The 72,089-nt window shown below is 35.8% G+C and overlaps 3 non-coding genes across 3 annotated transcripts; 1 reads left to right on the forward strand and 2 right to left on the reverse strand.

Moving 5' to 3' along the window:
• Window positions 1-4,710: 4,710 nt before the first annotated feature.
• Window positions 4,711-4,817, forward strand: LOC121224046 (small nucleolar RNA R71). The gene has a single exon (XR_005921509.1). It is a non-coding gene; the product is annotated as a small nucleolar RNA R71 (small nucleolar RNA).
• Window positions 4,818-10,400: 5,583 nt separating this feature from the next.
• LOC121223854 (small nucleolar RNA R71) lies at window positions 10,401-10,507 on the reverse strand. Its single transcript, XR_005921320.1, has one exon. It is a non-coding gene; the product is annotated as a small nucleolar RNA R71 (small nucleolar RNA).
• Window positions 10,508-14,732: 4,225 nt separating this feature from the next.
• LOC121223970 (small nucleolar RNA R71) lies at window positions 14,733-14,839 on the reverse strand. The gene has a single exon (XR_005921434.1). It is a non-coding gene; the product is annotated as a small nucleolar RNA R71 (small nucleolar RNA).
• Between the last annotated feature and the right edge of the window lie 57,250 nt (window positions 14,840-72,089).

Here is a 72,089-nt window from a genome sequence, read left to right on the forward strand (position 1 = left end):
AGATGGTGCTTGGCGAGCCATATGAGAGAAAATAGTGACTGGAAAGTGAAAAATGTGAGACATTTATAGTTTTATAGAGTAAAAATAGAGAAGGGTGAAGAAGATGAAACGAGTCGGGTAAAATGTGAGAGAAGATATAGCAGTGACCTGGGGGATAAGATTAACCTAAATTTGTGCCCTGATAAAAAAAAGAGTGGGAAAAAGAAAAATAATAGAAAAAATTATTAAACTCAATTTAACTAATATGTTAAATGGGTTAATTTCTACATACCTGGGTCGTAATGTGCCTGCAACAAAAGAAAATAAAATTCAAGTAAACTTATTGAATAAGCTAAACAAAGAAATTAAAAACAAAGTAAATGAATAAAACAATGCAAGGGAGAAATATTAAGCAGTTCGAAAAGTGATGGAATTTTTATCATGAATTATAAGAGCTCCAAAGTAATGCTTCAATCGTTGGCCACTGACTTTGAAAGTAGAACCAGTCTTACCATTTTTGACTTCTATAGCTCCATGACGATAGACATGCATTATCTCGAATGGGCCAGACCAACGAGATTTTAATTTTCTAGGAAACAATTTAAGCCTAGAATTAAATAACAAAACTTGCTATCCAAGTACAAATTGCTATGGCTAAATCTTGTTGTCATGCCATCGTGTGGTCTTTTCTTTGTACAACTTGGCATTCTCATAAGCTTGTGCTATGAATTCTTCCATCTCATTCAACTCCAATAGACGGTTAGTACCAGTAGCACTCTAATCCATATTCAAATTCTTAATTCACCAATATGTCTTATGTTCAAGTTCAACGGGTAAATGACAGTGTTTCCCATAAACAAGCTTGAAAGGCGTAATGGTGTCTTGAATACAATGGGATATGCCCACAAAGCTTCATCCAACCTGGATGACCAATCTTTGCTAGTGGGATTGACTACCTTTTCCAGAATTGGTTTAATCTCTCTATTAGAGACTTCCGATTGTCCATTTGTTTGGGGATGGTATGCCGTGGAAATTTTATGTTTAACTCCATACCTGTTCAGAGCATTAGCAACTAATTTGCAATCAAAGTGTTAACCTTCATCATTAATTAGAGCATAAGGGATACCAAACCTGGTAAAAATATTCGTATGTAGAAATTTTAGTACTGATTTGGCATCATTCGTTGGTAGAGCAACAACCTCAACCCACTTGGAGACATAATCAACAACTACATGTATGTATCCATTGCCCCAAGAAGGTCAAAATGGATCCATAAAATCAATTCCCTATACGCAAATAGTTCCACTTCTAAAATAGTTTGGAAGGGCATTTCATACCTCATTGATAGATTTCCAGTTCTTTAATAGTGATCACAAGCTTGTAAAATCCATGACCAATAAAAACAAGTTTGAAGAACTTTTGTAGCAGTTCTCATGCCCTGAAAATGTCCTCTATAAGTGCTGTATAACAATTATATAAAATACTTTGAATCTTTTCATCTGGAACACACTTCCAAATTATCTGGTCTGCACAATGTTTGAATAAAAATGGCTCATCCGAATAATACTGCTTGGCATCATGGATAAATTTCCTTCTTCATTGATTTGTGAGCTCAAGTGGCAACAATCCACTAACCAAAAAATTTATGATATCGACATACCATGGTAATGCCATGGCAACTAACAGTTGCAAATTTGGGAAATCATCTTGTATGCTTTGTATATTATCATATTCGTTTCCTGCTTCAATTCGAGACAAGTGATCAACCACTTGATTTTTTTGCGTTTCCTATCTCTAATTTCCAAATCAAATTTCGGCTGTAGTAGTGTCCATCTAATTAATCTAGGCTTGGCATATTTCTTGGTCACTAAGTACTTAATAGCAGAGTGTCCCGTATAAACCGTAACTTTGGTGCCCACTAAATAAGCTTTGAATTTGTCAACGTATGACTTGCATAGTAGATAGCATGAAATAACTTGTCCTTTCTTTGCCCAAGTACTACCCCTACGACAAAATCACTAGTATCACATATAAGTTCGAAAGGTAAAGTCCAATCTGGTGCTATGACTTTGGTGTTGTGACTAGTCGTTTTTTCAATTCTTCAAATGCTTATAAGCACGGCTCATCAAAATTGAAAGATCTGTTATGTTCTAATAATGTACACAAAGGTTTGGATATTTTCAAAAAATCTTTGATAAATCATCGATAGAATCTTGAATGGCAAAAAAAATTGTGAATACCTTTAACTGTGGAGGGCGGTGGCAATTTCTCAATAACCTCAATTTTTGCCTTGTCGACGACAATCCTTCGCTATGAAATTTTTTGCCCTAAAACAATGCCTTCACAAACCATGAAGTGGCATTTCTCCCAATTGAGGACAAGGTTAGTTTCTTCACACCGAGAAAGAACTAACTCCAGATTTTTTAAACAGTCTTTAAAAGTATCGCCAAACACCGAGAAGTGATCCATAAAAACTTCTAAATATTTCTCTGCCATGTTCAAAAATATTGGCATCATGAAACTTTGAAATGTTGTAGGGGCATTGCATAATCAAAATGACATTCGTCGGAACGCAAAAGTTCCACCATGTGCTCTTCTCTTGATAAGTAGGAGTTATGGCAATCTAGTTGTATCCCAAATAACCATCAAGAAAAGAATAGACTGCTTTCCTTGCTAATCTATCTAACATTTGGTCGATAAATGGTAGAGGAAAATGGTATTTCCTTGTTGCTTTGTTGAGTTTTTGATAGTCCCTTCATCCCGTGATAGTACGAGTAGGAATGAGTTCATTGTTATCATTGCTTACCACGGTGACACCCCTTTTTTTAGGTACACATTGAACAAGGCTCACCCAAGAACTATCAGAAATTGGGTATATAATTCCAGCATCCAGCCATTTGATAATCTCCTTTTTGAAAACTTCCTTCATAATGGGATTCAGTCTTCTTTAATGCTCGGTAGATTTGCCATGGCAATCCTCCAGTAATATCTTGTGCATGCAAATTCCTGGACTAATTCCTTTAATATCCACAATCGTCCACCCTAATGCCTTCTTAGATTTCTTTAAAAGTTTCTAAAATTGAGCCTTTTGATCTAATGTCAATGCTGTAGAGATAACTACTGGCAATTTGTTCTTATCTCCCTAGTAAGCAAACTTTAGATGTACTGGCAAAGGCTCCAATTCCAACGTAGGAGAATCTTCTATGGATGGTCAAAGAGGTTTAAAAAGACGGTTTGATAAATTTAATGATTTGAAACTCTCGTTGATCCATTCTAAATTTGCTTAGCATCCATCATTTCACCAAGCTCTTCAATCACTTCTGCTTCAATTAAATCAAATGAGTCTACATCATCATTAAAATTATTGTGATAAAATTATGCAAATTCTTCCTGAACTATTGTGTCAACAATCTTAACAGCGTGACATTCTTCATTTATATCTGCACACTTCATGGCATTAAAAACATTAAAGGTTCTCTATTGATCATTAACTCTCATTGTTAATTCACCTTTTTGTACATCAATTAATGTTTTACCAGTTGCTAGAAAAGGTCTCCTAAGTATGATTTGTACCTCTTATTAGCCTCACATTCTAGGATAATAAAATTTGTTGGAAAAAATAAAATTTTCAACTCTTACCAACACATCTTCGATTTTACCTTCTGGATGTGCATATGAACGATCAACTATTTGCAATGTAATAGTTGTAGGTCTTTCCTTCCCTATTCCCAGCTTCCTGAAAACATACATAGGCATTAGATTTATACTTGCACCTAAGTCACGTAATGCTTTTCCTACATAATGATTTCCAATAGAGCAAGGTATAGTAAAACTCCCTAGATCCTTCAGTTTTGATGGCAATTTGTTTCTCAGCATTTCTATGCATCCTTCAGTGAGAGCAATAGTTTTGAACTCCTCTAACCTTCTCTGTATTGATAAGATATATTTCATGAATTTTACATAGTTGAGAATTTTTTCCAATGCTTCCACCAATGGTATGTTGATATGTAATTGCTTTAAGACATCCAATAATTTCTTGAAATCGAAATATTATTTAGATTTTTGGAAACGCTAAGGAAAATACAAGATGAATCTACTTCAATATTTTTCTGGTTACTTTTTTCTTTTGTATCCTGCTCCACTATTAGTTCTAAATTCTTCTTATCTGTGAAATTCGAACTACTTTCTTCAATAGTGGTGTCATTAACAACTCCTGGTAGCTGCGTACCACTTCTAAATGTAATGGCTGTGCACTATTCCTTCCCTTGAGATCATGAATTTTCAGTATCACTCGGCAATGCTCCTTGCAGTCTTGAGCTTGAGGCTTTGGCAATTTGTCCCACTTGATTTTCTAAAGCTCTTAAAAATGCAACTTGACTTTGAATGATAGCATATTTCTTAGCCATGTATTCCTTCAATAGATCTTCCATAGATGAAGAACTCGAAGCTGAATTTTGCTACTCACTTTGTCGTGGCATAGGTTGATTGTATCCAGATGGTGCACTCGCAACATTTTGTCGAATAACATTGCTGGAATTTACCATCCCTTGATTACTCCTACTGAAATTGGGATGTTGCTTCCACCCCAAATTATATGTGTTGGAATATTGGATTTCATATGCCTCATTATATGATTTATCAAGAAAAGTCCCATTCGCAGATGCATCAACCACCATCCTTATATACACATTCAATCCATTGTAAAACATTTCCATTTACATCCAATGTTGAAAATCATGCATTGGGAATTTTCTAATTAACTCCTTGAATTGATCCTATGCTTCATAGAATGTTTCATCCTCAGTTTGCCAAAAAGACGTAATATCGTTCCTAAATTTGGAGTTCATGTTTGGAGGATTATATCTTAGCAGAAAGCTCTGACAAAGTTCATTCCAAGAAGCCACCGTACCTGATGGCAATGCATTTAACCATGCTCTGGTAGATCTCACATTGAATAAGGGAATAACTTCAGTTTCAGGGTATCTTCAGGAACACCCTGCTGCCTGAATGAATCGTAGACTTCCAAAAAGTGTCTTAAGTGCAACCGTGGATCTTTAATAGGCAATCCATTAAACTACCCTACAGTTTGTAACATTTGAAACATCACGAGCTTTAACTGGAAATGTTGAGCTTGAATATGCAGCCTAAAAATTCTTTTCTCCTTCTTCTCAAGGTTTTCTCAATTTCTCGATCAAAAGAATAATCATCAACTGAAAAAAATATTTCTACTCATGCACCAACAAAAATCTTAAAAAACAAAAAAATCAAAACAACTAATTAAGGGAAACTAACAAAATTAAACAGGGAATAACACACCAAATTTTCACCAATATTATTGATCCCCAACAACAGCGCCAAAAACTTGTCGCATGTGAATGTGTAATGCAAATGTGCGAGTATACACATCGAATCAAGTAATAAAGTGATGAGTGAGTATTGTCTCTGTAAATGGAAAAATATATAGGATTTTTCCTATGTAATTTATCATCTTTTTACTTAAATTCGTAGTTAAAACTAAGTAATTTATTAATAAATTAATAAAATATGTGAAAATATGAAATTAGGATATAGAAATTATTAAGATGTGATTTTATGCTTTATTATATAGTTTTCATGCAATAAATGACTTATTTTATATTAATTTGAATATATTATATTTTTTAAAACATAAAGTGGGCCATGCACGATTAAATTAAATAGTAAAATATAAAATTATATTTAATAATTAATTTTAAAATATGTCAATAATAATTTGGGTTTTAATTAATTAATTGAATTGGATAAATTTTATTCTTTGGTCCTTTAACTTGTTGATTTATTCTGAATAGTTCTGATAGCTTTGCTGAATTACAAAATCGTCCAAATTGGAGACCAAGTCAACCCAATATTCGGCTACACATGGCTGTCCATTTAAGACATTCTTTGGTTTAATTACACAGGGTCCTTGTAGTGTTGAAGAAATTAGATATTTGCCCGAAGATTTACGATTGATCGAGTCTGAGTCCTGAATTGTGTGGCATCCAAAATTGCTTAAAAATCAAGCAAAAAATCAAGTCAAAAGCCACTAAGCATGGCCAGCCAAAATTTGAGGAGTTTTGAAGAGGTTAACATCCATTATTTTTAGCAAACTATCCCCCTCTCCTCACCTATAAACAAGACCCTCTCATTCCTTCATTCATCATCCCTTAAGCATCCCTCAATCATTCCTCATTCATTCCCATTATTCATCATTCTCTATTTTCTCCAAATTCACTTAGCCTTTTCCATTCCCACGCTTAGCATCATCTTTTCATAGAGATTTTAGCAATTAAGCCTCTTAAAGAACACTTGGTTGGCCACCTTGGAGAGCCATCAGCAAAGGAGCAAAGTAAAGGAATGAAGGAGCCTCATCAGTCAGAGTCTTGAGTGACAGCCACTCTGAATTGGGTTTAATCTTCCTTTTCTTTAATTTAATATAAAGATGTTTGCTATGTGTTCTTTGTTCTTGTTTAGAACAATGTTAGCTTAATTTTATTTAATCTAGGATGATTGCTTTGATTAAATAATATTTATTTAATTCATGCTTATAATGTTTGTGCCTCAATCGATCATGTTTTCACTTAAAATCAAGTCTATATTTCATTCATACGTGATTGAAATGCACTTGAATTAGCTGAGTGATCCTGATTAGACGACGACTAATGGACACATAATTGAAATGTGCATGCTCAATTTAGATCCTGACTCGATTAAATTGGAGGTTGCATAACAACTCTGACCAAGCTCTGTTATCTACAAAGTTTTTAGATTTGTTTGATTAAATTGTTTCAAACCTGACACGTCCCTGTTACCTCACACGAATGCTAAGAAACCTTTAGTAAATACGGATCTGTAAAATGCGTATTTACTAAGTAAAGGATTCCGAAAGGACCTAATGTGGTTTCCAAGCTCGTGAAAGATCGAGTTGCCATGGAATGTTTTCCCGAATGTTGTTAAGCATGTTAATAATAAATTAAGTTTAATTAAAGTAATTGTCCTATTTTTTTTATGTTATGATTGTTGCAAGTTGTGTTTAATTTTACTAAAATTTATTTGATTCATATAGTGTGCATACTTAGGATAATTTGCATTAGGGATCATTGCATTTAGTTTAATATATTTTAATCACAACTTCTCAACTATATTGTGTTTTTATTTTCCAAATTGTTAATATAATTTCACAAATTAAGTGACTTAGCACAAATACAATCCCTGTGGAGACGATAACTCGATACTTACTTATTACTTGATAACGACTGTGTACACTTGTACAAACCTACGCGTTACAGACTCCTTAGGGATTGGAATTGATTAAAAATGGTTATGCTATTACTATGAAATTGACTCATTACACTATGCAAAAGAAACATACGACAAATGGATGAAGAGAATCAATGAATGGATTAATAAAATCAATCATGAATGAAAAAAAATGCTAGGGTAATTGAAATGCTGTGGCAATTCTCAAAGAATAAGTGGGGAGGATTTGTATTGTTGAATGATGAAGTTTGAAATTTCTCACGTTTTATTTCTATATTCTAATAATGCCATGAAAAAATCTTGTCCATTCTACTGCTTAGGGATTCACTATTGCAGTCTACTTCTTTCGAGAGCCAAAATTTAAGCTATCATTCTAAGTTTTAGTATGTCTATAGAACTCAGGAATGATATCCAGACTGATCTTCCTTTCCTTGTACAGATCGCAACTTCTACATCTAGAGTGCTATGAATATTCTTTCAAATACTCACATGTATCAGTCAATAATAATAAAATCTATTTAATCTTTTAGAATTAAATCAGAGATAACAACATACCATACAATCATCTATGTCTAGAGCTTGCATGCATTTTAAATAATCACAAATCGAATGAAACATTAATCTACTCAAAATCAGACTATGGGAATTAACAATAATAAAAATTCACCAAAATAATTCTAACCCAATGAGATTTAGCTCATGGATTGGATTTCAAATCTAAAATATAACCATTCAACATCATCATTCAAGTTTACAAATCACAAAGTTCAAATCAGAAAATAAAGGTAGAACTGGAGGAAGCTCTTACTCATCCAGCTTTCACTTCAGTACTGAAATTTGATGCAAAACCTAGGGGAAATTTCTCTTCCGCTTCCTTACGTCTATGATTTTTCTACTCTGTAAGCTGCTACCCTCTCCTCTTCTTTCTTTGAAATTTTCCATGAGAATTTAATGCAGATAGAAAAAATGCTCTCCAATTCTTCTCTTTCCAAAATCCTCCTCTTTTGCATCTTTTCTCTTTCCTCCTTTAAAGGGTAGGTCCCTCTTTCTTAGCACACACCTTTTGCTTCCGTTCTTTCAGGGTGGTTTATCTAGTACAAGTACAACTGGCTAAGAGTGACATGGATTGAGTGTTGCGTCATCCTCCCAGAATCGCCATGGCATTCTTGTTGGCAATCTAACCAACATTTTTCTATAGTAATATTTAACTTCCTTCATTTTATTTCTCCATTCTCTATTCTCTTCTTCATCCTGCACCTTCTGCCAACAATAACCAACGCCTTTCTTCCCCAGTAACAAATAATGACATTTATAGCACAACCCAAGCTTTCTTTCGCAATGTTATAAAAATATCTTAAAAATACAAATATATTTACTTAGTTACAAACAATTAATTCAATCTAGAGGCCTAGAATATAACTCTTTTCAAGAGTTATGAATAATGTCAAAGCAAATTTTAGAAAAAAAATAATTATGCATATGTTTCGAAAGATCCTACCCATCTCCGCTATGCACCAAAAGGAGTTCCCTAGAACTCATCCATTCATAACATACCAACACCTATATGGACAAATCCACCAAATTTGCAGACAAGCTACCAATACACATAGTTGTGGACAAGCCTCCGAAATCACAGACAAGCTGCTAATACATATAATTGTGGATAAACCAACAAATTTGTAGATTATTAAATTGCCGGATCTTCCTCTTTACAAATGCCCGAACCTCATTCAATCCATCATGGCATACAAATCTCATTGTAAATCAATAGGAATGATAATCATGCTTTCGTGTACACATAAATTTCAATAGTCATGGTAATCCATGCTTTCAAAACGATTAAATAGCCATGATATTACACAACATGAGATTAGAAAATATCTGATACTAATATATATTATATCATGCGAATAAGAAATAAGTAAGATAACTTACCTCAAATCCACATAGCCACTCACATGTTATTTTATTATGTCTTATGTTTGTAAAGATAATTACTTAACCATAATAAAAACATCACATATTAAACTTGTATTCAACACACACCTTTAGGGATCCAAATTGTATATCCTAATAGTACACATTCACTTTCGATCCAAAAGAGTAGGGACTTGATGTGCTCTTCAGTTATCACCAATAGAAGAATTTATCAAAAACATCAACCTACTCCTCAAACTTATGACACTTACACTTTATTTCCAAAAAGACCCTAGAGAAATGCTTCTAATGTTGATGATCAGAATCGATGTGAGGATCTAAGATTGGAGAAAAAGAATGAATAAATTAAATAAAATATCAATGAGAAGAAAATATGATAGATAAAATTAAAAAAGAAAAATAAAAGAATAATGATAAATACTTTATTTACCAGTAATTTTCAAGGATGAAGAATGTTGAAGAACACCCCAAAATGATATTAGGATTTGACAACAAGAAGAGAATAAAGTGTTAAAGTGATGATCAAAAGAAGAAATAATATAAGAGAAGAAGAGCTATCAAATGATATTAGGATTTGACAACAAGAAGAGAATAAAGTGTTAAAGTGATGATCAAAAGAAGAAATAATATAAGAGAAGAAGAGTTATCAAATAAATCAATTTTAGAGGTGGTGAAAGGGTGGTGGTATGATTGTGGTGTGCTGGTTGTATGGTAGTGATATGGTGGTTGTATGGTGTTTCAATTTTTTGTAGTAAAATAGAGTATAAATAAAAGAAAATCAAGGAAGAGCAACCAAAAAGGGGTGGCACATGGTGGTGGAAAAGGAGTAGCAAAGATAGGAAAGATGAAACAAAATAAAAGAAAATTTGAAAAATGAGTGGAGAGAGATGGATGGTCACAATGTCAAACTCATCAAACAAGGCATTCAAGAGGGGGACAAAGATTTTAGAGAAAATTAACAACAATTACTTTGGGAGTTACCTGTTAAAAATTTAAAAATAATGAGTTACTTAGTTGTATGGAGGTGAGTGATTCATTCAAGATAGTCAGTGTGACTAGAGGCACATTGAGGTTGAAGTTGTTTTCGTACTCGTTGCGAGATCGAGCACGAGCATGACTCAATTCATTGCCACCAAGTTTCATATCTACATGGCAAGGATTAGCAGAGAATTTTATTTAAGTATTTACCACCTAGCAAAAATGCTAAGTTAAGGGACTAGATCACAACTTTCCAATAATTGGATGATGAGTCTTTGTATGAGGCTTGGGAGCGATTGAAGGAGTTACTCCATAAGTGTCCTCATCATGGGATTCCTCATTGTATCCAATTGGAGACATTCTATAATGGTCTCAATGCACATACAAGATTGATGGTAGATGCTTTCACGAATGGTACAATTTTGTCTAAGTCTTATAATAAGGCTTATGAGATCGTCGAGAGGATCGCGAGTAATAACTATCAATGGCCAACAAATTGAATAGCTTCAGGAAGAAGTGTAGCCAGAATTCATGAAGTTGACGCCCTCACTTTGTTATCAGCTCAGGTATCGTCTATTTCCTCTATGATAAAATAGTTAACCGCTAATCGTATTAATAATTCTACAACTCAGCCATCAAGTTCGTTTGAAGTAGTTTCTTACGTGTACTATGGTGAAGGTCATTTTTTTGAGAAGGACGCCAGTCCAACTTCTACAACCCTTCATGGCGTAATCATCCTAACTTTTCTTGGAGCAACCAAGGAAATAGATCGAACAACTTATTGCAGCAAAGACCAAACTAATCTCATGGGTTTAATCAGCAAGCTTCAAAACCACCTCAAGATGAGGCATCAAACAATTTGGAAAACTTTTTGAAAGCGTACATGGCAAATAATGACACTTTGATCTAAAGCCAAGCAACAGCACTGAAAAATTTGGAAAACCAAATGAGCCAGTTAGCTACGGAGCTACGTAATAGACCGCAACGAACGTTGCTGAGCGATACTGAGAATCCAAGAAATTTGGGTAAAGAACATATCAAGGCAGTGGCATTACGAAGTGGTAAAATTCTAGAACCCGGATTGATTGATGTCAAAGATAAGCCTGTTGAGAAGAATCAACCAGCTGTTGAAGTTCTTACACCAAAGGAATCAGAATCTGCAAAGCCTGACAAGGTAAACCATGACTTAGTGAATTCAGATATTTTAACTTCTTCTTTGGATACAAATTTACCAACTCAAAAAAGTTGTCCGATTCAACCGAAAGTTCCATTATCTCCATATCCGCAAAGATTACAGCAAAACAAGTAGAACCAGGAGGTGCAATTCAAGAAGTTTTTGGATGTTATGAAGTAGTTACACATCAACATTCTTTTGGTGGAGGCTTTAGAACAAATGCCGAATTATTTGAAGTTTATGAAGGATATACTTTCCAAGAAAAAATGACTGAGTGAGTATGAGACTGTTGCCTTGACAAAGGAGTGTAGTGCGTTCCTGTAGAACAAATTTCCACCAAAATTGAAAGACCTAGGAAGTTTTACTATACCCTGTAACATTGGTGAATCTTACTGTGGTAAAGCTTTTTGTGACTTAGGAGCGAGTATCAACTTGATTCCTCAGTCTATTTTCAAGATGTTAGGGATAGGTGAAGTAAGATCTTTAGCATATCTCGAAGGAAAGATCGAGAATGTTTTGGTAAGAGTCGATAAATTTATTTTTCCTGCTGATTTCATTGTCTTAGATTTTGAAGAAGACAAGGAAGTGTCGGTCATGCTTGGGAGACCTTTCTTAGCTACAGGAAGAACAATAATTGATGTGCAGAAAGGAGAACTCACTATGCGAGTTCAAAATGATTAGGTAACCTTTAACATTCTTAAAGGGATGAAATTTCCCGATCTGGCAGAGGGGTGTTTAGTTATAGAAGAGATAGAAAGCTTGGTTTCTATGGAAAGTAATTTTGAAGAAGATCCATTGGAGAAAGCCTTAGATCTTGACCCTTTAAAGGATGAAGAAGGTGAAGAAAACATGGTTTTGATGGAAGCCAATCTGGGAAATTTTATTCAATCCATATGGTTTGAACTATTGGAGTTGGAAGTCAGAGAATTTGTGTAGCCAAAGTAGCCCAAGTTGTTAATTGAAGAACCCCTAAACTCAAACTTAAGGTACTTCCTTCCCATTTGAAATACATTGATTTAGATGATTGTTCTACTTTACCTGTGATTATTTCAGTAGAACAGATGAAAGATCAAGAGGAGAAACTAATTGCTATTGTAAAGAAATTTAAGAAAGCAATTGGTTGGGCCATAGCTGATATTCGAGGTATAAGCCCGTCCTTTTGCATGCATAAAATCATTTTAGAAGAAGGTGAAAGAGCTGGAATTGATGGGCAAAGGAGGCTCAATCCTATTATGAAAGAAGTTGTAAGAAATGAACCGACCAAGAAATGGATAGCCCAAAAACTGCCCCAAGAACTAACCCAAATTAGCTTATTATCTAATTATTTAAGCTTGCAAAGGCCCATTGAATACTTGTTCAAGTTTCATTCAAACCCCTCTACAATTGGTGGCTTTATAGATTTGCCCCAAGCCTAAATTAGCAAAGTTGAAACTATCAACCTTGCCACATGTGTGGCCGGTGAAGGGAGGTCTCTTTGTTTGATAATTTTAGCTATTTTTAGCAGTCCTCCTCAGCTATAAAAACCCCTTAGGCTGGTCATTTTAAAAAACCACCTCAAGCATTCATATCTTTCCTCTCTTCTCTCCACTTTCTCTCTTCTTTTCCATTCCAAAATTCCCTTGCTCTCTTGCTGATTTCTCCTCTTGGGAAAGGGGCATTCATCAGCTATTTGTAGCAACCTTGGTCAACGAGGACAACGAAGAAGGAAGAACGGAGCAACTAGTCAAGCCACAGAAAAACATCGGATTTGATTCTTGTTCCCTATCTCTTTAATTTCTGTTGTTGTTATGTTGAACATATCTATGAATATTTATGTTGTTGGAATGGTTAATTTAATCAATTTAGCTTGAATTTAATTCGAGTTAAGTTGATTTCATTTCGTTTGTTAAAATTATTGAAATTGTGTTCATGTTGTTATAGGCCTCGGTAAGATGCTTGATTAATTTAGATCATGACTAAGTTATTCTTGCATTACAATTGCAAGGCAACTAATGAATTAATTATTTAAACAGATTGAAATTATAATTAATGGACACAGTACTTAATCAGTGCATGATTAATCATCTAAGGTAGCTGAGGGTTAGATTAGCAACGGTATCTGACGATACATTTGCCTTGCATAACTTGCAAGATTATTGTGATTAAACTATTTCAAGTTAAGGATACTTTATTACCTCACATAGTCTTTTATGTGCTTATTAAATCGAGTTAATTGTTTGAATTGACATAGGGATATGTACAAGAGATTATTTCAATTTAATAGTTATGTATGTGCAATAATATATTTGCCTATTAAGATTTGTTTAATTGGTTGAATTGACATAGGGATATACTCAAGAGATAAATGGATTTTGGTAGGTGAGTATGTTCTTAAGTTAACAAATTACCGAGTTGCCATGAACTTATTCGTAACAATATAAATATGAGTTTAATAATTCTAAGTTAAGAAATGTAATTAATCTAACACAATTATGTTATCTTGATTAAAATCGTATTTTGAAATCGTGCATTTGAGATTTATTTATTTAGTTCACTTAGTTTTTAGTCACACTCTTCAAACAAAATATTTTTCTTCACCAAATTGTTTTAAATAGAATTCATAAATCATTGTTTCTACAGTCCCTGTGGGTACGATAACTCGACATTTACTTGTCACTTTATTACTTGTTGCGACTGTGTACACTTACACATTTCCGTCGTTCCAAGTTTTTGGCGCCGTTGCTGAGGACTGTGTTTTAAAAAAAGTCATTATTTGTGAAGTTGTTAGTTTTTCATTTTGGTTTATTTTTCTGTTCAAATTTTAACTTAGTTAATTTTTCTATGATTATTTCAGGTGTTTATGAGTATTGACCGAATCATCGATTTACTTCTTGTAGACTCTGAGATTGAATGAACTTTTCGACAAAGAAGAAGACAAGTAAGTTAGAGAAGGACTGAAGAGATGAACTTCAAAAATTTGAATCAAGGAAACGGAGCAAACCTTGCTCAATATCCTATCCTTATTGCTAATGATAGGGATAGAGCTTTGAGACAGTATGCCGTGCCAGTATTTCATGATCTTAATCCGGGTATTAGGAGACTCGAAATTGAGGCAGAACAGTTCGAGTTGAAGCCAGTCATGTTCTAGATGCTTGAGACAGTGGGCCAATTCAGTGGAATGGCTACCGAAGATCCTCACATACATTTAAGACTGTTTATAGAGGTGAGCGATTCTTTCATGTTAGCCGAAGTACCCAAAGATGCATTACTATAGAAGTTGTTCCCGTATTCATTAAGGGGCAGAGCTTGAGCTTGGTTAAACTCATTACCACCAAACTCAATTTCAACATGGCAAGAGTTAGCAGAAAAATTCCTTATGAAGTATTTCTCACCTAAAAAGAATTCTAAGTTGAGGAATGAGATCATTGCTTTCCAAAAAATGGATGATGAGTCATTGTATGAGGCATGGGAAAGGTACAAAGAATTATTACAGAAGTGCCCTAATCACGGAATCCCACATTGCATGCAACTTGAGACATTTTATAATGGTTTCAATGCTCACAAGAGGATAGTAGTGGATGCTTCTGCTAATGGTGCTCTCCTTTCTAAGTCTTATAACGAGGCTTATGAAATCATTGAGAGGATTGCCAACAACAATTATCAATGGCCAACCAATCGATCAATGTCAGGAAGACAAGTCATTGGAATACATAAAGTAGACACTCTTACTTCACTCGCATATCAAGTATCATCAATATCCTCAATGTTAAAACATCTTACTACTAATGGGTGTAATACTTTTGTAGCACATCCACTGAATCAATTTGAAAATATAGCCTATGTTTATTGTGGGGAAGGACATTTGTTCGAAGAATGTCCATCGAACCAAGAATATGTGTATTACATGGGTAACCAGAACCAAAATCGAGGAAGGCAAGGGTTGCAATCCAATTTCTATAACCCATCATGGCGAAACCACCCGAATTTTTCATGGAGTAATAAAGGGGCAGGAACCAGTAACAATCATGTCCAACCTAGATTGACCCAGCCACTTAGTTTTTCCCAAAAAGCTTAGAAACCAACCCAAGATGAACCATCCAATAGCCTAGAGAATCTACTGAAGGCATACATGGCGAAAAATGATGTCTCTCTAAGGAATTTGGAAAATCAAGTGGGCCAGCTTGCAACTGAACTCAGAAACCCAGCACAAGGTGCTTTACCTAGTGATACGGAGAATCCGAGGAATCTAGGGAAGGAGCATTGTAAAGCATTAACATTAAGTAGCGAAAAGACTTTAGAGCCCAATTCCGTCGAAGTTGAGAAGGAGCCAGCTGATGCTCAAGACTCAGAGGAAGTTCAATCGAGTGTTGAAATTCCTATTTCACCGGAAATTAAATCTGCAAAATCTGACAAGGTAAGTTCTGAACCAGCTAATTTTGATCAACTAATAACTCCGTTAGATGCAAAATTGCCATAAAAAATGAATCAACCAGCATCCCGTTGGTGGAAGCACTTGAACAAATGCCGAACTACGTCAAATTCATGTAGGATATCCAGTCTAAAAAATGAAGGCTTGGAGAATTTGAGACGGCAGCCTTAACGAAGGAATTCAGTGCATATCTTCAAGACAAACTACCCCCAAAATTGAAGGATCTTGGATGTTTTACCATACCTTGCAATATTGGAGGAACATATTATGGTAAGGCACTATGTCAATATTTATCTTTCCATGTCAATATTTAGGAAGTTGAGGATAGGTGAAGTTAGACCTACTATGGTTACACTTCAATTAGCAGATCGATCCTTAGCACATCCAAAAGGAAAAATCGAGGACGTATTGGTACGTGTAGGCAAATTTATCTTTCCTACTGACTTTGTGATTCTAGACTTTGAAGCAGATAAAGAGGTGCCAATAGTCCTAGGAAGACCATTCTTAGCAACCGGAAGGACCCTTATTGATGTGTAGAAGGCCGAGCTTACTATGCCTGTTCAGGATGATCAAGTAACATTTAATATTTTTAAGTCCATACGATTTCCTGACACAATTGATGGTTGTTGTGCAGTGTCTGATTTAGAGGATTTAATCGTGGAGAAGGAACTCAATTATGTTGAGGACCCATTGGAACAAATTTTGACATCAAACCCTCCAAATGATGAAGAGAATGATGAATACTTTGCTTTGTTAGAAGCTAATCAAAGGGGATTTAATGCGTAATCCCACTTTGAATCTTTGGAGTTAGAGAAAAAGGATTATGCCCAACCAAAAGCGTCAATCAATGAGCCACCTAAATTAGAACTGAAGGTATTTCCTTCACATTTGAATTATGTTTATTTAGGTAACTCTTCTACTCTACCTGTGATTGTTTCAACAGAATTAACTACTGAGCAAGAAAAAAAACTCATCCTGGTGTTGAAACAATTCAAGAAGGCTATCAGATGGGCCATAGCCGATATACGTGGAATTAGTCCATCCATATTCATGCACAAGATTATCTTAGGAGATGGTGAAAAAGGGACGATTGATTGACAACAAAGACTGAACCCCATCATGAAGTATGTAGCCAAGAAAGAAATCATCAAGTGGTTAGATACGGGTATAATTTACCCCATCTCAGATAGCTCATGAGTATGTTCGGTCCAGTGTGTGCCGAAGAAAAGAGGTATCACGGTCATCAAAAACAAGAATAATGAGTTGATATCAAGTAAAACGGTTACGGGATGGAAAATTTTCATCGATTATCAGAAGCTGAACAAAGAAACTAGGAAAGATCACTTTCCTTTGCCGTTTTTAAACCAAATGCTGGATAGACTCGCAGGGCGAGACTATTACTATTTTCTCGATGGATACTCGGGGTATAATTAGATTATAGTAACACCAAAAGATCATCACAAGACAACATTCACCTGCACGTACGATACATTTGCATTTAGGCGCATGCCATTTGGTTTAGGTAATGCACCTACTACATTTCAAATATGTATGATGTCTATTTTTACTGACATGGTTAATAAATATTTGGAATTTTTATGGATTATTTTTCAGTATTCGGATATACATATGATGATTACCTAGCCAATCTAGCCAAGGTACTAAGGCGATACGAAGAAACAAACCTTGTACTTAACTGGGAAAAGTGTCATTTCATGGTACGAGAAGGTATTGTTCTAGGGCATCTAATAACAAGACATGTAATCGAGGTAGATAAAGCAAAGGTAGATGTTATTGAGAAACTCCCACCTCCAATATTTGTAAAGTGTGTTAGGAGCTTTTTGGGCTACGCAGGTTTCTATTGAAGATTCATCAAAGACTTCTCCAAAGTTGCTAAACCCTTATGCAAATTATTGGAGAAGGGCACGATGTTTAAATTTGATGAGGAGTGCTTAAGAGCTTTCAACAATTTGAAGATTTGGTTAGTCTCGGCACCCATAATAGTCACACCAAACTGGGATTTGCCATTTGAATTGATTTGTGACACAAGTGACTTCGCGACCGGAGCTGCCATTGGTCAACGAAGGAACAAAGTTTTCATCCCATCTACTATGCAAGTCGAACTCTAACAGAAGCTCAACTAAATTACACAGTAACAGTGAAAGAGTTACTTGCTATTGTGCTTGCTTTTGACAAGTTTTGATCTTATCTTGTAGGTACCAAAGTGACTATTTATGCGAACCACTCGGCAATTAAGTATTTACTTGCCAAGAAAGACACTAAGCCGAGATTGATCCGATGGGTACTTCTACTTCAATATTCGATCTAGAAATTCAAGATCGAAAGGGAGTGGAAAACCAAGTAGTAGACCACTTGTCCAGATTGGAGCCACAACAAGGGAACTCTCCTCTTATACCAATTTGAGAGACGTTTCCAGATGAACACATACTGAGGGTAAATCATATCCATAATACCCCTTGGTTTGCTGATATTGCTAACTTTTTAGCTTGTGGTTTGATGTCGATTGATAAGACGTATCATCAAAAGAAAAAGTTTCTTCATGATATGCAGTACTATTTCTGGGAAGAATCGTATTTTTTAAGAAAGTCTGCAGATCAAATGATCAGGAGATACGTGGCAAAAGATGAAGTACATAAGATTTTATACCATTGTCACTCAGCTCCAAGTGGGGGATACTTCGGAGGTACACGTACAGTAGCCAAGGTATTCCAAGCTGAATTCTTTTGGCGAACACTATTCAAAGATGCATATGCTTACGTAAAGAGTTGTGATCGATGTCAAAGGGTCGGAAATGTCACCAACAAAAATGAGATGCCTCGAACAAACATCATTAAGGTAGAATTATTCGATGTTTGGGGTACTGACTTTCTCAGCCCTTTCCCTCTGTCTTCTGGTCACAAGTACATATTACTAGTAGTAGAATATGTGTCTAAGTAGGTTGAGGCAGAGGCATATCCGACAAACGATGCTAAGGTTGTAATAATTTTTTTGCAGAAACATGTGTTCACAAGGTTTGGAACCCCAAGAGCCATCATCAGTGATGAAGGGTCCCATTTTTCTGAACAAGTGGTTGAAATGGTTATAAGATAAACATGGAGTGAAACACAAGGTCGCTACAGCTTACCATCCGTAGACGAATGGGCAAGCTGAACTGGCAAACAAGGAGATCAAAGGAATACTTGAGAAGGTAGTTTGCCTGAACCGATGAGATTGATCCAAAAGACTGGATGATGCTTTATAGGCTTACAAGACAGCATACAAGACACCTTTAGGGATGTCACCCTATAGGTTAGTCTTTAGGAAAGCCTGCCATCTACCCTTGGACTTAGAACACAAAGCTTACTGGGCTCTCCAACGACTCAACTTGGATCTTAAAAGTGCCAAAGAGAAACGAATGCTTTAACGTAATGAGTTAGAAAAATTCTGAATGTCTTCATACGAGAATGCCAAATTACTTAAGGAAAGACTCAAGAAATGGCAAGACAAGCACATTTGATTTCGAGAATTTGAAGCAGGTCAGCAAGTCTTGTTATTCAATTCTAGATTAAGGTTCTTTCCAGGTAAGTTAAAATCACATTGGTTCGGTCCATTTATGATTCATCGAGTCTATCCATATGGAGTTGTTGAACTACAAGGTAAGGGACGTAATTTTCGAGTTAATGCACAATGCTTGAAACATTACTAGTAAGATAAAATTGAACAGAATCAAATCTCGTTCATTTTATCATATATTTAATTTTTCTTATTCTTCTGTTTGAATAAATAATTTAGGGTATATTTTCGGGATTAGTATGTTTAAGTAAATTCTGTCTAGGAGATTGGAGCTTAAGCGAGACCGCTTATGACCTCTCCAATCTTTCTTGGAAATTGATTTTAATATAATTTCCCAAAAAATTATTCCCTAAATGACAAAATATTTTTTTAGTTTTTCAAATAAAAGGTCAATTTTGATCCAAGTTTTATGTTGCAACTCAATTTTGAATTTTCATTAAGTCTAGGAACTTATTGGAATTATTTTTAAAAAATTTGGTTGCTCTTTTTGTAAATATTAAAAATTAGATACCTCTTTTTGTAAATATTTTCAAAAAGCATCTAGAATAAATGTTTTTAGTTCAATAAAAAATAGAAAAGATGATAATTATTAATATATAATTATATCCATTATAATATATATTAATTATTATCAGCTTTATTTAGTGTTAGGATTAGTTTTAATTTAACATTTGATTGGTATCAGAGCTACGGTTTAGTCGGTTTTAGGACTAACGTAGCACGTGTAAGTCTAGCTATACATGCCATATTGATATACTGCTATAGTGTAATGATTCCTAACAATTAAAATGTATTTTCGTATAGTAAATGGATCCCGATCGAGCCATAGTAGATGACGTGGAAAGTAGTGCACCCACTCCCACTCAAGGGGTAATGCAATCTGATTCTAGACCTATTACAAGTAGCCACGAGTGACAGGCTAAACAGGGTCGTCTGTTACGAAATATGAGCGTGAATTTGTTCGATTGAGCCGGTATGCACGTGAATTTGTATCGACCGAAGCAATAATGTGTAAAAGATTCAAAGATGGTCTGAATGAAGATATTCATCTGTTAATCGGTATTCTGGAGATAAATGAGTTTATTGTACTTGTTGATCTAGCATGCAAAGCCGAGGAACTCAGTAAAGAGAAAAGAAAAGTTGATTCTGAAGCTAGAGATGTGAGAAAGAGATCTTCAAGTAAACCATTTCAGTCAGCATCAAAGAAATTTCGAGATGATTATAGTCGCTCAAAGGCTAATGTGGGATATTCGAGCAGAGATCAAACGAGATCGCATTCGAGCTTCAAAGCTCCTACAACTTCAGTTGCAAGTGTTGGAAATGTTCGATCCGATCGACCTGAGTGCAAACATTATGGTAAAAGACTTCTGGGAAGTTCTAGATTAAATGATCGAGCTTGCTTTAGATGTGGATCATTAGAACATTTTATCCGTGATTGTCCTAAGTTGATTGAACAAGATACAGTACAAAATATGAGACCGAGTAATACTGTAGCTAGAAGGAGACCACCCAGAGGTACCGAGAATATGAGTGGGAGTCAGAGAATGACCAATGATATAGCTGTGAGGTCCGAGGCCAGAGCACCTGCTCGAGCATATGCTATTCGTGCTCGCGAAGAAGCGTCATATCCAGATGTCGTTACTGGTACTTTCCTTCTTTATGATACTACTATTATTGATTTGATTGATCCGAGATCTACTCATTCTTACATATGCATGAATTTAGTATCCAACAAGACTTTTCCTGCAGAGTCTACTGAGTTTGTGATTAGAATATCAAACCCCTTAGGCCGCTGTGTCTTGGTTCATAAAGTATGCAAGAATTGTCCGTTGATGATTCGAGATATCTGTTTTCTGGCTAATCTGATGCTATTACCTTTTGATAAATTTGATATAATTCTGGGTATGGATTGGCTAACTTTGCACGATGCTATTGTGAATTGGAAACAAAAAACTATTGATTTGAGATGCAAGAATGATGAGATAATCCGAATTGAGTCTAGTGATCTGAAAGGGTTGCCAGCTATGATATCTGCAATGAAAGCTCTGAATTATGTGAAAAAGGGATGCGAAGCCTATTTTTCTTATGTGATTGATTTGAAAGTGACAGAAAGGAAAATAGAATCAGTGCCTGTTGTTTGTAAGTTCCCTGAAGAACTTCCTAGATTACCTCCAATTTGGGAAGTTGAATTTGGTATTGAATTAATACCAGGAACAACTCCATTTCGATAGCTCCATACAGAATGGCACTGACCGAATTAAAAGAATTGAAAGCTCAGATACAAGAATTGACGAATAGAGGTTTTGCACGACCAAGTTTTTCTCCCTGGGGTGCACTGGTTTTGTTTATGAAAAAGAAAGATGGAAATATGAGAATGTGCATCAACTATCGACAACTCAATAAGGTGACTATAAAGAATAAATATCCTCTACCACGGATTGATGATTTGTTTGATCAGTTGAAAGGGGCTACCATGTTTTCAAAGATAGATTTGAGATCTGGTTACTCTCAGCTGCAAGTTAAAGACTCCGATGTGCCGAAAACTGCTTTTCGAATGAGGTACGGCCATTATGAGTTTCTGGTTATGCCTTTTGGACTAACTAATGCACCTGCTACTTTTATGGATTTAATGGATCGGACCTTCAGACAGTATTTGGACAGATTTGTGGTTGTGTTTATAGATGATATCTTGATTTATTCCCGTGATGAATCAAAGCATGCAGAACATATAAGATTAGTACTACAGACTTTGCATGATAAGTAGTTAGATACGAAGTTTAGTAAATATGAGTTTTGGTTACGAGAAGTAAGTTTCCTGGGACATGTTGTATCAGCATCGGGTATTTGGGTTGATCCGAAAAATATTTTGGCTATACTAGATTGGAAGCCTCAAAGAAATGTATCCAAAGTTTGAAGTTTTCTGGGACTTGTTGGTTATTACAGATGATTCATAAAAGGTTTCTCTATGATTGGAACCCCGATGACGAGACTAATTCAGAAAGATGTTAAGTTCGAGTGGTCAAAAAAGTGCTAGAAAAGTATTGATTAGATGAAAGCTTTTTTGACTGAAGCTCTCGTATTAGTTCAACCAGAATCGGGTAAAGAATTCGTAATCTTTACTCATGCATCTTTGAATGGTCTGGGCTGTGTTTTAATGCAAAAAGGCAAAGTCATAGCTTATGCCTCGAGATAGTTAAAGTCGCACGAAAAGAATTATCCGGCGCATGATTTGGAATTGGCAGCTATTGTGTTTGCATTGAAAATTTGGCATCACTATCTGTTCGGTGAGAAATGTCACGTCTATTCTGACCATAAAAGCTTGAAATACTTGATGACTCAAAAATATTTGAATCTGCGACAGAGAAGATGGTTAAAACTGTTAAAAGACTACGACCTTGTTATTGATTATCATCCAGGAAAAGCAAATGTTACTGCTGATGCTTTGAGTCGAAAATCACTATTTGTGTTATGTGCTATGAATGCCCAGTTGTGTATGTCTGATGATGGTTCAGTTTTAGCCGAATTGAAAGCGAGGCCTTTATTCTTACAGCAAATTTACGATGCTCAGAAGGTTGATACTGAGATATTAGCAAAACCAGTTCAGTGTGATTTGAATATTGATTCAGAGTTTCAAATTGATGTTGAGGATTGTTTGAGGTTCAGAGACCAAATTTGTGTTCTGATAAACTCTGAGTTAATTCAGATGATTTTAAATGAAGCTCACAGTAGTTGGTTATCTATTCACCTGGGAAGTACGGAAATGTATAACGACCTGAAACAACTTTACTGGTGGCCTGGTATGAAACGAAATATCTCTGAATTTATTTCAAAATGTCTAATTTGTCAGCAAGTTAAAGCAGAGCATCAGGTACCATCTGGGTTACTACAGCCGATCATGATTCCCGAGTGGAAATAGGACAGAGTCACAATGGAGTTTGTATCGGGTTTACCTTTGTCACCGAGTAAGAAAGATGCAATTACGGTAGTTGTCGACAGATTGACTAAATCAGCTCATTTCATCCCTGTACGCACAGATTATTCACTTGATAAGCTTGCTGAATTGTACATTTCTCAGGTTGTGAAATTTCACGGAGTATCTATTTCTATTGTTTCAGATATAGATCCTAGATTCACATCGTGGTTTTGGAAGAAATTGCAAGAAGCTTTAGGTACGAAGCTACATTTCAGTACTACTTTTCATCCGCAGTCAAATGGTCAATCTAAGCAAATTATTTAGATACTCGAGGATATGTTGAGATGTTGCATTCTTAAGTTTAAAGGTACATGGGAGCGATACCTACCACTGATTGAATTCGCGTATAATAATAGCTTTCAATCGAGTATCAAAATGGCACCTTACGAGGCTTTGTATGGTCGCAAATGTCGAACACCTTTGTATTGGACTGAACTCAGTGAGAATAAGATACACGGGGTCGATTTGATCAAAGAGACTGAACAGAAAGTGAAAGTGATTCGTGATAGTTTGAAAGTAGCATTAGTCGTCAAAAATCGTATGCAGACTTGAAACGAAAAGATATTGAGTTTCATATCGGGGATAAAGTGATTTTGAAATCATCTCCGTGGAAGAAATACTCTGATTCGGTCGTAAAGGCAAATTGAGTCCAAGATTCATTGGGCCGTATAAGATTATTGAGCGTATCGGGCTGGTTTCTTACAAATTATTGTTGCCACCTGAGTTAGAAAAGATACACAATGTGTTTCATGTATCGATGCTTTGACAATACAGATCTGATCCCTTGCATGTAATATCTTCGTTAGAGATAGAAACTTAGTTCGATATGACTTATGAAGAAAGACCGATTCGTATTTTAGCTCACGAGATTAAAGAACTACAAAATTAGAAAATTCCATTAGTAAAAGTATTGTGGCATCGACACGGTGTTGAAGACGCTATGTGGGAGCCCAAAGATGCTATGAGACAGCAATATCAGCATCTGTTCAACGGTAAGTTTTTCGGGGATGAAAATCCCTAAGGGGGAAGAGTTGTAACAGCCCGGTTTAGACCCTAGTGGGATAGTGGTTTTGGGACCACAAATTCGAGTCAGAAAAAATATTTTAATATTATTTTTGGTGTCTACAACATGTTAACTTATATGTGTGAAAATTTTGTGTGAAAATTTTATTGTTTGTGTGCTCGATTTTATAAAAGGACTTAATCGCGTAAAATGCAAAAGTGGTTAGCTCTTTGTTAAAGTGCTATATTGTTATGGCTTTTATAATGTGGAGCCCTTATGTTGTAATTTAGCCATTGAACATTAGCATGGACAGTAATGGACTTAGATTATATGATTTTTTATGTTTAATTATAAGGGTTAAAAAGGTAAAATGGCTTTAAAATATATTAACTAAAATAAAAAAATAAAGAAACCACATGCATGTTCATCTTTTATGGCTGAATGTGAGAAGAAAAGGAAGCCATTTACTTTGTTTAAGGGTTCGACACTTTGAAGTTAAAATTGAGGTATGAATTTTGTTCGGTTTTTGATAATTTTAACGTTTTTGAGATCGTTGCTTTGAATATTAGCTAGCCCATTCTTAAATTTTAGAATTTGATGATGAATTTGAATTATGCCATTGTTCATTTTGTAAGCTTTGTGATGTTAAAAGGTGAAATATGAAAGCTTGATGTTAGATAAATATATTTTTTATTGGGATTTTTGATGAATTTGAGTATTTTGGGTTAAATTATGAAAATGAGATATTGAGGGGCTAAAATGTGAAACAAATTAAATATGTGGACTTATATGAGCTAAAGGAATATTCGGCCAAGCTATGATATTGTTAAATTTTTAATATTTTGTGCTTTGTGAAATAGGGACTAAATTGTGAAAAATGTGAAATGTTAGGGGCTAAATTGCAATTTTCCCATTTTTGTGTTTTTGGATGAATTTGAATAAATATATAATTAAACAACTCAAATTTGTATTAATTTAGATCAAGAAAAGAAGAAATTAGATTTGGATCGGGGGAAATCAAAAGTGGTCAAATAGTCATCCCGGTCCGTTCGTCTTCATTCGAGATAAGTTCGTAAGTAAATAATTGAGGATAAATTTAATGTATTTATTTTATACATAACCAAATAGAATTGTGTCTATGTATACTACAATGCCGAATTTTATTCTAAAATAGGATGATTAATTATGAGTTTAATTTGATTGATTTTCGACATCTGAAAGTCATACGAACCACATGAATGCTGAAATGTGATATCGTGTAAAACCATGTCTGGGACGTTGGCATCGGTTTAAGATTTATGTGTAAGACCATGTCTGGGACATTGGCGTCGTATATGATTACGTGTAAGACCCTGTCTGGGATAGTGGCATCGTTATTTGATTACATGTAACACCACGTCTAGGACGTTGGCATTGTACGAGTTTTTCGAGCCGTCTGAGTATCTTTTCTTTGAATTCGAATGGTATAACAGGAAATTATATGGAAAAACCGAATGTGAGTTTGAATTAAGCAATTCAAGTCAGTTTGAGTTGTACAAAACTTGATAGTAAAGGTAAGCATTATGTATAACATGAAAATATGAATTAAATACTTCACTATGAATATATATGTATGTGTACAATATTAGTAGAATTCAGTTTACTTGTATAATTTATATGTGTACTTCGAAAAATATTTGCTGACGACTTACTAAGCTATTTAAGCTTACAGTGTGTTTATTCATTCTTTGTTTTATCGATTTTGAAAGCTAGTTACGAGCTCGGGGATCGTCAAGGAAATCTGTCACACTGTCGTTCTCTATTTTGGCATTTTAAAAGCTTTAAACTTTGAACATATGACATGTATAGACTAGTATTTGTTTTGTTTGGTTTTGAAATTTGTATATATGCATATGGCCATGTGAAAATGGCTTGATCATGATACTAATGTTGGTATATATATTAGGTCATGTTATAAGCTTTATTTGGAGGTATGTCTCTTGTTAAATATGTTTATGATGTTGGTTATATGATTCGACAATGAGAAATGTTAATGATGATGTATAATCCATCATGAAAGTAGCTCATTTTGGAAGTATGATTTATAGCATATTTGTGTAGTGATTGATTATTTAATTCGGCTTAAGTGAAGTAAATATAGTTGATGGATGTAATTTGGTTGTGGTTTATTATTGATTTATTTTGGATGTAGAATTAGTCTTGTGTAAAGGTTTGAAAGTGGTATATAATGTGTTCTTGATATAATACTTATGCTCACATAAGTTAAGTTATATATGTGTGATAGCTTGCATATTGATTGTTAAAGGACAACTTTTGATGGTAAAATATGAACATGTTTTGTAATTGGTTTGATGGCCATTTAGGTACAGTTATAAATGGTACAATTAGCTTTGATACGAGATTGTGAAATTGGTAGTTATTTTTTAGTAAAGTGTGCAAAATTTGGTAAAACAAAATTTTATACTTGATCATTAGGTGATGTTGTTAATGTCGTATATATATTAATTTTTAATAAATCATGTGGTTTGGCTTGATTTAGTAAAATATGAAGAGTGCATAATTATAAATAGTATTTTTGGAAAGTAGTTAATGAAATAGATTTATATGAATGGAGGTCTTAATATATGAATGGCATATGAAATGACTTATAATTGGTTATAAGTTAAACATTCGATTATCATGATTCATTGTTTATAATGTTTGAGTGTTAATTTGGGAAGAGTATGAATTACAGAATCAAAGCATGCTAGATTGGTGTAGAACTATACTAGATGAATAGAGTTGAAATGATATATTATTTGGTACTTGAATTGAAATGAATGTCTGTTCTGAGTTGTATTTTGATCGATAATGCCTCGTAACCCTAATTTGGGGACAGGCATGGGTTAGGGGTGCTACAACAATAGTACGAACTGTGTTAAGAATAAAACCCAAATGTGTCGACAATTATACCTAATTATTCTAGAAAAAAAAAGTAAAACAAACTTGAACAAAAACAGAAAATGAAATCACATAATGATAAATTCAATAAAAATTAAATTTTTTTGACCAATTTAATGGTCTCTACCTGGTTTTGACTAATATTCCCAAAATAGTGTTTCAACCGCTGTCCATTGTCTATCATGTAAATCTCTGATTGTGACTACACCATGAGGAAATACTTCAACAACTTCGAAAGGTCCAAACCAACATGATCATAATTTACTCGGTGCAATTTCAGTCTAGAATTGAATAATAAAACTTGCTGACTCGTAATAAATTGTCATTACAGAATAATTCTACCATGGCATCGTTTGGTCTTTTCCTTGTAAATTGTAGTGTTTTCATAGGCATTTCACCTAATCTCATCTAGTTCAGTGATATCCAACAACCTTTTCTTTCCAACAGCTTCATAGTTCATGTTCACCTACTTAATTGGCCACATTGCTTTATGCTCCTGTTCAACTGGCAAGTGACATGCTTTCCCAAAAACCAATTGATACGACGACATCCCTAATGGAGTTTTGTATGTTTTCCGCAATGCCCATAAAGCGCCATCCAATGTGGAAGACCAATCTTTCCTCGAAGGGTTCACAACCTTCTCAATAATGTTTTTAATTTGTCAATTCGATACTCCGACTTGTCCATTAATTTGCGGATGATAAGTAGTAATCATTCTATGATTAACTCCATACCTCTTCAATGCAGTTGCCACTTGGTTGCAATGAAAGTGTCTACCTTGATCACTAATCAATGCCTTTGGTGTGCCAAAGCTGGTAAGTATATGCATGTGAAAAACTTTAACCACTGTCTTCGCATGATCCTTTGGGACTGCAACAACTTCAACCCACTTCGAGACGTAGTTAACCACTGCTAATATATAAAGATTTCCAAATGAACTTGGAAATGGTCCCATAAAATCCATACCCGAAACATCAAACAATTCAACTTGGATATAGAACCAGTGCGCTGACACCTATCGCATTTATTCAAAAACTTGTGGGCATCTTTAAACAATGAAGGCCACTAGAATCCTGATTGGAGAACCTTAGCGGTAGTTCGCATTCCATCGAAATGACCTCCATAAGGAGCATCTTGAGAATGCTTCAGGATTGAAAACATCTCCTCTTCTGGAAGACAACACTGAATGATGTTGTCATTGCATACCTTGAATAAATATGGCTCATTCCAATGATACTTCACTACTTCACGAAGAAATTTTTCTTTTTTATGGCCTCTGACACCCAATGGGAGTTTTCCACACACTAGATAGTTAACCAAATAACTTCTCATCTGGGAATGCGTCGACAATTTAAACTATGTTTCCATCTTCCCTGCCAACTTCCAATCGAGACAGACGGTCTATAACTTGATTCTCTGAACCTTTGTAGTCTTTTATCTTGATGTCGAATTCTTGCAACAGTAAGTTCCAGCGTATCAGTCTTGGTTTTGAATCCTTCTTTGCAAAAAGATATCTTAACATCGATTGATCAGTAAATACGGTAACCTTTGCACTGACAAGATAAGAACAAAACTTGTCGAAATCAAAGATTACAGCGAACAATTCTTTCTCTATAGTGGTATAATTGATTTGAGCCTCTGTAAGAGTTTTGCTAGCATAATAGAAGGCATGAAATATTTTTCCCTTGCACTGTCCTAGAATAGCACCCACAGCAAAGTCACTTCCATCACACATAACTTCAAAGGTTGAGAATAATTTGGTGCAATGACAATGGGTGCATTTACTAGCTACTTCTTTAAGTGAATAAATGCATACAGACATGCATCATAAAAGAAGAATCTTCAATTCTGTTCCAGCAATGGGCATAAGGGTTTTGCAATTTTCGAGAAATCTGTAATAAATCTTCGGTAAAACCTTGCATGCCTAAGAAATCTACGAATACCTATCACATTTGTCGGTGGAGGTAATTTCTCAATAATTTCCACTTTAGTTTTGTCTACTTTAAAGCCTTGACTAGAGATGTGATGGCCTAACTCAATGCCTTCAGTTGCCATGAAATGGCATTTTTCCCAATTTAGAACAAGATGTGTGTCTTGACATCGCTTCAATACTTTATCCAAATTGTCAATGCAATGATCAAAATCATTTCCATAGATTGAGAAATTATCCATAAAAATCTCTAAAAAATCATTAATCATATCTGAGAATATTTCCATCTTGCACATTTAAAATGTGGCTGGTGCGTTGCAAAGACCAAAAGGCATACAACGAAAAGAAAAAGTACCAAAGGGATAGGTGAAAGTTATTTTCTCCTGATCCTCCGGTGCAATAGCAATTTGATTGTACCCAAAATAGCCGTCTAAGAAGCAGTAATAGGCTCTTCTAGCAAGCCTATCCAACATTTGGTCAATGAAAGGAAGTGGGAAGTGGTCGTTCCTTGTGGTAGCATTAAGTTTGCGATAATCCATACAGACTCGCCATCCCGTAGGAATGCTTCTAGGAATTAATTCATCATTGTCGTTGCCAAACACAGTGATGCCACTATTTTCAGGAACGCATTGCACTGGACTTACCCAATTGCTATAAAAAATAGGGTAAATAATTCCAGCATCAAGCCATTTTATATTTTATTTCTTAACAATTTCCTTTATCTTCTCATTTAATCTTTCTTTGTTGCTCAATCGATTGCTTGCCCTCATCTTCCAACTTTATCTTGTGCATGCAAAAAGATGAACTAATTCTTCGAATATTGACAATACTTCAAGTAATAGCTCATTTATGTTGCTTAAGAATATGGACAAATTTCTCTTCTTAAGTTCCATCCAGTGTTGCGGAGACAATAACTGGAAGAGTATTGTTAGCACCAAGAAAGACGTATTTAAGATGAGTAGGTAGTGGTTTCAATTCCAGAGTAGGAGCTTCGTCAATAGATAGCTTGAAAATTGTAGTTGTTCTGTTAGCTAAGTCTAAGGATTAAATCTGCCATCCATGCCTGAGTTCAATATTATTAACTTCAACCATGATATCACAATCATATAAGAATTCATCATCAGATGTCACTACAACCTCCTCAGAAAGTATTGTGCTTTGGTCATTGAATTCGTCTTCAATTAGATCATCTAGCACATCGACAGTATGACATTCTTATTTATCTTTGCATTGAATAGATTTGAAAACACTGAAGGTAACGTGCTCATCATTAAGTCATATAGTTAGTTCACCTATGTAAACATCAATAAGAGTTCGTCCGTTGGCTAAAAATGGTCATCCCAAGATTATAGGAACCTCATTGTTTGCCTCACAGTCAAGTATGATAAAATCAATTGGAAAAATGAATTTATCCACACGAACTACGATGTCTTTGATTTACCCTTCAGGTTGAGCCAAGGATCGATCTGATAGTTGCAATGTCACTACAGTAGGTTTCATGTGACTAATTCCTAACTTTCTGAAAGTAGATAGTGGCATTAGGTTGATGCTAGCTCCCAATTCGCATAAAACCTTGCCCAAATAATGGTTGCCAATTGAACATGGGATAGTAAAGCTCCCAGGACCTTTCATTTTAATGGGCAATTTATTTGTCAAAACAGCACTACAGCCTTCTGTGAGTGCAATGGTTTCAATATCACTAAGCTTTTTCTTCTTGGACAAGAGCTCCTTCATAAATTTCTCATAATTTGGATTTTAGAGAAGAGCGTCTACTAAAGGACTATTGACCTGAAGTTGCTTTAGTGTGTTCAGGAACGTTTGGTACTGCTTATCCTACTCATTCTCCCTGAATCTTTGTGGAAAAGGTAAAGGTGGAGATGCATCTAATTATGCCGACACCTTTGATTGTGTCAACAGTTTTGAGGGTCAGACATTAGGTATATAAGTGACAATTTGTGGAACTTTTTTTTCTGGTACATTAACAAGCTTTTTAGATTAAAGCTTCTCACTAGGGATCACTTTACTAGTATCTTGAGGTGCTACAATAGAGTCTATAGTTGGCTTGCCAGTTTGTTTACCACTCCTAATAGTGATAGCCTTGCACTTTTCTTCCCCCCTGGACTGGGATTTTTCGTGTCACTAAGTAGTGTACTTGATAGTCGAGTAATCAGATTCGAAGAAAGTTATCCTAATTGTGCCTCCAACACCCGAATAGAAGATGAATTCCTTTGCATAATAGTTTCTATGCAATTAATATACTCTCACATTAAAGCCTCAAAAGATGCTAATGGGTCAAAAGGGGAGGCTTGTGTGTACTGTTTTTGTCGATGTCCTTGAACATGCTAATTTGACATTGAAGAGTGTTGTGGCTACATCTGGATTTGGTGTCGATGCATCTGAGTGTGCTAATTTTAGTTATGTTGTTGTTGATTGTAATTCCCTTTTCTTGGATTATAATTGCCTTGAGTGGATATATTCCCATATTAGAATGTCGCAGCATTTTATCTAGCAGTCTGGGTTTCCTAAGATTGTTGATTATGTGAAGAATTATTATAAGAGTTGCCATAAGAATTGTTGCGAATGTTACTGACATAAAAAGCATTCTCTGCATGTTGTGGACAATCTTCATAGCTATGGTTGTCACTGCAAATCTCACAACAAAAGGTAGGAACACCAACTTGTTGAGTGACTTGTATAGGTGGAACATCACGAGTCCCTTACATATTTTTTATCATATTTGTAAGAGAAGAAACTTGAGCACTAAGTGCAGATATTGCGTCTAATTCAATAACTCCCAGAGTAGCTTTTGCTTGTGTAGCTCTAGTGATAGTATATTAGCAATCATTCTGAGTAATTCTCTCAAGAATTCCAACAACATCATTATAAGTACAATCCAGCAATGGACCATGGGCTGATGCATCAATAAGATTCCCCACGTGTGAATCGAGCCCATTATAGAAAATTTCTATTTGTGTTTCCTGTCGAATGTCGTGCATGGGGTAATGTCGAAGCAAAAATTTATAGCATTCCCATGTAGTGTGAAGATTCTCATCATCCAACTGATGATAAACTACAATATCATTCCAGAGACGAGCATTCATTATCGGTAGGTTAAAGCATAAAACAAACTGTGTTCCTAGTGCATTCCAAGAAGTAATTGATCTGGTAGGTAGCCCAAGGAACCAAGTACGAGCTCTTCCCTACAAGGAATAAGGAAATAATTGCATCTTAAAAGCATCATCAGGAATGCCTTCGTAACACCCCTTACTCGAGACCATTGCCAGAGACGAGCACAAGGCGTTACATGACTTAACTTACAAGTTCAAAGCATAAAAAATTGCTTTTAAAATTAATTCGTTCATGTTCAATCAATATGTCCCTAAAAAAAGCCCTCGAGACCCTAAAACATGCAATGGAAATGGTTCGGGTCCAAACCGAGAACATTAAAAATTTTCCTAGTACTTAAATAAATCAAAATAATTTATTTCACTATTCACATTAAAACTGTTCACTTGCATGACAGTCATTAATTTAATTACAACTCGAGTTACGAAACTCAAAATTTAGATCCGTAAATTTTTTCGTAAATTTTTTCGTTAAGGTCTCCCCTGTTTCACTGTCCGATGGTTCTAACCTCTATTTACTAGAAATCAATTATCTCTTTTTACTAGCTTCATATGGTGCTTCTTCTTGTTTCTATTGAAAATAGACTCACTAAGGAATCTAGACACAAAAATTATGACTCATAATTCTTTCTGTACAATTTTTAATGATTTCCTAAAATCAGAACAGGGGACTTCAAAAACCATTCTGACTTTGTCTCACTAAAATTCAAATATTACAAAATATAAAATTCCTTTGCCTACACCGTTTCTTTCATGTGAAAATAGACTCGATAAGCTTTAATTATATATCTCATTTACTCTCTAATTCGATCTCTACTATCCCTGGTGATTTTTAAAAATCACGTCAATGCTGTTGTCCAAAACTGTTCCATTTCAAATTTTTACTCTTTTATAATTTATTTGTATTAACTATCATTTAGGCATACATAACACCAAAACATGTTCGTAAATAGTCATTTAAATAGCTAATCATAATTGCGTATTTACATGCTATTCATTAGCCATATCATAAGGACACAAACACAAAATGACTAAGTCCCTATACATGCCATAACTTAAAACATTTCGAATCACAAAATACCGAGATGGTATGTTGATAGTGTGAAATGGTCTTCGACGCCCTTACGATCCCCGAATTGGCTTGGCGATACTATAAAATGAAGGAAAATAAAGGGGGTAAATAAATAACAACATTTATCATAAATAATTAAACTCAAATTATCATCAAGTATCATGATATTTACTTTCTTCTTTACTTACTCTCTTACTTGTTTACTTACTTGCTTACTTAAATAACTCATGATTATAACTTACTCCTCCCTTGCTGAAAGTTCTTTCCCAACTGATAACTAAGATATTCTTAACCCTTATAACTCACCTGAATTTATTTATTATGCTTTTACCTGAATTTATTTATTATGCTTTTACCTGAACTTTCATGTAACATAGTCTATTTACTAGCCCGTTGAACCACTTGGAATACTAAGGATACTCAGGTCTCCTATCTAATAATAACATGCCCAATTCATGTGCCAGACATGGTCTTGTATTAGATGATTCCTTTTCCTATACTACGAAGGCTATATCCCAGATATGGTCTTACATGAGAGTTCTCATATCAGTGCCCATGCCATGTCTCAAACATGGTCTTACGGGGGACCTCTCATCTCGGTACCAACGCCATGTCTCAGGCATTGTCTTACGTCGGACTTCTCATAACCCTAATAATGCTAATGCCATGCCCCAAACATGGTCTTACATGGGGTCTCATCCCCCTAATGTCATGACACTTGTATCCGATACATTCCTAATGTTTCAACGAGACTTTTTAACACTGATTCTCTATCATCTCATACTAGAGTTGACATTAAATAATTTCATCAAATAAGTACATAATTTCTAAAGAATAACAAAATTAATTATTATTATTGAAATATTGTATTTATTTACAGTAATCTTACCTCAGTACAAAATACGATCAAATCTAACAACTTAGTCCTTAGCCTTTTTCTTTCCCCAGTCTAACTTCGGATATCGTTCCTCTTGATCTATAATAGCAAATTTAGCTTATTTAATACTCACATTCATCAAAACAATCCTTGACTAAAACTTTGGGAAAATTATGATTTGCCCCTAAACTTTTGCATATTTACACTTTTACCCCAAAGCTCAGAAATTAAAATTCATCCCTTATTCTTATGTTTTATGATATGCTGAACATCTTTCCCTTCTATGACAACATCAAATTCTGACTCTAACAATTACTTATGAACATTAGGTATTTTTACCGATTTTGTCGTTTTACTCGTTTTCACTTAAAATCGCCTAGACAAAGTTATTTAACATAATTTCAAACTTCATATTCCACCATAAAACATCAAAATAAACACATTTCACCTATGGGTATTTTTCAAAATATGAACCCTAACATGAATTAATTGTAGAATAAGCTAAATCGAGCTACGAAGACTCCAAAAAACGTAAAAAAAAACATTAAAACGATGCTTGGATGCACTTACTATGAGCTTGTGAAAATGATGAAACCCTAGCTATGGAGTCCCTAGAAGTTTCGGCCCTTTTGGAAGAAGATGAACACATTTCGCCATCTTTTTCCTTTTAATTCTTTTTATTACCAAATGACTAAAATGCCCTTCATTAAAATTTTAGTCATTTTTATCTATGCATGCCCATTTTTTTCCATGAAAATCTAATGGTCTAATTACCATTTAAGGACCTCTACATCTATTATGCACTTCTATTAGATCCTTTATCATCTAAAGCTCATATTTACTGACTTTTACAATTAAACCCTAATATGCAATTCAGACATGCAATCGTTGAAATTTCTTATCGGTATTCTAACACATGCATCCAATCAATCGATAAATCTTAAAAATTAATCACAACAAACTTTGCTATCTCGGATTCATTGTTTCGCAACCACTATTCTGTTTAGGCCTTATTTCGGGATGTTACAACCTTTTTCACTAAAGGAAGCACAAATCAATAAAAATGATTTAAGATGTTCTCGTGCATCTTCACGTGGCAGTCCAACATATTTCTCACAAGAATTCAACATTTGAAACATTACTGGCTTTAGTTCAAATTTGCAGCTTGGATTACTGGCCTAACAACTCCCGATTGTAAGTTATCCAAGACAGGTACTACAAGTCTCATATAGGCTCCGTTTGTTTGCTAGTAAAATGGTTTCTAGAAAATGATATACTTTTCTGGAAATGATTTACTTTTCTGGCATTTTGATGAATCTGTGTAAAATATTTTTTGTTGTTTTGTAGATTTCCTAAAAATATTTTCTGAAAAAGCTGTTTTTACATGTACTAATAAATTTATATATATTACTTAATACTTGATTCTTTTGGCAAAAGTAACTTAATTTTATCCAAAATCGTGAGTTTATATAAACAACAATGTAATACAACATCGATATTGAAATATCCCTAACCAAGGAAACACGCTTCAACTCAAGTCCTCAAGTTTTTGCCAAAACTAAGCATAATTGAATCTGACACTCAAACCCGAGACTGAATAACATAGTGTAAAAGCACAAGGGAGTTTCACCAGTTTTAGGAAAATAAACACTATGTCGATATGGTTTTAACATATATAGTAATTTAATAAACGAAATGGGTAAAAGGATCATACTGTCAATGCCTAGTTGATTAACAGATGCAACGAACTGTTGATGGAGCTCAACGGACCAAACAACCCTCGGCGTCTTTAGCGTGGATGTATCATCTTTATCCTCAGTTTCATCTTTATTATCTTTACTTTTTTCGAGCTTTTCCAATTTCCTTCATTAACCGAGGATGAGTAATCTGCGTCTTCAGATTGTTTTGGCTGCCAATCTCCTTCTTCTAGAGTTCCTGACTACTCCAAGTCTTTCCACTCATTCTTCCTCTTCCGAACCACATGTTCCCATATGTTCTTCAGTGCCTCAATTCAAATTGGTTTGATTAGGTAATCACAAGCACCATGTGTACACCTTTCATAACAACCTCTTTTCCAATCATTCACCGACATCACTGTAGAAAATACAAGTCGAACATGAGGCCATAATGAAAGCCAAACCTGAGTAAATCGTTAATTCACGGTGAGTAAATCCATGACAAACATTTATGATAAAGAGTGCGTACTGATGATAGGCATATCAATATCCAAACCAATATGCTCGAGAAGTTTGAATCCATCCATGTCTGGCATATAGACATTGCTAGTAATGATATCGAACCCGTTTCTGTTCTCGCGTAGCTTCGACAATGCAGTCTTGATTCGATTGCATTTGGTAAGTGGAAAATCAACAATCACAAATAAACCAATCATCCATCAAATTACTATAATGTCAACCTCTTATCTCTAAAGGAACTCTCTATGTTTTACATATATATATGCACAAATCAAAGCAAAACAGGCCTTTAATTAAACACTTCAAGAAAATTAGAAGAAAGCATTATAAAGTGTCATAATTTCCCAAAATTCAAGAAACAAATATCAATTCCTTTTCGCCCCACTATATGTACGCACAAACAAAATCGGTACAAGAAAAAAAATTATTGAAAACCTAAAATAGAAGCAACAAAATTACTATCTTAAACACTAAAATTAGTGATCAAAATGAAGAATTAAAGAAAACCCAAGGAAGAAAATTGTGATTGTACCATCATATGAACAATTTCTTAGCATTTTTTCCAAGAATATGAGACATGTTGGATCATCATCAACAACAAGCACAAGTAAACTAGTAGGAAACTGATCTGGAACTGGAACTACATCTCTTACTTTCCAAGTAGTAATTAAACTAGCAATCGACATGGATACTTTTCCACCACTTGAATTTTTCATCACTTGAAAAAAACCTCGATCAAAAATCCAAAAAAATGAGAAATTTTGCACTAAAGATTCTGGGCTTCTAATTTTTTTAAAAGCTTAAGACTTAGTCATTCAAAACAAGATCTCGATCATCCAAATTCTGCCCAAGAAGAAAAAAACAATAGAGAGAAAAAAGGAGGAGAGGCACACCTAAGAACAAATCACGATCATTCGAAACAATAGATAGAGAAAATGAGAACAGAACCTGTTGATAACAAGCACACCCGAGATAAGGAAGAGAGGCTAACATTGATGGATGAAGAGGAAATGAGAAGGACTACTCTGTGATGAGGGTGAAGAAATGGAAAATGTCTTACGGAAATAAAATCTGTAAGACATTTTACATAAAAAAGCGGACATTTTCCTGTGTTTTTGAAAATGAATTCCCAAAAATGAATAACCATAGTTTATTTTGTATTTGAGCGTCTTGCACCAACGGTGGGTCACTAACATTTTGGTTCTGCACTTGGGGTACGGATTTATTGTTTCTTGGTAAAGTCATATTCCTTTGTTCTGAGTCTCCTCCGAACAGTTCTTTCAATTTTTAGATCAAAATCGACAATAAACTCTAAATTGCTTTGGTTCATTAAACACCTAAAATAAAACATGAAAATAGTGACAAAAAGAAAACAAGTTAGTGACAACTAAATATTATATAATAAAAAACAAAGTGAAAAAAAATATCAAACAAACGCCATCCCCAGCAAAGACACCAAAACTTGATCAGCTTTTTAACATCACAGCAATAATTTGCAAACGTACACTGTCGATGCAAGTATAATATACATATATGAATCTGTCAAATATCGATCCAACGAGGATGGTTGTTTTTTGTCTACCAATGTCAAAGTAATAAATAGATACAAACGAGATAAATTAAGAGAGTAGTTGTCAAAGAATAACTTGAAAATAATAAGATAAAAAATGATAATGACAAACTTGGATCCCTAACGTGAATATTCAACAGAAAACTAAGCGCTCACAAGGTATAAAAGGATATGTGATTGTCGATGAATTAAATTACAATGAATATCTTACCAAGCTTAACTTCTATATTTAATCTAAAACTTAAATATGCATATTAACCACACCTTCTAATAATGACAATGGAGCACTATTAAGAACAAGTGGATTAAATTCCTCTAATCCTCAAGCAACTTTCGTTGTCATGCGTGTTAGCTTGAACTATCCCTACACTTTCCAGTGTCAGTGACTGCAATAAGACTTCCATGCTAAAAGCATTCAAACCCAAAGATTAAACAATAGAAGCAAGATTCAATAAAATAACATTTAACCCAAAAATCATGAGTACTTCCGTACAAACATGAAATAGAAAGTAATCACCATCTTTTAGAAAAGAAATATAAAAGAAACAAGTGGAGAATACTATTCCTAAACAATCTCGACTTGAATCTCTCCATTCCCCCTTGTGTTGCACTCAGGGCTCCTCATCAAGAGCTGATCTGTGTTCCTTTCATGTCGGTTCACCCATAGGAGACTTAAGTCGTCATAGCCAAAAAGCTTCAAATGATAGTTTGAAGAAGATAATACCCCCCAAAAAGCCTCATTGTTTTCCTTTTTACATGAATATTTATATTCTTCCAAATAGCATAGGTGTCCTTTCATTAGAATCATGTTGCCTCTGTACGTTCAAGTTGGTTACACCAGATTGGATAGCTCACATAATTTTGTTCTTATCTAGACAGCGGTCCAGTGCGGTGACAATTCTAGGGGCAATCTGGAAATACTCATGCAGCGACATCGGTACCAAAACATGACAAAATTAAGGATACATAGGCTAATATCCATTGAGTTATAAAATGAAATTTACTGAACTGAAAATGCTAAAATATGTGCTAAAGATAACTAAATGGGGACAAATTAACCAATAAGCAAGGAGAAAACATATGTTCTTTCTAGCACTATCAACGTTCCCGAGCTTTAGACTTGATTGTGTAAACCAAAATGCCCCTACTTCGTATTTAGTTTCTATCACGGAGTCATTGTTACGACACAATAGGACATGTGTCGTGACATAGCAATAAGTTTACTTCTCTTCAGCTCTGTTCAGTGGTATGTGGCGACACCATCAGTCTGTATCGCGACATGAAAGGTAGACTTGAGCTTTCTCCATTTTGTTCCCTATAATGCAACATTGAGTCATCTGTTTTGTGACATAGCGACCAATATTCATTTAATACGTCTTCTAATAGTCTCCAGCACACTCACAAAGTGCGTTATATCACCGTTGGGATTCATTCGGCCCCGAAGGTCAATAAAAGACTTAATTTGCACATTTTATTGAATGTAAATAAAACTAAGAAAACTTAACTAAAACAAAACAAAAATGCTTGTATTCAAGCTCCTTAAATGCAAAAATTAGTTTAATCTGTTACACCAAATTACGACAGATCATGACTCAGGGGCGAAGTCTCAAGGTTGTTGTTTTAGATATAGTTAGATAGTCAAATTATTAAGTGGTCATTTTTTAAGGTTTACTTGGTGAAATGTTTGTATAATCAATTTAAGATTCAATAATGGTGTCGATTCATTTAAAATATAGAATTTACGTACCAGTAGTATCAGTTATGTTATTTGTTTGTACACTTTCTTTATTGTGAATAATAAATTGAAAGTAATACTTAGAGGGTAATTTGGGTTGTGACATCCTGTAATCTAAACCCGATGATCAGGTCGGGTATGGGGTGTTACAAAGAAGTGTAAATAGTACTCAGTCGAAATCATAGTACAACATATCAATAATACTAAGATGCTGAGAAATAACATTAAAATATGATAACAAAATAAACAACCGAAAACACTCAATTTATGCAGGCAAAAGATCGACTCATTTTAGTGTTCATAATTCACTTCAGAGTGAGGGTTCTAATTAATTAGTTAGTAATTAACCTAGTTATTACCTTTCAGCCTCTAACTAACTTAACTAGTCGGCAGAGACTACTTATCTTTCAACCTCACAATCTAAACTAGAATAGGCTAAGGGGTGCTAGGTAAACTATTCTTTCCACCTTATTTACCTAGATAACTTCCTACGGTCTTCAATCTTAGAGTTTAATCACGCATAACCCGATCCAACTAATTCTAAAACAAACTCTAACACTTTCATTAATTACTCCCAAATCCGCTCATCGATCTCTCTAGGATTTTATATTATCATGTATCTAAATGCAAACATCCCTAATCCAGTCTTAGACATTCAAAAAATAGTTAAAAGAAGAAAAAGAAAAAGAAACTTGGATCTATTATATTTTATGACATTTTAAATCAGAAACCCTTCGATATGATATTAAATATGAATTGATTCATATTAGAAACAAATGAAACATGAATAATTACTGAGTTCAAATAAAAGATTAAACTAAATTGCAAGAAAATAAATTTTATAGCAAATTCTCAAATCTCAAACCCTAATCTGTGAATAGAACTTGAAAACCAAGGACAATTTCCCCTAAATCAGTCTTGAGCATTACTATATACAGGAGTTATGCTAGATGACTCAATTAGACCTAATACGATTAAGAAAACATGAATAGCTAAAGTTGTGTAGACGAAAATACCCTTGGCAGCTTAATTGGGCTTGTCACATGTTACAACATCTTAAGGTCGGTATCACGATGTCACAAGGAAAATGGTCCCTCTCTACGTCTAGGTTTTTGTTGTCACGATATTATAAGGTTAGTGTCGCGACTTTGATAGTTGAATGCTATTTTGGGTATTCTGGAGTGGATTTTGTGACATCCAAGTTGGGTGTTGCAACATCGAAGGCAATCCACTAACTCTTTGGCCTGAGTTGATGTCCTGCACACTTACTCAACATGTTAGTATTCACTTAGGCCTAAAACACTGTTCCTTTTATTAATTGTAACTTAAGGCATACTAAAATGGAAAATGAACTAAAACAATACAAAATTTCTTAGAATAAAGCTCATTAAGTGTTAAATAGAACCTAATTCGCCACAACGAATTGTGGCAGATCAAACTTCCCCACACTTAACATTTTTCTTATGCTCAAGAAAACTAAACATACACATGCAAAATAAGAGAAAGAAAATACAAATAAAAATGGCCCTTGAGCATGTTTCTTAAAAGCAATTAATTCAAAACATAGTTAAAAACAATTTCAACATGATATATAAATGACTAACAATTTTTAATAGGTTAGTCATTAAATTACAAAGTAAACAAGTGCAAAGGTCATTGAGTATATTACTCCATCAAAATTCTTACACAAGTATCACATTTATGTGTGACGAATATTGGTAATCATAATCTCACATACTTAGTCTAATTTTCGTCCATGAATAGAGTTGCCTAAGTCACATAAGACTTTTCAGCTTGTAACATTTTGAGGATTAAGAATGGTTGTACATTAAAAAACAAGGCACTAAAACTTATTTTATTATTATTTTATGGTCTACTGCATGATAGCATTACCGTATAAAAATTTTGTTAAGAAATTTTACCATTTGCATGCTCAATTTGATAAAAAGGATAAAATCGCGTAAAGTGCAAAAGTTGTGTTCTATAAGCTAAAGGTATTAAATAGCTATAGAACATTAAAGTGGAAATCCTTATATTGTAATTAACCCATTAAAGTTGTTAGTGGATGAGCATGGTTTGTTATTATTGAAATTTTGATTAGTTTTTAAGGTTAATTTAGTAAATAGGTAATAAATGATAAATTAAAACAAAACAAATATATCATCATTTTCTATCATCTTCTTCCACCGATTTTTTCATAAGGAAAGAAGCCATTTTTTTTGAGAAACATTCAGCCAAACTTATATTGCCCAATTAGGTATGATTTTTGTCTCGTTTTTAATGATTTCTACGTTTTTGGGATCGTTGTAGCTTAATCTAGCTAGCCTAGGGACTAATTTGTGAAATTGTTAAAGTATTAGGGTTTTTCGTTGATGAACATGCATTAGTTTTAAAGTTTGATAATATAAAATGAATGGTTGTTCTTAGATAAACAACTTTTGTAAATGAATTTTTAGTGAAATTGTCAAATAGGGACTAAATTGAAAATTAGAAAATATTATGTGGTGAAATTGTTAAATAAAAGAAATATAGGGTTTTCTAGGGACTAAATTCATATTTGGCTATGATGGGTCGTGGTGGAATTTAGTAAATTTCTATTTTTATGAGAATTCGTATGTTTTGACTCTGCAAAATGGTAATTTTTCCAAAAATGTGTGTTGGACTAAATTTAATATGAATTATATTGAATAGAGTTAATTCATTCGTATAGATCCTGCCAGACCTCGTATGGAGTTAAACTGAGGCAAAGAAAATCTCGGATTAGTTGCCTCCGTATCTACGTACACTCGTCGAGGTAAGTTCGTGTAATTAAATTATACATTTATATGTTTTAAATTGAATTATATGTTTCTGAATTGTGTAATCATCATATATGAACATTGATTGCATATCTGACGATGTAAAACGATTATCGAGCCCTATTTGAACCTTAAGAATTCGTAGAATACGAATGACATGTCATTAGGGTTTCAAATTGTGGTGCCATTGAGGGCATATTAGGTAGGCACCTAGGTTGATTGTAAATTGGTATGTTTTAACTCTTTTAGGCACATTTTGGATAGGTTTGATTGATGGTTACTGCATTGCTTGGACACCAAGCATTTTATTGTGAGTTAGCTAAATTTTGAAGGAAATTTTGGGCACACACAAGCTACCACACAGTCGTGTGACACGACTGTGTGATGCTTTAATTTTTGTGCAGGATTTTCCGACATGTCCATAGGTTGTTACATGACTTGGCAACACGGTCCTGTGACCCTATTTTAAATGACTCATAGTCTATGACACGACCATGTGACCCTATTTGTGAATTTTACACACTTTGACCACACAGCCATGTCCCTGAGCCACACATCCTGGGCTTTTTCACACGACTTGGCCACACAGCCGTGCGACCCCTGTTTACACTTTTTACTCAACAATTTGTAATAGTTTCATTTTTACCCAAAATTTTTGCCATTTATTTTAAATATTTCGTCAGCTCTAATTTGGTCCCGATTTGATTGAGTAGCTTGGAAATGATTGAATATGAATTATTTTTGTTGTGTCTGATTAAAATATGAATAATGTTAAAGTTTTGTAATTGTAATACCTTATAGCTCGGATCGGTGACTAGACTGGGTATGGGGTGTTACAGAAAGCCTTTGTGGCTATCTCTGTTAAAAGGAAGCCTTTTTGGCTATCTTTGTTAAAAGAATGTCTTTGTGGCTATCTTAGTTAAAAGGACCCCTTTGTGGCTATCTCAGTTAAATGAATGCCTTATGGAAAACTTTGTTAAAAGGACACTTTTGTGGTAAGCCTCTGAAAGGAAAACCTTTGTGGCTATCTTTGGAAAAGAACGCCTTCAAGGAAAAATTTGAAGAACAGCTCTTATAATGACCATCTGAAGATAATGTCTTTGGGAGAACATTGAATGAATGGAAAAATCCATATAGTTACAAAAGATTAGGCTAGTGTGCGCCAGAATACATGGCGAGGCAAAGTTATGTGTTGAAAGTATGTATAAAGACTACACTAGAGTAAGAAAGACCTAGGTGAATTATGAGTTAAATATCGAGCATAGTTTACCCCACCTGAAGAAAATGATAAGACTAGCAAGTATGGAAAAAGCTACTAAGTGTGATAATAAGGTAAGATTTAAGAAAGGATATAGAAAGTAAACAAATGTTAAGTATAGTACGCTCAAGAGAGGGTAAAATGGTTCTGAAGGAAGAAAGATGATAACCTCAGTATCGTATCCTCCAAGAAAGAAGAAAGGTCAAGAAATACCCCAAGTATGTGAGAAATAGCATATGCAATGTAGAATGAATGATAAAAGTTTTTCTATGGTTTAGCTCACTAAGTTCTTACGAACTTATAAAGGTTCTTTATTTTTTCAAGTCTATAAAGGAATATGGGCAGAGTGAAGAGGCCTAGGCTACGCTAAGGGAGTGACGTATTGGGCCATTATACATACAGAGGAAGTCAAATGGTGTCTACAAGACTGTACTGAAGTTCATTAAGTAGTATCCCAAAGTATATCCGTAAACTAAAAGATACAATAGGAAAGTCTAAAATTTTACTATGTCGAAATAGTAACCATACATTGTATTTTTACAAGAAACTTTGTAGTAGCCATAGATAGTAGTTTGTACATAGGTGAAATGTGAAATGTAAATTTAACCATACAATGTAACATAATTTGAGATTTTGTTACGCTCATAGAAACGTTAATAACAATAAATAAGTAAGAAAGATTTTAATTTATATCTGTAAGAAGGACATAACAATTGATATTCGAATCCGGTAGGTTGTGTCATGTTGAGGGCATTACATGAACCCTGATAATCTTTGTGTGAACTTTGAAGTCTTTCTTGTTTGTTGACATGCGAACCCTACCTTTTTACGTAGACTTTATATGATTACATGTTTTATATTCCATGCATATTATTATGACATTCCGTTGCAATTATGATAACTGAGCACATTTTTATGTTGTAAATACGTAGTGTGTTACAGGTTAGGTTGGGAGTTAACGAAGAGTCACTTTGATGTTTAGTGCAGCACGTCGGATTCAGGTCTAACCAACTTTGTCGAGTCTGGGGTATTACATTGGTTGGTATCAGAGCTAGCCAGGTTTATCAAGATGATTATCGAACAGGTAAGTTCACCAGAATGGCGAAGCTGTTCACCAGATTTGGCGAAGTAGGCTTTCCAGAGTTAATAAGGTAAGATCGCTGAGTTGTGAATGAATTTGAAGTGCTATGTATGTGTGATTATTTCTTTAGGATAGGACTTAGGACGGATCATGACTCACGAAACTTCGATAGAAATATTAAGTGAAGCTTTAGAATAGATCACTCGTAACAACAGAACAACACTTAGGACGGGAAAAAGAGTTTGCATAAGTCTACGAGCTGGCCATTTTGTGAACAATGTGGGAAAGACATCATGATGAATGTCATAACAGGACTAGAGAATACTTTAAGTTTGGATCTATGTGTTAGAGTATGCCCAAAGATCAATCATGATATGGTTGTAATAGCATACTTGATTTATCATGTTTATTAATATAAGGCGTTACCATTATTATTTCAGTTTCTTTTCTGTGTGTATAAATAAACTATTTTATAATAATGTCTTGAGAATAATATGATTATTCTTAAAAGGTCCTTAGTCAAGTATTAATGTTGGATAGGATGACAATAACACTTTAAGACTAACATGTAGTTGATTAATGATAAAGAGTTGTCATTGATATGGAATGTCAAAATCGATGCATGAATATGTGTGTTAGAGAACAACATATTGGATTGACCCGTTATGAGTATGTTTCTTGGATTATTATGTAATTGTAACAACATTGCTCCTAGTGATTAATATGTATATGATCCTCAGACTTGAGATCATCATAATCCCAACATCGTGAGTTGTATATTTTGATACAGTCAAACGTACACCGTAACTAGTTGTTCTATAAAGGCTGATGTTGGATATACCACAGTCTATGTAGAGGGATATGGTTGATCGAGATAGGATAAGCCCTTCCTACATAATGGGAGTAATATCTTAGGCCACTTGATTGAGTGAGACTAGAAATGCGTGGCCATACTCAAATAAGTTTATATGAGATGTCATACTTATTTGTATATCGTAGTCTGCTTAAGATATCAAGGAACATAGAATGTGTTGGATCACTGGCACCCCTACGGTGCAGCAGAAAAATTTAATAATCGGCGACCCTAACCACGGATCCATGTAACACCCCGAACCCGAGACCGTCACCGGAGTCGAACACGAGTTGTTAACAGACTTTTAAAAATTTTCCAGACACTGCCAATCTGCGTAATAGTCGCTTTAAAAATCATATCTTGAGTTTCACAACTCGAAAATCAGTTTTGTGAATTTTCCCTGAAACTAGACTCATATGCCCATCTACATATTTTTTTCTAGAATTTTTGGTAGGGCCAATTAGTACAGTTTATTAGTCAAAGTCTCCCATGTTACAGGGATCGACTACCCTGACCTTTGCACATTACGACTTGGATATCTCCTTGTACAGGGCTCCAATACTGATGCCGTTTATTTCTATAGAAACTAGAGTCAGAGAGGAATCTATACATATATGGTATGACTTCTAATTATCTCTGGTTAATTTATAATCAATTTCCAAAGTCGGAACAAGGAATCCAGAACCCGTTCTGGCCCTGTCTCACGAGAACCTGAATATCTCTTAACATACTGTCCATATGATTGTTTCGTTACTTTCCTATGAAAGTAGATTCTTCAAGGTTTGTTTACATAATTTATTCAATATTTAATTCCATTCCTACTATTTTTTAGTGATTTTCCAAATCTACGTCACTGCTGCTGTCAGCATCTGCCTTTAAGGTGGGCTTTACCTATTTCATGGTTTCCATGATTCAACTAGCCCTTTTTGCATAAATGGCACAATTTATGAAAGTGATTAACCATCCCCGTGGCCAATCCTTGTCAAGCATATCTACACCAAATGATTATAACATTATACTCAAACACATATAAGCCATTTTCGCATGGCTATCCAAAACTTATACATCACATAAAGTACTCGAAAAACAACAATGGGTCGTCCTATACATGCCATATCAAAGTTCAACCAAAAGAGTACCCAAAAGAGCCTTTGATAGTGTGGGCGACTTCGACTTCAAGATCCCGAGTCCGATAGCTGGAGAACCAAAAATCTATAAAACAGAGGAGCAGTGGAACGAAGTAAGCAATTTATGCTTAGTAAGTTTTGAGCAAGGAATTCCAGCATAACGAAAGAATAGCACACATTTAGCTAAACGGAATATTTCATAATACACAATTTTCCGATATCAAACTTACTTCACAATGTTAACCCTTATGTACATACACAAAAGACCAACTTAGCCGAAGGCCGGTAGCTCGTTCATCAACTGAGCGAATATTTATTTGTAAGGGCTCGATTAAATTCAACACATACGTAACATATCCCAATATTGGGATGTTTTTCGAGTATTAGCTGGAATTTTACAGCAAGCTCATTCATTTCCAAATCACGTACCTTCGGAATTTAACCGGATATAGCTCCTCGTTCAAGTGCCTTCGGGACATAGCCCGGTTATAGTAACTCATACAATGCCTTCGGGACTTAACCCGGATTTTAAAACTCGCACGAATGCCTTCGGGACTTAACCCGGAATTAGTATCTCGCACAAAGGCCTTCGGGACTTAACCCGGAATTAATAACTCGCACAAATGCCTTCGGATCTTAGTCCGGATATAGTCACTTAGCACAAAGCCTTCGGGACTTAGCCCGGACAGCATTCAATTAATCATGCACATCTAACAATAATTCATGGCACATTCGTATTTCTTTTTCATTAGCAAAACTCAAACACAAGGCACATACCATCCTTGCACATTCGGCTCAATAGCCACACATAGAGCATGATTTTAATTTGCTTAAAACATGATTTAATCACATCGTAATTTAAGCTCTCTTACTCAAGAACTTACCTCGGGTGTTGTCGAACGATTCCGCTAACTATTCGACCACTTTTTCCTTCCCTTTATCGGATCTATTTCCCCTTTGCTCTTGAGCTTAATTAAACAAATAAATTGATTTCATCATTTAGGCATCGAAAAGATGAACACAAGGCACTTAGCCCATATTTATACATTAGACATTAAAGTCACATACATGTGAAATCATGCATCAACACAACATATTAGCTAATTTTTTTCCTCCTTGGCCGAATATGCATGTCTATTTTTGGGGCCAATTTCAACACTTAATACACACATATACACACTAGTAAAGCATCCTCTCCCTTCCCATCGATTTAACACATGCATTGCTCATTAACATGTAAAAGTTACATTCGGCCTTAGCACACAACTTGCTAGCCGATTCTTCTCCATTTAGCAACCAATGCACATATGTGTTCACTCAAAAATGCTAAAAAGGAGGTTCAAGAATCATCAAGTCATCATCACATGCATCATTAACAAGCTTCATATTTAGCATGCAATGGCATTAACACAACCTCTACCTAGGTCGAATCTTAACTCATCCTCATGTCTCATCACCACCACATCAAACATCAACCAAGAATGATGCATCCATGGTCAAGTGTCATTTCCATCACATAGCAAGATTTAGACCATGGGCTAGGTAGAACTCAAGCTAACAACTAAAACATGCATGCATCTCATGGAACATCATCAAACATACCTTAGCCTAGCTACATGCATGGCCGAACCTCTTCACCTTTCTTCTTCCTTCCTCCTTAAAATTATTGGCCAAGGATGAACCAAAGGATGAGAAATTTTTTTTCTTTGTTTTTCTTTCTAGTTTCGGCAAGTATGAAGATGAGAAAAGGATGAACAAAAATTCTCTCCTTTCTTTTCTTTAGCTCACGGCAATGGGGGGACAAACAACTACACACACTTTTTTTTTTTTTGTATTCACCATACTCATTTTCATTATTTTATGCCCATGCCCCTTATTTTATTTGTTTTATCCCAACATTTTATGACACAAATTAACATATTTTATTTGTGCCATACTTATGCCATAATTTCCATAAAAAAAATTGCACAATTGCTCATCATGCCCATCATGGCCGGCCACCTTGTTTTAAGGTGGGAAATTTGACATGCAAATCCACCTATTTCATACTATAAGTTATTTGGCCACTACAAATTAGCCTATAGCATTTGCAAAAATTTTCACATGAGTCACATTTCAAAATTTCACTCACAATTGGCAAAATCAAAGCATGAAATTTTCACACATGCACTTTCACATGAAATAAACATAGGATATAACATCTAATTATTATTGTGACTCGGTTTAGCGGTCCCGAAACCACTTCCCGACTAGGGTCAATTTTGGGCTGTCACAACTCTCCCCCACTTTAGAAATTTTCGTCCCCGAAAATCTTACCGGTGAATAGGTTTGGGTATCGCTCTTTCATCGAGCTCTCGGTCTCCCAAGTAGCTTCCTCGATCCCGTGTTTGAGCCATAACACCTTTACTAGCGGAACTCTTTTGTTTCGCAACTCCTTCACTTCACGAGCTAGGATACGCATCGGTTCTTCTTCATAGCTCATATCGTCTTGAATTTCAACCTCTGATGGGCTAATTATGTGCGATGGATCAGATCGATAGCGTCGAAGCATCGAAACATGAAAGACGTCGTGAATCTTTTCAAGCTCAGGGGGCAAAATCAATCTATACGCAACCGGACCAACTCGTTCGGAGATTTCGTACGGCCCAATGAATCTTGGGTTCAACTTGCCCTTACGGCCAAACCTGAGTATCTTTTTCCAAGGTGAAACCTTAAGGAACACTTTGTCTCCCACCTGATACTCGATGTCTTTTCGTTTCAAATCCGCGTACGACTTCTGACGATCTGTGGCTACCTTCAGACTTTCACGGATTACCTTTACTTTCTGTTCAGCATCTTTAATCAAATCAACTCCGAAAATTTTACTTTCACCGAGCTCGGTCCAAAACAATGGTGTACGACATTTACGACCGTACAAAGCCTCGTAAGGTGCCATCTTAATACTTGATTGAAAACTATTGTTGTAAGCGAATTCAATCAAAGGTAAATACCGTTCCCATGAACTACTGAACTCGAGGATGCAACATCTCAACATATCCTCAAGTATCTGAATTATCCGCTCGGATTGACCATCGGTTTGGGAGTGAAAAGCAGTGCTAAAATGCAGCTTAGTACCCAGAGCTTCTTGCAATTTCTTCCAAAATCGTGAGGTGAATCTCGGATCTCTATCCGACACGATGGAAACAGGTACCCCGTGTAATCTCACAATTTGAGAAACGTACAATTCAGCTAGTTTATCCAATGAAAAATCCGTACGTACGGGGATGAAATGAGCCGACTTAGTCAGCCTATCAACAACAACCCAAATCGCATCCTTCTTACTTGTTGACAATGGCAGTCCAGACACAAAGCCCATTGTGACTCGATCCCATTTCCACTCGGGTATCATGATCGGCTGAAGTAATCCTGAAGGCACTTGATGTTCCGCTTTCACTTGTTGACATATTAAACATCTCGAAACAAGGTCGGAGATGTCTCGTTTCATATCATGCCACCAAAACCAACGTTTCAAATCGTTGTACATTTTCGTACTCCCCGGGTGACTTGACATTCGGCTACAATGGGCTTCGTTCAGAATCATCGAAATGAGTTCCGAACTCCTTGGAATACACAAACGACTTCTGAACCTCAAACAATCATCATCATCAATTTGAAACTCCGATTCCTTGTTCGGAGCACACTCAGCCCGTTTTGCAACCAATTCATCATCAACTTTCTGGGCTTCACGAATTTGATGAATCAATAATGGTTTGGCTTTTAATTCAGCAACTAACACATTGTCAGGTAGAACAGAAAAATGCACATTCATTGCTCGTAAAGCAACCAATGACTTCCGGCTTAAGGCGTCCGCAACCACATTAGCCTTTCCCGGGTGGTAATCAATGACAAGCTCGTAATCTTTCAACAACTCAAGCCAACGTCTTTGTCGCAGATTTGAGTCTCTTTGAGTCATCAAATATTTGAGACTTTTGTGATCCGAAAATACATGGCACTTTTCACCAAATAAGTAATGTCGCCATATTTTTAAAGCAAATACGATGGCAGCTAGTTCAAGATCATGGGTCGGATAATTTTTCTCATGTGGCTTTAATTGTCTCGACGCATAGGCCACAACTCGACCTTCTTGCATCAATACGCAACCCAACCCAAGTAGGGATGCGTCACTATAAATGACAAACTCTTTGCCTGATTCGGGTTGCACTAAAATTGGAGCTTCAATCAAATGAGTTTTCAGTTGATCGAAACTTTTCTGACATTTCTCCGTCCATTCGAACTTAACATCCTTTTGAAGTAGCTTCGTCATTGGTGTGGCTATCATCGAGAAACCTTTGACAAATCGTCGGTAATAACCGGCGAGCCCCAAAAAGCTCCGAACTTCGGTAATATTTCTTGGAGGCTTCCAGTTAAGCATGGCTGAAATTTTGCTCGGGTCAACTTGAATACCCGATGCGGATACCACATGACCCAAGAAGCTAACCTCTCTTAACCAGAACTCACACTTACTGAACTTAGCATATAACTGCTTATCCCGCAAAATTTGCAACACCAGTCTCAGGTGCTCAGCATGTTCGGTCTCATCTCTTGAATAGACCAAGATGTCATCAATGAACACAACTATGAACCGATCCAAATATGGTCTGAAGATCCGATTCATCAAATCCATAAATACCGCAGGGGCATTAGTGAGCCCAAACGGCATCACTAAGAACTCGTAGTGACCATATCTCGTTCTGAAGGCAGTTTTGGGTATGTCCGAATCTCGAATTCGCAACTGATAATAGCCCGATCTCAAATCTATTTTTGAGAACACTGAGGCTCCCTTCAGTTGGTCGAACAAATCATCGATGCGCGGCAACGGATATTTGTTCTTTATCGTCACTTTATTCAGCTGACGATAGTCAATGCACAACCTCATGGTTCCGTCCTTCTTTTTCACGAACAATACTGGTGCACCCCAAGGTGAGAAACTTGGTCGAGCGAAACCTCTATCTGTCAATTCTTGCAACTGAGCTTTCAACTCCTTTAACTCGGTTGGTGCCATACGATACGGAGTTATCGAAATCGGCGTAGTCCCAGGTACAAGCTCAATACCAAACTCTACCTCCCGAACAGGTGGTAAACCCGGTAATTCTTCCGGAAAAACATCCGGGTATTCACAAACCACCGGCACAGATTCGGGTTTCTTGTCTAATTCTTTGTCATCCAGTACATACGCAAGGTATGCTTCGCACCCTTTTCTTACATATTTCTGGGCCAACATTGCTGATATTACAGCTGGCATCCCCTCCAAGTCCGTAGACTCAACTCGGATTACTTCGTTATTTGCGCACCTCAAATCAATAGTCTTGCTTTTGCAATTCACAACCGCATCATGCGCGGTCAACCAATCCAAACCAAGAATAACATCAAATTCATCAAACGACAAAAGCATCAAGTCCGCCGGAAAACAGGAACCTCGAATTTCTAGGGGACATTTCTTACACACTTTGTCGACAAGCACGTAACGACCCAAGGGATTCGACACCCGAATTACGAACTCAGTAGACTCAATAGGTAAAGTCTTACTGGATGCTAAGGTTTCACATATGTAAGAATGAGTAGAAACGGGGTCAATCAAAGCAATTACATTAGTATCAAAGAGAGTAAAAGTACCGGTAATAACATCAGGCGAAGAAGCATCCTCGCGGGCACGTATAGCATAAGCTCTAGCAGGCGCACGAGCCTCGGATCTGGTCGTAGCATCTCTAGATCCTCTCTGACCACCACTAGCATTGCCCGTATTTCTAGATGGTCTACCTCGAGCAGTGGTAGCACCCGGTTTCCCACTCTGATTTTCATTCTGTTCAAACAACCTCGGGCAATCTTTAATGAAGTGGTCAACTGATCCGCACTTGTAACAGGAGCGGTCAGGGAATCTACAACTCCCCGAATGCCATTTACCGCAATATCGACATTTCGTTCTATCTCGACGTTCATTCCCAACACTGGCGACCAAAGTGCCTCGTGTACCCACAGGGGGTCGATCACGATCTCGTCTAAAAAGGCCTGAAGTGCCTCTAAACTGGCCCGCATCATCTCGAAATTTCTTCGATGCCTGTTGAAGAGACTTTCCCGAAGATCTTTTACGAAACTCTCCAGTTCCCACATCAACTTTTTGTTTTTCTTTTCTAAGCTCTTCGGCTTTACAAGCTCGCTCGACAAGTACTACGAATTCTCGTAACGAACATTTTTACATCTTCATTCAGCCCATCCTCGAAGCGTTTACACATGATAGCCTCGGACGAAACACATTCCCGAGCGTATCTACTAAGTCTAACAAATTTTCGCTCGTAATCAGTAACTGACATGGAACCTTGCTTAAGCTCAAGAAATTCCTTCCGTTTTTGATCAACAAATCTCTGACTGATATACTTTTTCCGAAACTCAGTTTGGAAAAACTCCCAAGTTACTTGCTCTCGGGGCACAACAGAAGTCAGAGTACTCCACCAATAATAGGCAGAATCACGTAGCAAGGAGATAGTACACTTTAGGCATTCATCGGGTGTACAAGATAGCTCATCGAGTACCCGGATAGTGTTGTCCAACCAAAATTCAGCTTGCTCGGCATCGTCGCTATCCGTAGCTTTAAATTCAGTAGCCCCATGTTTTCGGATTCTGTCAACTGGGGGCTTATTTGACCTTATTTGGTCAGTTACCGGAGGTATTGTAGGTGTGGGGGTGGTATTAGTTGGGAATGGAGGTTGTGGGACAGCCGTATTAGTTCGAATGTATTGGTTGAACCAATCATTCATCACGCTATAGAAAGCTTGTCTAGCTTCATCATTCGGGTTACTAGCATTAGGTTGAGAGTCCGCCGGCGCTGTCCCTTGAGCGGGAGCAGGCGCTACACTCTCAAGATCATCAGCTACCTCTCGGTTGGGATCGGGATCCATTACTATAAATAAACACATTTACAATTGTCAGAAATCACCACACTATCAAGAAATCACATAAAATGGCATGTATAGCTAGACCCAACGCATTACGGTAGTCCTAGAATCGACTAAACCGTAGCTCTGATACCAATCAAATGTAACACCCCGAACCCGAGACCGTCACCGGAGTCGAACACGAGGTGTTAACAGACTTTTAAAAATTTTCCAGACACTGGCAATCTGCGTAATAGTCGCTTTAAAAATCATATCTTGAGTTTCACAACTCGAAAATCAGTTTCGTGATTTTTCCCTGAAACTAGACTCATATGCCCATCTACATATTTTTTTCTAGAATTTTTGGTCAGGCCAATTAGTACAGTTTATTAGTCAAAGTCTCCCATGTTACAGGGATCGACTACCCTGACCTTTGCACATTACAACTTGGATATCTCCTTGTACAGGGCTCCAATACTGATGCCGTTTATTTCTATAGAAACTAGACTCAGAGAGTAATCTATACATATATGGTATGACTCCTAATTATCTCTGGTTAATTTATAATCAATTTCCAAAGTCGGAACAAGGAATCCAGAACCCGTTCTGGCCCTGTCTCACGAGAACCTGAATATCTCTTAACATACTGTCCATATGATTGTTTCGTTACTTTCCTATGAAAGTAGATTCTTCAAGGTTTGTTTACATAATTTATTCACTATTTAATTCCATTCCTACTATTTTTTAGTGATTTTCCAAATCTACGTCACTGCTGCTGTCAGCATCTGCCTTTAAGGTGGGCTTTACCTATTTCATGGTTTCCATGATTCAACTAGCCCTTTTTGCATAAATGGCACAATTTATGAAAGTGATTAACCATCCCCGTGGCCAATCCTTGTCAAGCATATCCACACCAAATGATTATAATATTATACTCAAACACATATAAGCCATTTTCGCATGGCTATCCAAAACTTATACATCACATAAAGTACTCGAAACAACAATGGGTCGTCCTATACATGCCATATCAAAGTTCAACCAAAAGAGTACCCAAAAGAGCCTTTGATAGTGTGGGCGACTTCGACTTCAAGATCCCGAGTCCGATAGCTGGAGAACCAAAAATCTATAAAACAGAGGAGCAATGGAACGAAGTAAGCAATTTATGCTTAGTAAGTTTTGAGCAAGGAATTCCAGCATAACGAAAGAATAGCACACATTTAGCTAAACGGAATATTTCATAATACACAATTTTCCGATATCAAACGTACTTCACAACGTTAACCCTTATGTACATACACAAAAGACCAACTTAGCCGAAGGCCGGTAGCTCGTTCATCAACTGAGCGAATATTTATTTGTAAGGGCTCGATTAAATTCAACACATACGTAACATATCCCAATATTGGGATGTTTTTCGAGTATTAGCTGGAATTTTACAGCAAGCTCATTCATTTCCAAATCACGTACCTTCGGAATTTAACCGGATATAGCTCCTCGTTCAAGTGCCTTCGGGACATAGCCCGGTTATAGTAACTCATACAATGCCTTCGGGACTTAACCCGGATTTTAAAACTCGCACGAATGCCTTCGGGACTTAACCCGGAATTAGTATCTCGCACAAAGGCCTTCGGGACTTAACCCAGAATTAATAACTCGCACAAATGCCTTCGGATCTTAGTCCGGATATAGTCACTTAGCACAAAGCCTTCGGGACTTAGCCCGGACAGCATTCAATTAATCATGCACATCTAACAATAATTCATGGCACATTCGTATTTCTTTTTCATTAGCAAAACTCAAACACAAGGCACATACCATCCTTGCACATTCGGCTCAATAGCCACACATAGAGCATGATTTTAATTTGCTTAAAACATGATTTAATCACATCGTAATTTAAGCTCTCTTACTCAAGAACTTACCTCGGGTGTTGTCGAACGATTCCGCTAACTATTCGACCACTTTTTCCTTCCCTTTATCGGATCTATTTCCCCTTTGCTCTTGAGCTTAATTAAACAAATAAATTGATTTCATCATTTAGGCATCGAAAAGATGAACACAAGGCACTTAGCCCATATTTATACATTAGACATTAAAGTCACATACATGTGAAATCATGCATCAACACAACATATTAGCTAATTTTTTTCCTCCTTGGCCGAATATGCATGTCTATTTTTGGGGCCAATTTCAACACTTAATACACACATATACACACTAGTAAAGCATCCTCTCCCTTCCCATCGATTTAACACATGCATTGCTCATTAACATGTAAAAGTTACATTCGGCCTTAGCACACAACTTGCTAGCCGATTCTTCTCCATTTAGCAACCAATGCACATATGTGTTCACTCAAAAATGCTAAAAAGGAGGTTCAAGAATCATCAAGTCATCATCACATGCATCATTAACAAGCTTCATATTTAGCATGCAATGGCATTAACACAACCTCTACCTAGGTCGAATCTTAACTCATCCTCATGTCTCATCACCACCACATCAAACATCAACCAAGAATGATGCATCCATGGTCAAGTGTCATTTCCATCACATAGCAAGATTTAGACCATGGGCTAGGTAGAACTCAAGCTAACAACTAAAACATGCATGCATCTCATGGAACATCATCAAACATACCTTAGCCTAGCTACATGCATGGCCGAACCTCTTCACCTTTCTTCTTCCTTCCTCCTTAAAATTATTGGCCAAGGATGAACCAAAGGATGAGAAATTTTTTTTCTTTGTTTTTCTTTCTAGTTTCGGCAAGTATGAAGATGAGAAAAGGATGAACAAAAATTCTCTCCTTTCTTTTGTTTAGCTCACGGCAATGGAGGGACAAACAACTACACACACATTTTTTTTTTGTATTCACCATACTCCTTTTCATTATTTTATGCCCATGCCCCTTATTTTATTTGTTTTATCCCAACATTTTATGACACAAATTAACATATTTTGTTTGTGCCATACTTATGCCATAATTTCCATAAAAAAATTGCACAATTGCTCATCATGCCCATCATGGCCGGCCACCTTGTTTTAAGGTGGGAAATTTGACATGCAAATCCACCTATTTCATACTATAAGTTATTTGGCCACTACAAATTAGCCTATAGCATTTGCAAAAATTTTCACATGAGTCACATTTCAAAATTTCACTCACAATTGGCAAAATCAAAGCATGAAATTTTCACACATGCACTTTCACATGAAATAAACATAGGATATAACATCTAATTATTATTGTGACTCGGTTTAGCAGTCCCGAAACCACTTCCCGACTAGGGTCAATTTTGGGCTGTCACAATCCATGTGTGAGGAACGAATCGGGGTGAAAAGGGTTACGAAATTACCTAATGCTGTTCTGAGTAGACAGCAACTTCTCAACAACGTGTAGTCTGATCTACAGTCGAACTAAGCCGCAATCTATCGAGACTCCGACCTCTACGTGATCCACCTAGTTGACTACGAATGGAAGAAATCCCCAAAACAGTTTTGAGAGTGAATTTTCTTTGACGGCTGCTAGACCAAAACAAAGAAAAACGGGATACTTATATCCTTATAATTTATTTTTTAGGGTTTTTATTTATGAATTAAAATAAATAGAATAATATTTTAAACCAAAAATTATAATTACATTAATTATAATATAATTTCGATAAACCATATATTTATTTGAATTCATATGCTAACCTCATTATGTGTACAACAACCTTGTACATAATGTGTTGGAAATCGAATTAAATTAATTCTATAATTAATTTAATTCAAGTGACACCTAAAAACAATACCAACTATGGTTTATTCCGTTCATTTTAACTATAGGGCGTGACCCTGTAGGTTCTTGTAACGTTAGCAGTAATACTAGAACGATTCCAATGTTACAAACAATGACTGGCATCTAGCAATGCATCATTGCTACCTAAGTCCCAAGAGATCATGATTCGACATAACCTTTCATGATTAACCTTTTATGCAATAATCCTTAAGTCCTTTATCTCTGGATTGGACGCAAGTCATGGAATAGTCACACTTGTATAGTCCATTCCATGTTCCTTGATATTTTAAGCAGACTACGATATACAAATAAGTATGACATCTCATATCAACTTATTTGAGCATGGCCATGCATTTCTAGTCTCACTTAATCAAGTGGCCTAAGATATTACTCCCATTATGTAGGAGGGACTTATTCTATATCGACCAACCATATCCCTCTACATCGATTGTGGTATATCCAACACCAGCCTTTATAGAACAACCAATTACAGTGTACGTTTGACTGTATCAAAATATACTACTCACGATGTTGGGATTATGATGATCTCAAGTCTGAGGATCATATACATATTAATCACTATGAGTAATGTCGTGACAATTACATAATAATCCAAGAAACATACTCATAATGGGTCAGTCCAATATGTTGTTCTCTAACACACATATTCATGCATCGATTCTGATATTCCATATCAATGATAACTCTTTATCATCAATCAACTACATGTTAGTCTTAATGCATTATTGTTGTCCTATCCAACAATAATACTTGACTAAGGATCTTTTAAGAATAATCATATTATTCTTAGGACATTATTAGAAAACAGTTTATTTATACACACAGAAAAGAAACTGAAATAATAATGGTAACGCCTTATATTAATAAACATGATAAATCATGTTATTACAACCATCTCATGATTGATCTTTGGGCATACTCTAACAGAATGGACTATGCAAGTGTGACTATTCCATGACTTGTGTCCAATCCAGAGATAAAGGACTTAAGGATTATTGCATAAAAGGTTAATCATAAAAAGGTTATGTCGAATCATGATTTCTTGTGACTTAGGTAGCAATGATGCATTGCTAGATGCCACTCATTTTTTTTAACATTGGAATCGTTCTAGTATTACTGCTAACGTTACAAGAACCTACAAGGTCACACCCTATAGTTGAAATGAACAGAATAAAACATAGTTGGTATTGTGTTTGGTTGTCACTTGAATTAAATTAATTATAGAATTAATTTAATTGATTAATCAAATGTTGAACACATTAGGTACAAGGTTGTTGTACGCATAATGAGAACATGAATTTGGTTAGTATATAAATTCAAATAAATATATAGTTTACCGAAATTATATTATAATTAATGTAATTATAATTTTCGATTTAAAATATTATTATATTTATTTAATTTTTAGAAACCCTAAAAATAGATATAAGAATCCTTTTTTTTCTTTGCTTGGGGTCTAGCAGCCGTCAAAGAAAATTCTTTTCCAAAATTGTTTTGAGGACTCCTCCGTTCATTATGAATTGGGTGGATTACGTAGAGGCCAGGGTCACGATAGATTGCGGCTTGGTTAGATAGTAGATCAGACTACTCGTTGCTGAGGCGTTGTTGTCTACTTAGAATAAACATTTGGTAATTTTGTAACCTTTATCACCCCGATTCATTCCTCACACATGGATCCGTGGTTAGGATTGCCGAATTTTTAATTTTTTCGCTGCGTCGTAGGGGTGCCGGTGATCCAACACTATGGTCCATCTGTTAAAACATTGCCTAGAACAACAAGAGAGATTACATGTACAGAATGCAACCCCTACCCATGTGCAAGCTAGTGCTCGTGGATGAGGACGAAGAAGAGGCAGCGATACAAGGCAAGCTGGGCAGTGAACTTTAGCTCACACCGTTGCTACCCAAGATGAGTCAGGAGGCCTCCAATGAGTCTATGTTGTAAGGGGACCATAAGAAAAAGGTTCGACTGATGTTATCACATGTACCTTTACTCTACAAACTATTCTGTTGTTTTCCTTTATTGACTCATGTTTCATGTACTCGTATGTTTTGAGCGAACTAGCCTGTGAGTTGGGAATTCCAATAGAAATCATAGATAATGGCATGAGTATCAGTAGTTCATTTAGGGATAGTATATTGGTCAATAGAGTGTACCATAGGTATTCGTTAGTGATCCAAGGGCAAGTTTTCTATGCAAAGTTGATGGAGTTGTAATTTTATGAGTTCGATGTTATCTTGGGGATGGATTTGTTGATTGAGCATAAAGATAATATCGTCTTCGAACTAAAAAGAGTCATTTTAAGAAGCATTGAAGACAAGGAAACTGTTCTGGTTGGTGAGCAAGTTCTATTTATGTCTAATATGGTGTCGGCAATAAAGGTTGAAAAGATGTTGGGTAAGAGATGCAAAACCTATCTTGAATTTGTGATGGGTTCACAGGATAATTTGATAAGGGTTCACTATATATGTACTGTGAAGGACTTTCCAAACGTGTTTCCTGATAAGCTACTCGGTTTACCACCAGACCGTGAAATGGAGATCGCCATTGAGTTGTACCCTGGTAGTTCTTTAGTGTCCATTACATCATATCACATGCCACCAAAGGAGCTTAAGGAACTAAAGGTTCAACTTCAAGAGTTACGTGACAGAGGTTTCATTAGACCAAGCATATTGCTATGAGGATCACCAGTTCTATTCGTGAACAAAAAGGATTAAAGATTAAGAATGTGAATTGACTACAAGCAGTTGAATAAATTGACTGTAAAGAACAAGTACCCTTTGCCATGATTTAATGATTTCTTTGACCAATTGCGAGGTGTTATGATATTTTCAAAGATAGATCTATGAACTGGTTACTACCAACTCAAAGTGAAGGAGCCAAATGTGTTAGGGATAACATTTAGAATGTGGTATAGACACTATGAGTTTCTAGTTATGCCATTTGGGCTGACAAATGCCTCTACTGCATTTATGGACTTGATGAATCGAGTGTTCCATGAATATTTGGATCGATGCATGGTGGTCTTCATAGATGATATTTTGGCGTATTCACAAACTGAGAAGGAACATGATGCTCATCTGCGAGCTGTGTTGTAAATTCTATAAGAGAAACAAATGTTCGCGAAGTATGACAACTGTGCATTTTTGCTCAAGGAAGTTACAGTTTTGGGGCACGTGGTCTGAGCAGAAGGAGTTCGTGTAAAGACAAAGAAGATCAAAGCTATTGTAGAATGGAGATATCCAAAGAGTGTTATTGAAATACAAAGCTTTCTGGGGCTCGCAATGTACTATCATATGTTTGTTGAGGGGTTTTCCATCGCAATAACACCCTTAAAAAAGTTAATCCATAAAAACGAAGAGTTCGAATAGACTGAATAAAGGCAATAGAACTTCGAAAACTTAAGGCAATACTCACCAGAACCAAGAAAGTATTTTATGCTCTATAGTGATTCCTCGCACACAGGGCTAGAATTCATGCTAATGTAGGAATGGAAGGTGGTAGCTTATGCTTCCAAGCAACTGAAGATCCATGAGTGAAACTATCCAACCCACAATCTGGAGTTAGCAGTAGTGGTGTTCGATCTTAAGATTTGGCGACACTACTTGTACAACGGGTGATGTACTATTTACACAGACCATATAAGCCTCAAGTATTTGCCCACTCAGAAGGAACTAAACTCTCGATAGAGAAGGTGGATAAAGTTTCTGAAGGACTACGATTGTGCGATAGAGTATCACTCTAACATGGCGAACGTGGTAGTTAATGCACTAAGTAGGAAGTCAGTATATGAGTTGCAAACTCTATTCCAACATCTAAGTATAATGAGTGAAGGAGGACTAATCACCGAACTGCAAGTAAGGCCAACCTTATCACAACAAAAAAAAGAGAAATAACCCACAGATGAAGAGTTGACAAAGAGGGTTCACCAAGTGGAACAAGGAGTGCGAGGGGACTTCACACTAAATGATGAAGGAGTACATTATTTTCGTGCAAGACTTTGTATGCAAAAAGATAATGAGCTTCAACATATTATTCTCAATGAGGCTCACAATAGTCCTTGTGCAATGCAGCCTGAAAGTAATAAGATGTATCGTGACCTCTGTAAACTATATTGGTGGCTTGGTTTGGAGTGAGTTATTACAGAGTTTGTGGCTAAGTGTTTAATTTGTCAAAGTTGAAAGTAGAGCATCATTATCCTTTAGGATTTCTTCAACCACTTAAGATTCTAGAATTGAATTAGGAAAGAATCATCATGGATTTTGTGGTAGGTTTTCTATTAACTTTGACAAAGAAAGATGTTATTTGGGTGATTGTGGATCACCTTACCAAGATTTCACATTTCTTAGTTGTTCGCACAAGTTATACATTGCAAAGCCTTAAATAGATATAAATTGGTGAGATAGTAACACTTCACAACGTACCAGTTTCTATTATTTCCGATCGAGATCCTCGATTCACTTCAAGATTTTGGAAGAGTTTGTAAGAAGCTTTGGAATTGAAGCTTAATTTTTGCACTGCATATCATTCTTAACAATATGGCCAATCTGAGCGAGTGATATAGCTACTGGAAGATATGTTGCGAAGCTGTGTGTTAGAGTTCGCAAAAAGCTAGGAAGCTAACAATAGCTGTCAAGCAACTATTTAGATGGAACCCTTCGAACATCATATTGAAGGAAGTGTCAAAAACCTTTGTGTTAGACTGAGTTGGATGAGAAGCAAGTGGGTGGATATGAGTTGGTTCGTGAGACAGAGGACAAAGTGAAGCTGATATGTGAAAGGCTGAAGGCTGGGTCAGATAAAAAAACATCTTATGCTGATTTCAAACAGAGAGATGTTGAGTAGCAAGTGGGTGAACAAGTGTTTCTTAAGGTTTCGCCATGGAAGAAAGTCCTAAGGTTTGGGCACAAAGGAAAACTAAGTCCAAGGTTCATTGGTCCCTATGAAGTGGTTGAAAAGATCGATCTAATAGCTTATCGACTTAAGTTACCCCGCGAACTTAATTGAATTCATGATGTGTTCCATGTGTCAATATTAAGGAAGTATCACAGACCTGTCCTATATTGTTTCAGTAGATGAAATTGTGGTGTGATCTAATCTAAAATATGATGAGGAAAAAGTGAAGATTGTGGATCGCGAAAAGAAAGTTCTACGAAACAAAAAGATTCCTTTAGCAAGGTATTATGGTGAAACCACAAGACTAGCGAAGCTATATGGGAAACAGAAGAAGCAATGAGACAGCAATATCTATAACTATTTAAAAATGAACATTTCGAGGATTAAATGCCTTAAGTAGGGGAGAGTTGTACATCCCGAGATAGGGTCTGAAAGTTTTAACTTTGCAAGTAGGAGGTTCACCAGTGGTACGGTGAACTAGTATCTTCCAAAATACTTTGAACAAAGTTCGCTAGCAAGATTGACGAGTAGTGTGAACCTAAGGACATGGTAAGGAGGGTTCGCCAATTGGTTTGGCGAATTGGGGTTCACTAGTATAAGTCAAGTTACACTTGAATCAAGAAATTGACTTGTTTTCCAATTTGGAAAATTATCCATGTGCATAACCTTTTCCTAAGTCAATTAGGGTATATTGAGAGTACTAAAACACTCAGTGCCTATAAATTAAGACATTCTCATAGAGAGTTCTCTTATCGATTATTCATTTTGTCAAGTCTTTGTACTGAACCAAATTCTTAAAACCAAGATAAGTTTCTGTCTTGCTAGGGTCAATTGTCTAGGAACTAGGTTCGCTCATTTTTTTGAATTTTTTTTGTCCTTTGTTAAGTTTCTATGTTTATGCATGTTGCGAACTAGCTAGACCATCTACCAATGTGGCCAAAGGAACAATAAAACTTTGCTTAATTCTTAGGCAATTAGTGAATGGTCAGGGATGGCCATTGTGTGCGAACCATTGTGTTTTTCAGAAGTTTAAGGTTTTTAAAACTAAGTTCCAAGGGTAAGCTTTTTCTATAAACTTTTTTTTTCAAGTTATTTTTAAAGATATGTTTCATGTGTGCTTCCAAATGAGCTTATGTGTTAAATGTTTTAAGATATGTTTTAGAAACATGATTTTATAAACTGTGTTTGTGAGCTTCTATACGAGCTCTATCTGATAAATATTTTATGTGAGCTCTTTATGTAAGCCTTGTGTTGGATATATTAGTATACCAAAGGATTGTGAGTACTCACCTACAGGTTCTATAATTCAGGCATTGAGGCCTTGGGACATGCGGAGAGAGGAGAGGATGTTGAGCTATCCTCCGTTGAAAGGGATATATTGGAGTGCAGGAGAGTGTTTAGCTTTATGCTACATTCATGGGACATGTTAAGGACTCTACGAGTCACAAGTGAGGCACTATAAGGAGATTCTCTTATCCAACAATAAGATATGACAAACATAAGAACATGTTATATGTTCAGTATAAGAACAAGAACAAGCAGAAAGACATGTCAAGTACATGAATACGTTTTATGATTTCTTAAAAAAACAAGCCAAGTTTTTAAGTTTGATTTTCAACAAGTACATGTGAAACTATTTTAGAAACTTACATTTTTTTCTGACAAGCAGGTAACTGGGAATGGGTCTCGTACCTTCACAGTGAGCCAAGCTCGTGATATGGTTTTCAGACTAAGATTTGCTTTAACTTTGTATTTTATGAATACTATGATGTTTTTGTATATTACTCAGGTCTTAATGAACTCATCCACTCGTCTTTTGCTTTGTAGGTAAGTAGTTTGTGAAAGGAACTGGTAGGTGATTGATCTATGCAAGGCTAAGCAGGATAGATACTACCAAACCTTGGTGAAAGGCGATGTGGTTAATTTCTTGGGTTTAGAACTATTAATTTAAATGACTTCGCCATTGTAACACCCCTAACCCATTTCCATCACTGAAACAGGGTTACGACCCTGTTTGAGTTCAAGAAATTCCTTACTTTTCTGATCCAGAAATCTCTGAGTAATGTATGTCTTTCGAAACTCGATTTGGAAGAATTCCCAGGTGATCCGCTCTCTCGACACTACAGAAATCAACATGTTCAACCACTGGTAGGCCGAATCTTTCAATAACGATACCGCACATTTGACACATCGACCAGTGAACAAGACAATGCATCGAAAACCTTGATTGTATTCTCTAACCAAAATTCTGCTCTCACGGGATCATCTTCAACAGTAGCTCGAAATTCCTCAGCCTTATACTTATGGATCATATCAACAGGTGGCTTACTATCACGTAATGGTTCCATACCTTGAACCATTCACTCATCATTTGGAAAAAGGCTTCCTTAGCCTCTCCTCCCCGACCTTGAGCTACGGGCCTTGTACCGCTCAATGGTACTCCTTGAATGGAGGCTTCAGAGTTGCTTTCTACTTCATCAAAGTCAGCTCAATTGGATGTCATTACTCTCAGAAAACATGTTTGAAAACGGTCAGGAGATATCACACTATCACAGATTATATAATGGCATGTATAGCTAGACTCAAATACTCTATGTTCAATATGAGAATTAACTAAACATGGCTCTCATACTAATAAATGTAACACCTCTAACCCATATCCATCACCAGAACAGGGTTACCGAGTATTACTAGAGTTTTCAAATCAAACGAACATAGATTTCAAACATTTCAAATCATATCAATAATCATAGTAAAACCAAGCCAAACATACATATTGCCACTTAAACGAGCCCTCGAGGCCTTAATAACACGTCAGCAACAAGTCGGGACTAAAATGAAAACTCAAAGAATTTTTTAGAAATTAGTGAAAATTTTCAACATTCCAGGGATCACACAGCCAAATCTCAGCCCGTGTCCGTGCCTGTGTAACTCACTGAGTTGTGTCACATAGCCAAGCCACACGCCCATGTGCCAGGCCGTGTAATAGCCTGACTTGCAACCTTTTGAAAGATACAGGGGATAAACGACCGTATCGTCTAGTCGTGTATCACACACGGCAAAGACACACGCCCGTATCTCCACCTGTGTGGACAAAAAATAGGCTATTTTCAAGCCATTTTTCTAACCCAAACTAGCATGTTCCTACAAGCATATTTGCACACAATTACAAGCCATAACAAGGCACCAAAATCATGCATATTCTAGACTCACACATATGGTATACTCACATACAACTAATATGCCCTTAGGCTCCTCAAATGATAGCATGTAAACATGTATAATCATGTACTCTATTTGATAAAAATACTCGACTAACCTTTAAGCATATTTGTATCAATACATGCCATTAAATTTACTAACTAAAAACTTACCAAATGGTGTCAAATATACCATTCAACAAATAACATCAATAACCATATAAGCTATTCAAACAAAGTACACATTCTCAACATTTCCAACAAATTACAAGCCATATATAATATGCATATTTAAACTATAACTTCATCTTCCATAATTCAAGCATATCAAGCCAATCATCATCCATATTAAGGCTATCATTTACATGCCAAAACTAGGTTCATTTTATCACCAAAATGCCATAACACAAGCCAAACCAATTGGCTATTTCAACAACCAAAACACATAGGCCAACATTAGTCAAAATATCTATACATGCCATTGAAACCAAAATTAAACATCCGAAAGTACCAAAATAGTCGATGGATAGTGTGATATAGCTCTGACAAACTTCCAGCCCAAACGAGCTTTGAATACACTATAAAACACGAAAACTGACACAGAGTAAGCATTGAAGCTTAGTAAGTTCATATAACTTAAAACATAACTTACCATTTAATCACAAAATAGGTAAGATAAACATAGCATAACCCAACATAATTTTGCCAAATGCCTAAGCACATATACACCAACCATGTTAGCAATGTAAATACATATACAAACCAATAATCATGGATGAGCAGAAGAATTGATTAAGTCTCATATACATGTATCATCCAATTCAACTTTCCATATACCATGTAACAACATTTCCATATAATTCATATGTACCCCTATAATAGTCTGTAATGAACCCTTACCATTTAATATTAGAATAATGCCCGTTGAACCATTTAGAATACTATTGGATACCCGAGATACCTCACACATAGTGTGCTAAATCATATAATTGTAATCCATCAAATCTTGTACATGTATGCTCACTCGAGGTATAAAAATATGATAGCTCATATGAGCTGTGGGTCGGAACGTAGCTACACGATGTTGCTCACACGAGCTATGGAGTATCCACAACACATGTTGGACCTCAGCCATCGGTAGGACGTTCAAGACCAGCACCCAAATAATGTAAATCCTAATGACATGTCATTTGTATTCTATGAATTCCTAAGATTCAAATGGGGTCCAATAATCATCGTACATCATTGGATATGTATTCGGTATATATGTATGACATTTCACAACACATGTATAATTCAATTAAAAACATATAAACTCGATTTAATTACACGAATTTACCTCGATGAGTATATGTAGATATGAAGGCAATTAATCTAAGACATTCTCTTTGCCCCGATCTAAAGCTGTATGAGGTTTGTCTTGATCTATACAGATAAATTTAGCTCTATTTAATATATATTTCATTCAATTTGACTCAAAATCATATTTTTCCAAAATTACCATTTCACCCCTATACTTTTAATTTCTTGTAATTTAGTCCATAGCTCATAAAAAAAGAAATTCATTAAATTTCACCACAACCCACTATGGCAGAATATCAACTAGGTCCCTAGCAAGCCTTATATTTCATTTATTTCACAATTTTACCATGTATGATTTTCTATTTTTCAATTTAATCCTTATTTGACAATTTTACCAAAATATCACTTAACAAAAGTTGTTTATCTAACGACAACTATCCATGTTCTATCATCAAACATCAAAACTCATGTATATTCATTAATGGTAAAACCCTAATAGTCTAACAGTTTCAAAAATTAGTCCCCGGGTTAGCTAGATTAAGCTACAACAATCCCAAAAACATAGAAATCAGTAAAAATGGAACAAAAATTACATACCAATAAAGAAAACAAGAATGACCAAACCTTAGCTCAACAATGGCTTCTTTTCTCTCTAATTTTCAGTTGAAGACAATGTTTAACTTATGATTTAATGACCAAATTATATAATTAACCTTTTAAAACATTATTAATTTCACAAATGTCAAGCCATCACATTCCACTATCTTCATTAGTGGTCTAATTACAATATAAGAACTCAAACTTTAAAGTCCTATAGCTATTTAATACCTTTAGCTATTAGAACTCAACTTTTTCACTTCACACAATTTAGTCCTTTTTATCAAATTGGGCATGTAAATGGAAAAATTTCTTAACAAATTTTTATACGGTACTACTATAATGCAGTAGGCAATAAAATAATAAGAAAATAATTTTTTTGACTTCGAATTTGTGGTCCTAAAACCACTATTCTGATTTCACTGAAAACGAGCTGTTACAACTCTCCCCTATAAAGGAATTTTCGTCCCTAAAAATCTTACCAGAAAAGAGGTTCGGAGATTGCTTTCTCATAGCTTCCTCAGGTTCCTAGGTGGCTTCTTCTATTTCGTGTCGTTGCCAGAGAACTTTTACTACAGCTATGTTCTTATTTCTTAACTCTTTCACCGCTCGTGCCAGAATTCTTATTAATTCTTCATTGTACAATATATCAGGTTGAATCTCAACATCCATCGGGGAGATAACATGTGAAAGGTCATACCGGTACCGTCGTAACATAGACACGTGAAAGACATCATGAATCTTTTCTAATTTTGATAGTAAAGCTAATCGATACGCAACAGGTTTGACTCTTTCAGTAATCTAATTACGGTACGATAAATCGCAGACTTAATTTTCCTTTGTGACCGAACAAAAGAATTTTCTTCCAGGGCGATACTTTCAAGAGTACTCTATCGCCGACTTGAAATTTTATGTCTATACGTTTATGATCCGCATATGATTTCTGACGATCTGAAGCAGATTTTAAATTGTCTAGGATCACTTTTACATTTTCTTCAGTCTCACAAATCGAATCAACCCTGTCTTTTTCTCACTGAGCTTGGTCCAGTATAACGAAGTTCAACATTTACGACCATACAAAGCCTTATATGGTGTCATCTTTATGCTCGACTGAAAACTGTTGTTATACACGAATTCAACCAAAGGTAAATATTTCTCCTAGTTGCTTTCGAACTCTAATACACAACAACGAAGCATATCTTCGAGATTCTGAATCACTCGCTGGGGCTGACTAACGGTTTGAGGATGAAATACGGTGCTAAATTGCAATCCTGTACCTAGAGCTTTCTGTACCTTTTTCCAGAATCGTGATGTAAGCCGCGGATCTCTATCCGAGATGATGGAAATTGGCGCCCCGTGTAATCTGAGAATCTTAGAAACATATAATTCAGCTAACCTCTCAAGGGAGAAATCTGTACGTACCGGAATAAAAAGTGTTGACTTCATCAAACGATCAACGATAACTCAAATGGCATCTTTGTTTCTCGGAGATAGGGGTAAACCCAATACGAAATCCATAGTAACTCGATCATATTTCCACTCGGGTATCATCACTAGTTGTAATAATCTAGAAGGTACCTGAGGTTCAGCTTTAACTTCCTGACATACTAAACATTTAGATATAAAGTCAAAAATCGCACATTTCATTCTTAGCCACCAATACATCTGTTTCAAATCACTGTACATTTTATTACTTCTTGCATGAACAAATAAGGTACTAGTATGAGCTTCATGCAAGATTCTCTAAATGAGCTTTGGATTTTTCGGTACACAAATTCTACCTCTAAACAACAAACAATCATCAGGTCGAAACTAAAATTCTGAATCAAAAATCGACTCACACTGTGCCCGTTTTGCTAACAACTTGCCATCATATTTTTTAGCTTCACAGATCTACTGTAAAAATATCAGTCTAGCTCTTAAAGCAGCTAATATCGAGCCATCATCAGATAATATTAGTCGTGTATTCATCGCTCATAGAGAAAATAAAGACTTTCTAGTCGAGGCATCAACAACCACAGTCACTTTTCCTAGATGATAATCAATGATCAATTCATAATCTTTTAACAGTTTGAGCCATCTGTACTGTCTCAGATTCAAATCTTTCTGCGACATTAGATACTTCAAAACTCTTATGATCATCAAATATATGACATTTTTCACCGAACAAATGGTGTTACTGAATTTTCAACGCAAACACAATAACTGCCAACTCTAAATCATGCGTCAGATAATTCCTTTCGTACGGCTTTAACTGTCTGGAAGCATAAGCTATCACTTTGCCTTCTTGCATCAAAACACATCATAAACCACTTAAAGATGCATCACTGAAAATCACAAACTCTTTACCTGATTCTGGCTGAACCAGAACTGGTACCTCGGTTTACAGTGCTTTCAACTGATTCAAATTTTGCTCACACTTCTCAGACCATTCAAACTACACATCTTTTTATAATAATTACGTCATCAGTGGAGCTATCATCAAGAACCCTTTAACGAATATTTGGAAATAACCAGCTAATCCCAAAAAACTTCTAACTTCCGATACATTTACTGGTGGTTTCCAATAAAAAAATTGCTAAAATTTTACTAGGATCAACTTTGATGCTTTTAGCTGATACTATATGTCCCAGAAAACTAACTTCCCTGAGCCAAAACTCATATGTGCTAAATTTAGTAAAAAGTTGTTTACCTCGCAAAGTTTGCAACACAATTTTCAAGAGTTCAACATGTTCGGTCTCGTCTCATGAATATATCAGAATGTCGTCAATAAATACCATAACAAATCTGTCTAAAAACAGTCTGAAGATTTTGTTCATCAAATCCATAAATACTGCAAGTGCATTAGTTAAACCAAACAACATCACAAGAAATTGATAGTAGCCAGAACGAAGGTCAATCTTCGAGAATATTGTGGCACCTTTCAACTGATAAAACAAATCATCAATACGAGGCAATGGATATTTTTTTCTTAATTGTAACCTTGTTAAGCTGATGATAATCAATACACAATCTCATCGATCAGTATTTTTTCTTAACAAACAACACCGGTGCACCACAAGGTGAGAAACCAAGTCTGGCAAAACCCCTATCTGTCAACTCTTGCAACTGTGATGGTGCTATCAATAGAAGCCAATCTGTAAGGTGCTATCGATATCGGTGATGTCCTAGGTACTAGTTCAATCGCAAACATAACCTCTCTGATCGGTGATAATCTAGGTAACTCCTCTAGAAATACATCAGGATACTCACAAACTACTGGCACTAATTCAAATTTCGATTCAAAAACTTTAGTATCCAATACATAAGCAAGGTAAGCATTGCGACCTTTTCTCACATATTTCTGTGCTAACATAGCAGATATAACAGCAGAGAACCTACTCACACTATCTGATTCAATTGAAGCGTTTCACCATTCTGACATTTCAAAACAATAAGCTTTCATCTACAATTCACAATAGCGTCGTGTAGAGTTAACCAATCCATGCCCAAAATCACATCAAGTTCATCAAACAGTAATAGCATCAAATTAGTCGAATAACTTTAACCCTGAATAATCAAAGGATAGTTCTTGAAAACTTTATCAACTAGCACATACTAACCAAGGAGGTTCGACACTTTAACCAAGAATTCAGTGGACTCAACAGGTAAATTCTTATTAGTTACTAAACTACTGCATACATTACAATGAGTTGATCCCAGATCAATCAAAGTAGTAACATCAGTATCAAAAATAGAGAAAGTACCAGTAATAACATCTGGTGCAGAAGCATCATCTCGCATGCAAATAGCATAAGCCCTAGCTGGTGCTCGTGCCTCAGATCTCACTGCGGTGTCTTTCATTACCCCACAACTACCACTCACTTTTTTAGGATTATGAGGTGGTCTACCTCTCGCAGCAATGTTGCTCGATATCATAGTCTGAGCTTTCTCTTTCTCAAATTTCTCCAAACAATCTCTAATATAGTGGTTGAAGCATGCCCCGTTCCTCGAATATCTTATACATGGTGGACTCAATTGGGATGCATTCCTGAGCATATTTATTAAGTCTGATAAACTCCAGCTCATACTCTGACACAAACATACGACCCTGTTTGAGTTCAAGAAATTCCTTACATTTTTTATCTAGAAGTCTCTGACTAATGTATTTCTTTCGGAACTCAGTTTGGAAGAAATCCCATGTGATTTGCTTTCTCGGCACTACAGAAATTAACGTGTTACACCAAAGCTAAGCCGAATCTTTCAATAACGATACCACACAATTGACACACCTGGCCGGTGAACAAGAAAATTCATCAAAAACCCTGATTGTATTCTCTAACCAGAATTCTACTCTCTCGGGATCATCTTCAGCAGTAGCTCTAAATTCCTTAGCCCCATACTTACGAATCTTATCAACAGGTGGCTTACTAGCACATAATGGTTCCATACCTTGAGGAATAACGGGGGCTGGTTGGGGAACATGAGGGGGTGGAGGTTGTTGAGCTCGATTCGATATCATTGTTATAAGCAAAC

The sequence above is a fragment of the Gossypium hirsutum genome, chromosome D11, assembly GCF_007990345.1.
Source record: "Gossypium hirsutum isolate 1008001.06 chromosome D11, Gossypium_hirsutum_v2.1, whole genome shotgun sequence".
In the NCBI taxonomy this organism is placed as follows: domain Eukaryota; kingdom Viridiplantae; phylum Streptophyta; class Magnoliopsida; order Malvales; family Malvaceae; genus Gossypium; species Gossypium hirsutum.